Source organism: Hibiscus syriacus, unplaced genomic scaffold (genome assembly GCF_006381635.1).
Source record: "Hibiscus syriacus cultivar Baekdansim isolate YM2019G1 unplaced genomic scaffold, ASM638163v2 tig00005352_pilon, whole genome shotgun sequence".
Taxonomy (NCBI): Eukaryota; Viridiplantae; Streptophyta; class Magnoliopsida; order Malvales; family Malvaceae; genus Hibiscus; species Hibiscus syriacus.
This window is the reverse complement of record NW_024062053.1, coordinates 155130-219420: the sequence shown is the minus strand read 5'-3', so window position 1 is coordinate 219420 and position 64291 is coordinate 155130. Positions and strand designations below refer to the sequence as shown.

Sequence of the window (64291 nt, the reverse complement as noted above, 5' to 3'; positions counted from 1 at the left end):
TCGATGTAACATTAAACATGTCAAAACTCAGATTCAGGCAGAAATGAACCAACGAATACTATTGTTTTCAAGGGTAAATTACACTTTCAGTAGTTAAACTATTAGTTTTGATCTGTTTTAGTACCTAAACTTTTAATTTTTTAAAATCATACCTAAAGTTTAGTTTTTATTTCATTTTAATACCCATGTTCAAAATTTAACATTATTTTTTGAAAAAAATTTGAAAGTTTAGGTACTAAAACGGACCAAACTGATAATTTAGGTACTAAACACATTAAATTTTTAACAGTGTGGTACTAAAATGAAACAAAAACTAAACATTGCGTATGATTCTAAAAAAAACTAAAAGTTGAAGAACTGAAATGGACTAAAATTGATAATTTAGATACTAAATACGTAATTTATCTTATTTTTAATAATTTAGGGTGATTATAAATTATTATATATTTTAATTTTTTAATTACTAATAATATTATATGTTGAGACTCTTTTTTAATCAATAATAATGTATAAATATTACAAAATATAATTATTCGAAATTGACATTTTTTTAAGAGAACACCGTTCTTTTATACTATTAGGGGGTGTTTGGATGAGAGAATGTGTGATTCCCATGGAAATGAAATCTACATTCTCCCGTTTGGTTAGCCCGGTAATCTCATTCCCTGTAATGTAAGGTTACCAATAGTGGATTTTTTTGGGTATATTACCGGGAATATCATTACCTCAATTTTCTTAGGTATTGTTGGATTACCGGCGATTTGGACTAAAATGTCCTTAATTTTTTTTTTCTTTCAAAAATATCATTATTATGTCATTGAATAATAAAAATTCTACGAAGGTTAAATTACAAATTTATTCTTAAACTAGTTTAGATTTAAAAAAAATCTATAATTAAAATTTTATATGAAGTTCAGGGGTTAAAAAAAATTACCCTTTCATTAAACCTTTTTATATTTTCAATTTTGTAAAAAAAATTATATAAATTTTATGAATTTAAATTTTTTTAAAGAAAATATATAAATATTTTCTAACTTGTTAAAAAAACAAATAAATAATAATGACAATTTGATCAAATATATATTCTAATAATCTTTTATTCTTTTAACCAAACATGATAATCTTACATTCCTGCTAAGCCAACCAAACACAAAATACAACATTCTCAGTAATCTTATTCCCTGGTAATCTTACATTCCCACTGTTAATCTTGCATTTCGTGAACTAAACGCACCCTTAATGTCGTCAATAGATGTATAGAGGAATGTTGATTTGAATTTTGCGATCTTTAAATTTATAATATAATTTTATTAATTAATATTTGAAATTTTGTAATTTTATATGTCTAAATTTATAATATAAAATTTTAAATTTACGTCTTATAACATAAAATTGTACAGTTAGTATTCGGACATGAAAACATCAAGAGAAACCAAGACAAAAACAACACCAATTAACAGTAAGAACACAGAGAGGGGATGAACTGCAGAAAGACCTGACCTTTCTGGAACCAACAGTCCTAGCAACAGACAGCAACGGTTTCGGAGTAGCCATGGATTGAATGAGAAAAGGTGAGAAATTTAAACTGCTTTTTTGCTGGAATCCTCCAAGGAAGTAGAAACTGGCTTCCTTTGCTGCTTAGAACATCTGTGGATTCCATGTCTGGTTTTCTTCTCTCCAAAATTTTCTTACCGCAATGGAGGATGTGTGTTGTTTGCTTGATTCTTTGAAAGAACCTTGTCTGAAATGAATGGATAGACGGTGAGGATCGTGGTTTGGTTTTCAGTGGTTGAGTGCCCACGTGGCATGTAATGATTGGTTATCTTTCGGGCAAAACTTTCGAGATAATGTCCTCGAATTTTTTATTTAACGATATAACGTACTCCCAAGATTAATTGTTCAAATAGGGTGAATTGCACAGTGTTGGCCGTAGGTCGCCATGCTTTCCGGGCGACCTACGGTGTGGCAGCTTACCAGCATAGGTCGCCATGCCCTCCGGACGACCTTGTCGGTCGCCATGCACGCCAGGCGACATGGTAGGTCGCCATGCATGCTGGGCGACCTTGTCCTACGCCCTGCTCCCCGCTGCATGCTCGCCTGCTGCCCACTGCATGCAGGCGACCTCTTCCGACGTGCATGGCGACCTCTTCCGACGTGCATGGCGCATGCAAAGCTTCATCCTCTCACCACAGCTCGTAGCAAAGCTTCATCCTCTCGCCACAGCTCGTATAGAACACTTTTGTCGTGATTTCATTGCTGCATTCATGAGGGAGACAGGGGTGAGGGAGGCAGAGCCACCTTTGTCGTGATTTCAGCAAAATCACAGAGGAGTTCGAGCCGCTTGCATAGCGACCTACAAGGTCGCACCGAGTGTATGGCGACCTATGATCTCGTTTGGCTTGCATGGATTTTGTAATAATGTGTAAAGAGTCGATCAAACCAATTTAATCCTATAAACTTTACTAGATTTTGAAGGAGTAAATTGAAATCCGGTTTACTCAATTAGTTTTGTAAGTTTCCATAATCAAATAACTAAGGGTAAAGTACACAAATGGTTCCGATTAAAAGGTGATATTTTGTTGAGCTTTTACAAAATGATCTTTCGATTATATGTTGTTCCTTTGTCGAGTCCTCCAACTATTAAAAGTTATAAAACAATCGTTTGACTATCTAGTATGTCACAAATTCATCATTTTTCATTAGAAAATGACGATAATTTGAGTTGGATGTTTACATGTTGATTAAGATATGATAAAATCAGATTCCATAATCTTAAAAAATTATCATATCTTAGTCAACAGATTTAACATCCAGCTCATACTTTTGTCAAATTTCTAACGGAAAAGAACAAGTTTAAACATATATCAAAAGATTGTATATGTTGTTTCTTTGTTTAGTCCCCCAACTATTAAAGTTACAAAACGATCGTTTGACTATCTAGTATGTCACAAATTCATCATTTTCTATTATAAAATGACGACAATTTGAGTTGAATGTTTAGATGTTGATTGAGATATGATAAAATCGGATTCTGTAATCTTAAAAAATTATCATATCTTAATCCATATATTTAACATTCAGCTCATACTTTTGTCAAATTTCTAACGGAAAAGAACAAGCTTGAACATATATTAAAAGATTGTATTTAAAATCTTAAAAAAATCAACAATAAATTCAATATAATTATTTTAAAAAAATATATATTTAAATATTATTTTTTTAACATAGAATGATCGAAGATGAAACACACATAAATATAACCACCACTAGATCAGATCGTATTCCTGTTCGTGCTAACATACACCTTCGATACATACTATAAATACTCTTTCTTTAAATAAATATATTCAATTTCTCTCTTATTTTTAAATTGATCCTTCGATGCATTTTTCTAACCCTTTCAATGCTATGAAAAACAAAATAGTTTTATGGATATATTTTCTGTTAAGAAAATATTGATACCATATTTATAAATAATTTTAAGAATATATTATTTTCATAAATAATTATTAAAAATGATGTAAGGGTAAATTAGGGTATTTACTCATTGTCTTATTTTCTTTAAAATCTTGCATGCCTATGATCAACCAGTCACGCAAAACTGGTAGTTCAACTTTATTTTTAGTTTCCCGATGCCTCCCCCAACCAATCAGAAAAGAAAAGATACCTTGTACTTTTTTTAAAAAATCTAATGGGGCTGGTATTATTTTTTTAATACGGCTCTTTAACTCATAAAATAAGTCTAATGTGGTACTTTGACCAACGTTTTTCGTTGTTAACCATTACGATGTTGACGTTCAGTCCATAGTGTTGAAGTAACAATCTATGGTGGTTGATAACGTGATAGATGAACTAAATTGATAACTCAAACATGACAGATGAACTGTCACGACAGTACCGTAGATCGCTATGTCAGTACTTTGAACTGTCACGTCAAAACCGTGAATTGCCACATCAACACCGTAATGGTCAAACGATGAAAAACGTTGGTCTAAGTGTCACATTAGGTTTATTTTTTGAGTTGGAGGGCCACACTGAGAAAAAAAATAATAGAGAGTCACGTTGATTTTTTTCAAAGGTAAAGGGACTTATTTTTGGATAAATTACACCGTTTCTCACTGAACTTTACTCTCTCTCCTATTTTACTCATCGTACTTTTAAATTTTCAAATTTGTTCAATGAACTTTATAGATTGAATATTTTGCTCACTTTACCGTTAACTTTTTAATTGTGTTATGACATGACACAAGTATCAAAACGACCCCACGTTTCAAAACCTCTTATTTCCCCTCGTTTTCTATCTATTTTGCAAATAAAGTAACTGGTTTCCACAGCAGACCACTACGTTATTTTTCATTTCGACCATCGTCTACCGTCATTGATAGTGGTTGTTCGGTCTCACAATTCATTGGTCGGTTCGTATCGACCCCCTGAGTTCGAATCTGGTGGTTGTTTCACCGGAAAATATCATGAAATTCGTGAATCTCGATTGAAACGTTTTGGTTTCCTTTCTTTTAATCTCCAATTTGTGGACTTCGGAGCAAGGTTTGACAAAATAGAGGTCGAATTCAAACTCAAGGTGTCTAGCCGAAGCGGATAATGAAATTTGAGACTGAACGACCATCATCTACGGCGGTAAGCAATGGCATCTGACCACCTTCTGTTTTTTATTTTATAATTAGGTGAGCAAAATATGAGATAGAGTAAAGTTTAGTGAAAACAGTGTAATTTACTCTTTATATCTTCAATTATTTTATATTAAACGATAACAAAAAATGACATGGCATCACAATGTTAGAGAGATAACAGAGGAGCGAACAAAATGATTCAATCTGTAAAGTTCAGTGAGTAAATTAAAAAAATTGAAAGTATGGTGAGTAGAATAGGATAGAGAGTAAAGTTAAGTTACAAACGGTATAATTTATACTTTATTTTTATCGTTTCCGTTGTAAAATAGGACACTACAAAGAATATTCTCATCATCTCGTTTTATCATTATGGAAAGTTTTAACTGATAACCCATCATCTCGGACCTTACAAACTACAGTTTAGTGTTGAGAAAAGAGTTCAAAACTAGGGATCTCATCTTCTTCGAGGAGTGGGTTTATTGTTCGAGGGGTAAGGCAATGAGTTTTAGAGGTAAGTTTTGAGTTTTCCATTGATTTTTTTCATAACGTTAGATTTGATCGTGCTTAACTTTTTCTGGGTTTATGCTGCTTTTTTTAGTTTGATTGTTTAGTTTCTGGGTTTTCGTGTATTTATTATGCTTATATGATTGTTTCCATTTATCCATTTTCTGATTATATTTCCCCCTTTTTCTTGGGTTTTCAGTTCATTGTTGAATATGATCATAGATTAATTCCTAGCCTTTGCATCTATCAGTTAAGGATAATGATCATCCACCGTAAATTTTGTTTGATAGATTCAAAAGTAGCTTGCAGCTTCTGCTTCTTTAGATCATGGCACTCTTTGCCCCAATTTTGATGAATTATCAGTAAATTGCTATGAAACAATGCAGGCTTTGTCCCTTTCTTGTGTCTATTACTCATTGCTGCCTGTACCGCAAGGCCTTTCTATCCACTTCCTAGTAAAATAGCCCATCGAAATAGAAAGCCTCTACAAACCTCGCGTCCGTATAATATCGCACATCGAGGTTCAAATGGAGAGATCCCCGAAGCAACGGCTGCTGCATACATGGTATGTTTCGAACATTCTACTACTGTATATGCTTTGCCTTTCTGTTTGTGCAATGGAATGAGTTATTTGGCACTGTATACCGCTTCTTGCAGAGAGCTATTGCAGAGGGTGCAGACTTCATAGAAACAGATATCCTATCATCTAAAGATGGTGTCCTTATATGTTTTCATGATGTCACCCTCGACGAGACAACTGATGTCGCAGATTACAAAGAGTTTGTGAATCGTAAAAGGACCTATGATGTTCAAGGGGTCAACACGACAGGCTTTTTTCCTGGTATGGAAGCACACAACTTTTAGCCCCTTTTCCATCTTATAATGGTGCTGTAGAGATGCCAAATCCTGTAGTCGAGCAATATGTTTAGTACAACACCTTAGTTCTCTGAAAATTCTGAATTTGTACTGTTTTGTATTTATTTCCAAGTAATATGTTTCTCATCCAGCTGAAAATGGAAAATTATTCTTCATATACGCAGTTGACTTCACTCTACAGGAATTAAAGAAGTTACGGGTCAAGCAGCGGTACAAATTCCGGGATCAGCAGTATGATGGTTAGTTCCCCTTGGATTTTTATTTGTTTGGATCTATTTACACCAACTTATAAAAGATTGAGGTTCCATTTGTATGCGAAATGGAACTAGCAGCTCGTTTCTGCTTGCTGGTTTCACATCCCCCAGCTAAATATTTGTATCAAGTTATGCTGTTAAGAACTTTTCTGATTTCCTTGATCCACATTGTCCGCTGTGGACTTTATGGCACTTGATTTTAGCTGTGAAAGACGGCTATTTTCGAGGCAGATTTGAGTTGTTTTTGTGCACTCGACAGGAATGTTCCCGATTATCACTTTTGAGGAGTTCATTTCGATTGCGCTAGATGCACCGAGAGTTGTTGGAATTTATCCTGAGATTAAAAATCCAGTGTTAATCAACCAGCATGTAAGTACTTTTTTCGCCTATTCCCCAGAGACTGCCTCCAGACCATAATTGATCATTTGCAACAGAATGGACTGGTTTTTCGTATTTTCCAATTTGTAAACCATGTGAAACTAGGTTCTGTTTTAAAATCCGGTGAACTTGTCAATCGAATGATATCTTCTTTTAACTTTGATTCCCTCGATTTTCGAAACAACGTCTTCAACAGGTAAAATGGCCAAACGGAAAGATATTTGAGGACAAGTTTGTGGAGACACTCAAGAAATATGGATATAAAGGTTCATACATGTCAAAAGATTGGTTGGAAAAACCTTTATTTATACAGTCCTTCGCTCCAACTTCACTTGTATATGTATCGAATCTTACCGACTCGCCAAAGATCTTCTTGATCGATGACGTTACGATCCCGACTCAGGATACTAATCAGGTTTGTCCCGAATGCACCTTTGTTCTCTTCCCTTTTAGTTTCCCGTAGGGCAGTCCTTCAAAGATGCTTCCCAGCATGCATTCTAGGACAGCCAAGATACTAATCTTGTTTCTTTATAACTTGCTCTCGCGATTTAAACTCTTTCCGAATTCCGGAATTCTGATGAAAGAAAATACGGTCGGCATTTCAGTCATACTGGGAAATTACATCGGATGAGTATCTCGACTTCATTAAGGAATATGTGATCGGCATTGGACCTTGGAAAGATACAGTGGTTCCTGTAAAAGACAACTACTTACAAGCACCAACGGATCTCGTGGCCCGAGCACACGCCCGAGATCTGCAGGTAATTCATATCTATAACTCTAGAACTTTCGGTTGTCAGCATTGCTGGTGTATCGAACAACTGCATCCGTGTGTGATTGGTTTCTGATACAGGTTCATCCATACACCTACCGCGATGAAAACTCGTTTTTACATTTCGACTTCCATCAAGACCCGTACCAGGAATATGACTATTGGTTGAACAAGATCGGAGTCGACGGTTTGTTTACGGACTTCACCGGGAGCCTCCATAACTTCCAGGAATGGACGTCGCCTCTATCACGAAATGATGGAAAGAATAAGGGTAAGGCATCTCAATTGGTGGATAAAATTGCATTGTTGATCTCTTCGTATAAAAATGGATGAGATGATAGATTACATTCATATATTTTATTGATGATAGATTGTATTTCATCCTTTTTTTTATGAACATATTGTCTCGTTTTTCTACTGCAACTCGAACGTATCTATATGATTCTCATTCTAAATTGATCCTCAAATGTTTTGAATATTTTAATTTTATTCTCAAACTATACCCTCACTTGGAGTAAGTTATTCTCCAAACTTTTAAATCTTTCAATTTCATCCTCAAACTATGATTCTTATTCTAAATTAATCCTTAAACTTTTAAATTTTTTGATTTCATCCTCAAACGATGTGGATATTATAAAAAATTAGGTCACAATAGAAAAGAAACTCTCTTTCAGCATCTCGCAATCAGGAACCATAATCATTGGTTCTTATCATTCTGTATCTTCATAGACGAGGATCCTATTATATTTAACAACATAATTTCATCTTTAAAACTAAACCATTGCTCTATCACAAAACTGATAACCTAAATAGAAAATCGAAAATGGTATGAGCGTGTGCTAAGGGTACGAGGGTTTATTGTCAAAGGGTTCGGAGTGATTGATCATATACTACATTGTATTTATTCTATATTTATAAAAAAAAAAATCTTTAAACTAGAATATTAAAATCATCTGACCTTAAAACCTTGAACCGATAACCTAAATAGAAAATCGAAAATGGAAAAATCTAAGAAAAAACACATTTTGCAAACTATGCATCCTTTCATTTTTGGTTGATTATGTCACACAAGACAAAGTCGTCGAATACATTCTATAAAAAGAGTATTTAACAAGGTATATCTTTGTCTACATCACACAAGATGATGCCATTTTCATAAATAATATCTTGAGGATGCTATAATCATAAATAAAAATAGTATATAAAAGTCGAATTATGTATTGGTAAAGTATACTAGAGGATACTGAACAAATATTTAAATGAGTTTTTGGTCATTAAATTTTAAAAAAAAATATATAAACTAATCATTGAATTTTTAAACGATTACACAATGATCGTTATGATGTTATGATAGTAATGATAAAGTTTTATAATTTTAGAGATCATTTTATGATTTTTTTGATAAAATTTGTTTATTATTTTATAATAATTTAATAAACTTAATGATATTTTATAAAATAATAAAGATTATTTAGAATAATTTGATAAACTTACCAATGCTGTATAACTTTTAAAAATTTAGTAAAAAACGTGAAAAAAATAAAAATAAAATTTTAGTGACAAATTTAATATATTTTGCCTATATATATATATATATTATAAACATCATATATGTAATATTTGTTATTAAATAACAAAAACTAAAAAATCAAATATTTTACGAGTGTTCAAGACAACCCAATAAAAAATTCACACGTGTAAAAGAAAAATTTCAGCTAAAATATCTGAACGCCGCAATGTCTAAATAATCCCCGAGGATTTTTACTCAGAGATACATTTCTCCCGGTAGTTCAGCTCCATAACCAGAAGGTTATGCTTCGAAAAAGCCCTAAACTTTGTTTTCGGATATCTCTAGTTTCTCGTTTTTCATGATGATCTGTTGATTTGGCTGTTCATCTTTTTTATTTGAAAGGGTTTCTCCTCATTGCTGTATCGTTTTATTCTATTACCTAACTTTTCGTTTTATTGGATTTCTGTTTTAGTGTTTCGTGTTATCATGTAATAATCTGCTTGGTTTGTTTTTGTTTTTCTGTTCGGTTGTATAAGATCATGGAGGATTGGGTTTCTTGGGAGATGATTGAAATTCGATATTAAACTGTTGCTTTGTTCTTTTCTTTCTTGGTTCTGTGCCATTAAAGCACGGAAAAGAAAATAGAAATTTGGGGCATTGTGGGCTAGGGTTTTGAGGGTGGTAAAGATACGAGATCAATACGGATGAAAGTTCAAATCTTGTAAAATAGGTTGCTACGTTTGTTTCTTTTACTTTAGTTATTTTCACTGTTATTGTTATTGCTATTTTTTCTGTTTCATTTGCTGAAAGTGAAGTTCATTTTTTTTAGGTTGTAACAATGGCTTTCTTAAGTAAAATTGGGAATATGCTTAGGCAGGCCTCGACTACACAGATCAATTCTCAGTTTTCTGCTTCAAGGCCCGGCCTTTTTCAAGTGTTCCGGTGCATGTCAAACTCACCGAGCTCGAAAGTTGAAAGTTTTTGTCGGAGGTGCGTGTCCAGCTTTTGTTTATACTTTTGGAGCAAATTGTTTTCTGTTACCTGTTCTTTTTAGGGCTTCTTATTGATTTTTTTTATTGCAGGTGTTTCATATCAAACGGATGACCAAGGTCTGAGAGAGGCTTTCAGCCAATATGGTGAAGTTGTTGAAGGTATGCTCTGATGAATGTATTTGCTAATTTCAATTTGTAACTGCTAGTTAACACTGTGGAAGGGATTTTAAAGTTCCTTGAGATGCTTAAATATTTTCCTCTACATGTCGAGCGTGTCGTGTTGGTTCATGTTTTTGAGTATAATGGCATGTCCGGTGAAGATTTAGATGCCACCTTTGATATGTTTTCATAACGAATGAAAGTTTTTAACTTCAAGTTTGTGTGGGCTTGTGCATATGGTGTACTCACTTTGAGTTTGCAGTCAAGTTTGTTTAATGTCCACTGCTTTTATCTGTGTAAAACAGCTGATTAATTTGATATTTATTGTAGCAAGAGTAATTGTGGGCCCAGAAACGGGCAGGTCTAGAGGATTCACGTACACCAGTACTGAGGATGCTTCCAGCGCAATACAGGCCTTTGATGGACAGGTAATATAAGACATCTAAGTATCTATTGTTTGAAGAATTTTCTTATTCCTTTCATATTGGCAGTCTTGGAATATCCGCTGGTTTCTGCTGTTTAAGTAAACCTCATAGAATGCTAATGTATTTTATAACGAGCGTATATGCTTAAACCTTTGTTCAAAGAGATCAAAATTAGAATATGATGCATGCAATTTCTGTTTTGTAATCCTATTGGGCCTTTTCTTCGTATGTTGCCCCGCAACTATTGTAAAAGCTTTTGCATTGTGTTGGTTGCAAATTGCATCTAGGCCTATGTCAAATGCTTGATATTTAAGATTCCAACTGTGGTGAACGATGTAGATTTGGAATTATTGTATCGCAAATTAATTTTGTGTTAATATATGCTACTCAAGTTCACTATCAGCGTCTTGAAACACAGTATCTCCTCTGTCAGGGCCTCAATTTTCATGTTATAACTCGTTTTTCCTTGGCAACGTATGGGGTTCACTTTCACGTCTGCTAGTAATTCTTACTATGAAGTACAAGTTCCACATTAATTTTCTCAATCGCCTCAACTTACGAATAATTTTCATTACTTGAAAAAAATATGTTATGTAGGCCTTAATTTGCGCATGTATGTATAAATAATTGATTTAGCATGCGAGATGTTTTATCATCATAATATTCTTGGTTAATCTGTCTGGCATAGATAAGGGTGAAAACAGTAGTTTTATCTTTGCCTACCCTGTTTGATTTTTCAGATGCTTAACATAGCAGCATTGGTTCTTATATCTGTGGTAGTTATTTTTGGGATATTTTGGTTGTCTTTCTTGTTGTAGGTTCTCCATGGCACTCAAGTAAGAGTGAACTATGCAGCTGAGAGACCTCCTCGTAACTTTGGAGGCGGTGGCTATGGCGGTCGTGGCTATGGTGGCGGTGGCTACGGTGGTGGTGGTGGCTACAATAGAAATGCCAGTCCCTCAGCTGGAAATTATGGAGGTAATGCTGGATACGTTAATGGTAACAACTATGGAGGCCAAGGAAATTGTGGTGTTTTGATCAATCTGCTGCAACCAATTTCTATTGTGGGAATTTCAATGCTGCTGCTGGTGACATTGCCACCGGAGGTCCTGCTGGATATGGAAGCCAGAGTACGGGATTTGATGGTGGTGATCAATTCGATGGTGCTGAAGATGGCTTCGAGGAGGGAGGAGAAGCATTCAACTCAAACGAGCCAATGAATGAGAACTTCCGGGACAACGACGAGGAGAATGGAAGTGATTTTGCCAAAAGGGCATGAAGCAAGTCTGTGTCAAGTAGCAGTAAATTGTTGTTTGGTTATTTAGTTATGGTCGCTACTTTCTGAGAAACTAATTTTTATGTGATCAAATTATGTGACTTTTGGTATTTGTAAAATTTCTTTTTACTTTCTTGAATCTCTCTTTCGAGGAGAACCCGAATTTCCTTAAGAGGAAAAAAGAATAATTTTATGTTAAGTTTGATTTGAGTTCGAATAAATTTAATTTTGAAAAATCAAGTTCGAGTAATTTAACTTATGCCTGGTATGACTTATGATATCGTAACTTTCGTATAAAATGATGTAATTAAAAATTAATCAAAAGTGTTATTATAAAATTAGAAAGATAACAATGATCAGAAAAAAATAATTGTTAAAATTAAATAATAGATTTAAGAATTTTTAAAGTTTGATTAAAATATGAGTGAGAATAAAGTTATTAAAATATGAGTGAGAATAAAGTTAAAGGATGAAATTTGTACTTTATCATTTATATAAGGCTTAAATACAAAATAAGTGTACAAGTTATAGCCCTTTTCACCAATAGGTGTCTAAATTATTTTTTGAATGATCTCGATGCTTGATGTTAAAAACGTTACCACTTTAGGTGCCTGAGTTGTCAATAACGTTAATTTCTTCTGTTAAGCGGCACATGTATAATTGGTAATTTTATTTTTTTACTTTAAAATTAAAAAAAAAAATATATATATATATATATATATATATATATATTTAAAAAACACAATTTTAAAATAACCCCAAAATTTAAAAACCTTCATTTCAACCCCTAAACCTACGCCGATAGCCGCCCTTTGTATCTACGAAGCTCCACCCATCCTCACCTACTAAAACTCCTATGAAATCGTGACCGATCGATGACGAATCAATGTTTTATACCCTACACCCTATAATGAAAATTACGATCCATTAGATTCCGATGGTCAATCGACAAAAACTACGATAGCGTATGACTAGGAGGATGGTAAGGACTACGGCAGCAACGGTGGCTGTGGCCAGAAAGGACAGTGATGATGGGTTAGGGTTAAGATTTGGGGATTTTGAGATTTTTTTAAATTTAAGAGAAATTGTGATTTTTATAAATATTATAATACTTTTAATATTTTTTTAAAAATAAATTTTAAAATTACTAGGTTGTGACACATATCATCTAGGAGAAAATTAACTCCGTTCACGACCCATGAACCTAAAGTAGCAACGTTTGTAACGTTAGACACTAGATTTATTCAAAAAAATAGTTTAGTCACCTGTTCATAAAAAACGTTATAGTTTGTATACTTATTTTATAATTAACCCTTTATATAAAAACACCGTTTAAAAGTAATAATTCGACGGTTCACAATCCTTTAAATCCAGTTCCTCCATTCCCTGGTCAAGAGAACTTTGCCCCCTGCAAGCTTTAGGGACAAAAGAACCTGGGGAATCGAGAAATCATAGAAGAAACTCCACCAAGATTCGAACTTTATCCCAAATTTGAGCACCCAAATGGCCCAAACCCAAAGACCCAAAACCCTCCTTGATTCCTTAGGTGAAGAAATCATCAGAATCCTAACCCCTGTTTCAATCTGCATGTTTCTAGTCGTCCTTTTGGTCTCAATTCTCAACTCAAGCTCTTCACTTTCCGTCACTTCAATCGCAACCATAGCTTACTCAGAAACCAGCTCCGATTCATCCTGGGACAAATTCCTAGGTGCCCTTTTGAATTCCTTAGCATTTGTTGCTGTTGTCACTGTTGCTACCTTCATTTTGGTCCTCTTTTTTTACCTCAGATGCACTAAGTTCTTGAAAATCTACATGGGGTTTTCTTCTTTTGTTGTTTTGGGATTCATGGGCGGTGAAATTGCCTTGTTTTTTATTGAAAAATTCAGTGTCCCCATTGATTGCATTACCTTTTTGGTGCTTTTGTTTAATTTTGCCGTTGTTGGTGTTTTGGCTGTTTTTATGTCAAAAATGGCCATCATTGTGACACAAGGGTACTTGGTTCTGATTGGAATGTTGGTTGCTTATTGGTTTACTCTTTTGCCTGAATGGACTACTTGGGTGTTGTTAGTTGCCTTGGCATTGTATGACCTTGCTGCTGTTTTGTTGCCTGTTGGACCTTTAAGGCTCCTTGTAGAGCTTGCTATGTCAAGGGATGAAGATATCCCGGCCTTGGTTTACGAGGCTAGGCCGGTTACGCATCATGACTCTGCTTCGGGGCCGGTTCAAAGACGGATTTGGAGAGGAAGGCAAAATGTTACACTAGATTCGGAGGATAATTTAAGTTCAAACATAAATGTTAATGTTGTTTCTGATTTGAGTTCTACTGCTAATATTGTTCAAGCCAATCATAGTGGTACAAGAATGGCCAGGGTGGAAGAGGGGCAGGTATCGGAAAGGGATGCTGAGCTTTCGGCACCGTTGATAGATCGCAGAATGGATGGTCAAGACGGTGTGTTGGCTGAAAGCTTGATGCTAGAAGGTATGGGGTTAGGTTCATCCGGTGCTATCAAGCTTGGACTAGGGGATTTCATCTTCTACAGTGTGTTAGTCGGTAGGGCAGCGATGTATGATTTTATGACAGTGTATGCATGTTATCTTGCAATTGTAGCTGGTTTGGGCATTACATTGATGCTGTTGGCATTGTATCAGAAAGCTCTACCGGCTCTTCCAGTGTCGATAGCGCTGGGTGTGTTGTTTTACTTCTTAACAAGGTTCTTACTTGAAGTTTCATTGTACAATGTTCTTTGAATCTTGTGATGTTTTAAAGATTTCATTTTCTTGATCATGATCTATGTGCTTTTCCCATATGACTTGGTATTTCCATTGAAGTTGGTGCAAAATGTTATGCTAAACTCTGTTTATCTATCATTGGAGATCTATATTTGAAGTTGAAATCTTGAAAGAGGTATCTAATTATATTTTGCAAAGAAATGGAATAAATTTTCTGTTTACCTAGGAGAAACCCTAATTTTGTACTGAGGTTTGGGAACTAGTTAGCAATTTGAGAAGCATTCATTAGGGTTCATATTGGTTTTTCTTATTTTATTATTCATTAGGGTTTATGTCGTTCCCACTCTTCATTTATATTTAAGTTTCATTTCTGCACATATTCGGTACACACTCGATTCCAAGTAACACCCAAATAGATTGTGTTGAACTATAGTTTTGTGAAAATCCTTGTTTGATGAGTGTTAGCTCAAAACTTAGAATCAAAATGTTGAACTGGAAATTGATGTAGTAAAGAATACAAGTCCTATATGTATAAACTGCAAAAATTTTGGTCTCTCGATTTCAATATGATTCTCAAAAGTTAAATTTCATCCATGGAAAACAATATTCTTTGTGCATTTAGCAATACAGGAGATCCTTTCTTGGTTTTCTCCACAATTTGCTGTATCAATAGCTTCTCCATTTCATCATCACTACAATCATCTTCACTTACACTCACATCAAGTAGTTCCTGGACCCTTGAAGTTTGATCTTCCGATGTTCTTACCTGATCATAAAATGTTCCATCTGATCTGTTTGCATCGTATTGATCACACCAAGGCAGCTTTTCTTGATGATTATTCCGATCAATGTGAAATGGTGTACCCTCTTCTGTCACCTCTTCATAAGCCTCATTGTATACATGATCTGGAGTTTCCCATGATAATTTCGGGACTTGAGGCTTCGACGTGCAATGGAGATCTTCATTTATTGTGGACTCTCCAATGACGTCGAGTATTTCCATTTGTTATTAGAATTCTTATGCTCTGACTCCATTAGTTTCACCTTCCTCTGGCTGTTCTCGAGGGCTGTCTCAAGTTCTTGTACTTGTTCTTCAAGCCTTGACTGAATCACCTCATGCAAACGCAAGCTCAACTCTCGGGAAGAGACAGCGTAATTTGCAGAATGAGTAGTTGAGGTGCCGCTTCTATCTTCATTAGACATAGATTGAACAAGAGGCCGTCTGGTGACCATATCAGATCTCAATTCACCTTCAGCAAAATCTGCTACAAAATCTGGGTCAATCTGCATGAATTTTCAGCTGTATTATTAGCATATCTGATTCAAACACGATACCAGGAAGCTTAAAGACAGATAAATGTCAAAGCAAACAGCTAAGTGGAATCATCTTCATACAAAAAAAAAGTTGCTCAGACTTTTCTTTTTTTAACGTTTTCATGTCCGACACTCGTGTTTGACACATTCAAACATAGTATAGCAAAGAAAATGAACATTCCCGTATCAATCACTCCGATATTTGAGTCACATAGTTGAGTAGTGTACCGTACCATTTTTCATACTATATATATTAAGAAGGAAAAAATCTATATTGCCGCTTTATACCTCTACTTCAAAACCAAATGTACAGGGACTAAATTGCTCACTTTTATGGTAAATGGGACTTACTTACTTTTCAACTTATAGTACAAGGACCGTAGGTTTTTCATAGAAATCTTCAGTAAGCTGGATAATCCTCCCATGAAACTTTAATTAAGAAATTTATTGAATATAATGAGAAAAAACCATATGAGACCACGTAAAACAAATGCTATGAATAAAATGAATACATTAAACCATTTATATATAAAGCTCAACGGCAATGCTAAGTTAAACACAAGCTTACCTCGACAAAATCAGGCAGTCTACGATCATGATTTGGTACATCCATGTTTAGCCCCAACCTCCCAAGTTAGGCTTCAAGTTCTGCTTCGATTTTACTCATAGATTCCACACTTTCCTCTACCTTCTGATGATATGATCTTCACCATCGAATCTTGCTGAATTATCCGTATTACATTCAAGGGAAGACAAAACCGTTTCCCTGTCCCTGTCGGTAAAGGAATTGTCATCTGTTTCTTGTAATTCATAATTCTCATTGACTAGCTCCTTCACTGTCAATGAATCTTTCATTTCGAGCTCCTCTTGAAAATCTTGAACCAAGTTCTCAGCCTGCTTTAACAATCCTCTCAATTTCTCAACTTCCCTTCTATTTCCTATATAAGAACATATGATTCCGATAGAAATCCCATGACAAAACTGAACCACTCGATCATAACGACCTGTTTCGTATAAAATGGTTAGGCCATACAATTGATTATAGGAGAAAAATTATAAGTACAATGAATGGAATACATAGTTAAAACAAATGCATCGAAGATAATAAGCGACTGAAAGAGTTGCTTTTCTGGTGCAATGGAGAATTCGAGACATATTTATATGCAGAATTGAGAACAAAGAACAAATAAGTTAAATTAAATTAACATAAAGCTTAAGCTCATCTCATTAACTGATATCAGAAAAGATCTTATAAGATGCCAAAACAATAAATGGTTCAACAGGCTTAAACATCCTACCGAGACTTCATTTTTCTCCAAGAACACATATCCTAGAAATTTCCAATGAACAACCCTCCGCTTATAAGGTAAAACTTTAGAAAAAATAAAAAGCACTTATATCAAACACATATCCTTATCTAATAATCGCTCCCAAGTCCGACTAACAAGTATAAGAAACTGTTTCGGATGCAATTTAGTTCATTATAATGAAGGAGAAAAGGTAATCAATTCGATGGTTTATTCCCTTTCTTCGTTGTACTTCAAGAGGTCCAACTAATCAGTAAAATATTTTACCACCCTAATATGCTTTTCTCACCTCCACTCCCAGAAAAGAAAACAATGACAAACGAAAAGAAAGGAACGGTGACACTCTCAAGATTTCATGCAACCGTGTTCATATCTGAAAATGTGATGGCAACATGCTTGTCCTTTTTATCTACACTACGCTATACATACTTTTCATTTACTTCTCTTTCAGTTTCTTACACATTTTGCAAGATAACAAATTTGGAAATTGAAAAGCAGCATTCAGTAATAAGAACAGATTCTTATAGTATTGATATAAAAAGAAGAAAAATTGAAAAAACAATGTAAGAGAAGTACCCCAATGTGAATGAAACTGCTTTTCAGAAGCAATTTTGTAAGAAATGTTTGGCCTTCCATCACGCTCATTTCCACTCTTACATTTCAACTTCTCAGGGAGATCTGGTGAACCGAATTTTGGCAATGGAGAAACCGCGTACACACATCCATTCTTTTCAAAGGCGTCCTGGTTATGCAGTTTATTGTCCTCGATTTTATTTGATCCAATAGAAAAATCACCACTTACTCTGTTGATTACTCGGCTTCCATCGGTTATCAGCAAAGGTCTCAAGATCGGTGTTGCTGGTGACAGAACGGAACTAAGCACGTACTCCTCCATTTTGAGATGTTGCATATGTATTTGAGCCATGAGGCAACTATCTAAGGAGCTTAGTGGTTTAAGTACACGCCCATAAGCATGTTTAGTTTTAAGAAAGCTTCTTTTCCGCATAGACTCGTTAAAAGTCTATTCTAGTGATAGTAGCAGAATCACTACCGCTATCGGCACCTGGCTCTTTTCCAAATTGATCTTCTCTTAGGTTTTCATTTGTCAACGATCCTGGCGATAAACCTGATTGAGAAATCTCATTGCGATCCATGTGATGTGCTGATCTCCCCATCTTTTCACTATCGAAACCACTAGCAGAATCCATTTCAGCAACTGAAGCCACATTTAGTTTGTAAATATCCGAAATTTTCCTATCCGAAAACTCTCTTCCATCTGGGGAAATATCATACCACAGTTTCCTTATCATAGAAAATTTGTGGACTGGATCTTTCCCGGGTACAACCTTCCCAATTCCGGAATCTGCAGAAGAAGCCTCAGGAAATCCATTTCTATCTGTCGTAAGATTTTGCCAAAATTTAGCCAAATATCCAGCAGCAGCTGCCGCAACAAACCATGAACCCATTTCTGCTCGTTCACAGAAATATCGAAAACTATCCGAGCTTGACACCACGAAACTTGACCTTTACATCAATCCTCAACATCCAAAACCTCAAAGCAACAATTTCCATGAAGCTTAACACGGTCTCACAAGTTATACAGCCTTTAGCACGCCAACACAACAGTTAACTAACTAGAGACGAAAACATCGAAACCTTCTTGAATTACAAATCTGACACCTGAATCAACTGAAACAGATTCGCTCCCTTGTCTCCCTGAATCTAAGTTCTCATAGAACACAATGCAATGTACAAAGCTAAGATGACAATCCCTACAACAATTCCAGAAATTTAACAAAGAAAATCGGAATAGAAACAGCCAAATAGATAACTGAAACTACAAACAAATATCAGCTTATTCAAACTATAATTTCCAGGCAATCGAACACTACATCATAAACACGAGCAGCCTAATTAACTGCCAAGGAACCCATATTTATTCAACTGGAAGCAAATTACAACTAAAGCCAAATGAACGAAATCCCATTTCTTAAGACAAACAGCTTAAACGTCAACAAAAGCAACCTCAAAAGGAACACCCAGTTCTGAGAACGATGTGAAAAGCCAAGCTTTACCCATTTGAAAACAATCTAAGAACTGCAGAAGAACAATCAACAAAGAACCAATTCGCACCTAAAATGGACCAAAAAGAAAGGGATTTTACCTCTTTTCTTTTCGTGTTCTTTGAGAATCATATTGAGTATTGAATCAAAATCTAGCAGACCCAAGTTTAAAAGGAAGATGTATTTCTCATTGTTGAATCTTTGAGATCCGATTCCTTGGAAGAATAAGAGCCCTTTGCTCTGGTTATCTAAACAAAGCTACATTCACCTGCATCCCTTGCTGTATCAAAGTAATTTTTAAAGCTTTTTTTTTTCACACTAAAAACATAGGGTTTTTCGATAAATAAATAAATATGAGGATAAACTACACTAGTCTGTCATTCAATATTACATATTCAATTTTAATCACGTAAATTCATAACCTTACAAAATGATCACTAGAGTTATATTTCGTTACCGTTACAGTTACTCAAGGTAAATTTTCACCCGAATCACCATGTGCTTAGTGTAATGGTTAGATGAAAATAAATTGGTATTACTCAGAACGAGAACGAGAACGAGATACACTACTACTCTAAGTCTCTAACAACAAACACTGTATTTTTTACGGTGTATATTATGAAGGTTCTTAGTTATTTAACAATTAATGTTTAAATATTCTAGGGTCGTTAGTGATCGGATTCGAGACCTCTAAAGATAATAATCATCATTTTAATTGCTGAGGTAATTTAGTTCGTGTATAATTTGACACGTTGATAGCATTAGAAAATCAAATTGAAATAAATAAATAAATAAAAATATAAAGGAAGAAGTTAGACCACTGACCACATAGCAATTCGAATCTAATAACTTGCAGTGGTTGCGCCTACCTCTGTGATCATTTAATCGATGTTGATGCAAAACATTAAGTATTAATCGATTAAAATAATTAAATCAAATATTGATAGGGTAGAGTGCACAAATGGTCCCTCGACTATAGGACGATATTTTGTTGAGTCTCCTGACTATTAAAAGTTACAAAATGGTCTCTAGATTGTAGGATGTTACTTTGTTCAGTCCCTTGACTATTAAAAAAGTTACAAAATGATCATCTGAGTATGCATTATGTTCCAAACCCGTCCTTTTCCATTAAAATATTAATGGTTGTCTGAGTTGGACGTTAACATATTGACTGAGATATGATAATCGTTTGAGATTATGAAATTAAATTTTTATCATATCTCAAAATAGCAGATTAACATCTAGCTTAGACTGTTGTCAAATTTTTAATAGAAAAAGGACATGTTTGGAAATAATGAATAGTCGGGTGACCATTTTATAACTTTTAATAATCAAAAGATTAAAAAAGTAACATCCTATAGTCAATAGACCATTTCGTAACTTTTAGTAATTAGGAGACTCAAAAAATCAGAGTTATATAATCAGGGGACCATTTACTTTACCCATATTAATAATAATGTTTTATATGAAATTGTTCTTTTATGTAAGTAGAATTTATATATAAATGACAAGATTTTCGTTAAAATGAAGTATCGATCGATAATTTATTGTCGAGACGTGAAGACCTTTATACTTATATTTTGGTCAAAATATACCATTAGTCCCTATACTTTTACAAAGAAATTTAATTCCGATGCTCATCAAAATTTGTTTTCTATAAATAGCATATAATGAACTTTAGACAAAACAGATACCAGAAATATCGACGATTGAGTTAACTTTGGGTAATTAGGTGTAAGAAAAGTACAAAGGACTATTTTAAATACAATGGCAAAGTTGAGGGGCCTTTGTAACAATTTAGCTATAAATGATCATTCATGTAAAAATCTCATACAATTCATGTCCATAAGCTAAATTCATGTACTGTGTTGCTCCAACTTTTCTTTTCCTCAATAATTTTGTTTTGAGTCTTCGTATTTTCGCACTCTCGTTCGACATTTTCAGCTACGAAACATGCCTTCCAAATACATAGAAAAGCTTGGAAACAGTTAAATATACTAATCTCGAACACGTACTCGTATCCGACACTCACAACAACACCATAGATGAATGCTTAAAGCTCATTTGGAGGAAACTTATATGGGAAAACAGAAAAAGCAAAAGGCATGTAAATCAGAAAGAAAGGAAGTTACTCCAAGGCATTTACAAGATCAGCGAAGTTGAAGACCAGCCAATCAGCTTTTGCCACAACGGGTTCCCGCAGTTGAACACCGGCATAGCAAATAAACAAGTCGGCACCTCCTGGTTTACGGGCCTAGGTTGCAAACCGAAAATAAAATCAAATTAGAAAAAACACATTGAAAAAGCAAAATGCTGCTTGAATATAATGAAGGGATTTAGTTACAAAACCCCCCAGATATTGCCCTTATCCATTGTATAACTCGATAGCCAATAGGTGCTCAACAATATAAAATCAATGAATAGACAATGGACTCGGGATTCTTCTGAGACACCCTGAATAGATTATGGACTCGGGATTTGTCCGAGACACCCTCACCGTCACTCTCTCAAACAAACAACAAGATATGTTTGACACAATTGATAAAGTTGTCGAAGGATGTTGAACATGAAGTGATCTTGCTCTTAAATGAGTCTTTAAGATTCATTAACATTCTGTTTATTGCAATATTCTTATATTAAATGCAAAAGTTAACAGTTAGCATGTTGATTGACTTTATATAGTAACCTTAAAGATTAAATATATAAAGAAAAAGTTTAGATGAACTTTCTAACCTCGAGATCAGTAGCACCATCTCCGATCATGACCAATGCCTTGTATCCCTTAACCTGGAACGTTTCTTACTCAGGCCCAGCTATAGAACTTTTTGCCAGCCGATACAGAAAACTGCAACAAAACTCACCTTTCTTATTTGTTGAACAGCAGTAGCTTTTCCTCCACTCCTTGAAGTAGGCTCGTTAGCATCGAATCCCAGAAACTCTCCAGAACTTCCAAAGATCAGCTGATTGGAAAAAATGTTTTCTTGTGGAATTCCGAGGATTGATGCAACAGGCTACAAAAGAGTTTCTCAATTAACTATTGAAGATTATATTAATATCAAATAACATGGCGCTTTCAGTAGTAAGGAACCTACATGCTGTATAATTACTCTAAACTGATAAAGCAGATCATCTGATACCGCATTGTTTGGTTGCAAAACAAAGACCCATTCATTTACCTGTATCATTTGCAACGTGTCTAATTGTTTAATTGTTTTCCAATGTTCAGGATCTTAAGTTCGAGTTTTCATTTTCAATACCATCGGAATATTGCAAGTGATTTCAGATACATGTTCATTAAAACAGAAAATGAAACCATACGAATGCCTTAACAGAAGGAAGTAAAACATAGATAGCCTTTCAAGAATTTAGAAGCATAGTTGCATACATTGATCATTTGGCGGAAGCCCCCAGAAATTAGATAAACATCTGTATTCCTAGACTTCAGCTTCTTGACTAGTTCTTCTATGCCGGGAGAAATCCTACAGATCAATAAGAAGAATCATGAACACGGGCTTAAATCATCATGTAGAACAAAAGACAAAAAAATGGCAAACACAAAAAAAAATGGTTAATTCATCGTGAAGTTGATGCCCTGGAATTTTAGAGACAAATGGTTATAAGCTCTGGGATTTTGCTCATTATAATGTAGCAGCATTAAAATAACAGGGAAAACATTACAACTAAAACAGAATATAACAAGAAGTCACGTTATTTAAAGCAAATATTGAACATATGGCAGTACAAAAATTGCAAGGTTAATTCGAATTATGGCTAGTTAGCACAACGAGCTAATATGACACTACTAACTATCCATAACCAAGAAGCATTGTGATCATTCGAACATATCAAGATATAATCAAGCCAGTGAAGTATGAGTCTCGTACCTTGGGGGACTTTTGTCGAGATAATCCTGGACTTGAGATAGAGAGGGTTTGAATAAAGATAATCGGGCAGATAAGGCCTCCTCGAAAGGAACAGAACCACCCATCGCTCTACCCAAAAAAAAGAAAAAAAGAATCAACCATTTATGATCCACAACACCAAAGGAATTGAAGTAATTCAATAATGTGGGCAAAGAACCTGGCAGTCCATTCCGCAACAGCCTTTCCAGCCCCGCAAAATTCTGCAAGTTCATCAATGCCCTCATCTACGCATACTGTGCTATCCACATCAAAGCACACTGCATCAGCACTTCTCCAAAGCTTAAGAACCTCTGGAATGTAATAAAGGAGAGTATCAATAAAGGAAATCATAAGTACTATCACAAGCCACATAAAAGTTAATCTATATTACTCAAACTCAGGTTTGACTATCAAATAGTATATGTCTGATATGAGTATTATCAGAGTTTCCCCAAGTTTTTTTAAATAGTTTGCTTGATCCTTGGAGATCATGTCCCCCCCTATTCACGTGTTGAACAAAGTGACAGACACGGATACTTTAAGAAAAACGAAAGTCGGAGCATTCTAACTTTAAAATTAAACCCCTTTCTTGTTTTCATCCAATATTTTTAGGGGGACCTCAATTAAAGCAATATATGAAGCCAACCACTTGAAATTTATGTGACAAGAACCTTTGGAAGGCTGCTTATTATCAATGTGGCCAGAAGTTGAGGGTTCAAACGGTTGAATTGAAGCAGCAAACGAACCAACGACTTAGGACGTTTCATCATCCAAACTTGACCCTGATTCAAGTTTTTCCTGATGTGCAAGGAAAATGTAGGGAGAAAAGCAGAGTAATGCCGCCTACAAGAAGCTCGAATCGGAATGATCCGTGAACCCACCAATCCTTCCATCAAAATAATTTAATCTGTCTCCAACAATCCAAAACAGCAATGAAGAAATCTTCCAATACCACCAAAAGAATCAACTAACTATCCATATCCAGATTGAAAAATATCCAAGCACAACACTAATAAAGTGAAGTTCTCACATTTTCTCAGAAACCCAATAGAGGAAAACACTGAAAGGATTTATCATCACCATAGATGAAGAGAAAGACGGATAAACAAGAAACACTAAACATTAAAAATGCAGAAAATAACAAGGAAAATAAAAAAAAGTGATGCAAATGACAACCCAGATTGAGAAAACGTCCAAATACAACATTAGCGAATCAAAATTCTCAGAAATCCAATAAACGAAAACTGAGAAGGGAATTATCACCGCCATAGATGAAGGGGAAGGAAACATGCAGAAAATGAACAAGGAAGGCAAAACGGAGCTTACCGTTGAGGGTTTAAAGATGTAGAAGATTGGAATTGAATGGAGATTTGTTGTTACTGCTTTCGGATCTCTTCTTGTGTATTGATAAGTATGTTCTTCCGAGTTGTTGGAATATGATTCTCCTAAGCGTAAACTACCTATATAGTCATTAAACTATAAGAACCATTTTATTCTAGACACTAAATAAAAACATTTTATAATCAAGTCACTAAACTTAAGAAATTCAATCAATTAAATCACCGTTAATAAAATTATTGATGGGAAAATATTGAAGATTATTATAATAATATATTTATTTAATTTTATTTTAATTTAAATAAATAATACTTAATTTATCTCAAATTGGTACAAAATTAGAAGAACGCATAATAACAAAGATCAAATATAATCCAATCATATAAATTTTATGAGACAACCTCTAATATGACAATTAGATCAATAATGATAACTTTACTTTTGAAACAATAATTCATCCAAGACAAGGTCAACAATTTGATTTATCTTTTCTATTTAATTTTTTTCCTTCCGGTTTCATCTTGACTAATACGAACCGATCAAGGTTGCACACTTTACCTTGGTGGGTAAATCCTTCGACAAGAATTTTCTGCATACACAAACTCGAACTCGAGACCTGCTTTAATAATATCAAACTACTTCCCACTTAAACCAACCCTATTATTTCCCGACAAGAATTAATATAATGCAGGATCCAAATGCAAATTAAATTTTATAAAACAAATGTGTCCAAGTCTGACACAAGTATGTACACTTGTTTTGTAAGATTTATACGTAATCGAACCGTAGTATCATTTTTCCATGTACAAGCCCTAAATATGTGTAGGGCACATATACTTTAAGAAAAATAAACAATCAAAGAAACATAGACCAAAGGTTCTCAAATATTTGGGGAGCCTCCATGTGATGCAATAGGCGAATATACGGCTGCTTAGACCTACAATAAATGAAGCATTATGTTATTATAGTTAGTTAAATTTAAATCAACTTAAAAATTTAAATTAATCAAATTAACGAGTATAAATTTTTCAACTTGAGGCAAATTGAACTTTTAAAATTAAAATATAAAAAACGATTAAAAATTAAAATATAATTATTTTCAATAGAAAAATAAATTAATAAATTGATACTTCAACTAAAATACTCAAATTTCCAAAAAAAAATTGTAAAAATCTTTCCATAAAATTACAAAAGAATCATATTAGAAAGTATAAATTTACAAAAATTATAAATATATAATTTCCATAAAATTTCTTTAAAATTATATAATAATCATAGCCCAACCCGACCTGACCCGACTTATTTTCTATGAACCAACACAAGAGTTAAAAGCAAAATAAATCAAATTATAGCCAAGCTTCGAGTCGAGCTCAAATTTGTTTTACACCTTGAGCTCAACTCGATTACACCCCTAACTGCAAACTTAAATCAAAAAAAGAAAAGAAAAAAGAAGTACGAATCACCTTCATAAGTACAGTGGTAAATTTACTTGTTAACCTTTTTGAATTTATTTACAAAGTATGCAGTCAATGTTCTTACCAAGTGTTGCAGACACTATTCCCAATCAGCATCAAAGAACCCGGCATCTCTCATCTCAGAGTAATATGCATTGTCCAACAGAAAATCCTCTTCCTGCTCATCAAAAAATTTGTGTTTATCTTTACTGCACAATCAGGGTGGAAACCATTAAAGACAGTTACCGATGTGTGGGAAAAGATTACCTGGAAAAAGTCGGCTAGGAAAGTTGTATACAGGAAAGGGAGATAAAGCGAGTGATAGTAGATGACTACAAAATAGTACAACCTGAAGAAAAGAAGCAGCATGTTATAACATGAAAAGCCTACTTTGTCTCTTTCTACTGAATATGGATATCAGATGTCAATCTATGTTACTCGGACTTGGTTATAAGTGTTGGATATGAATACCCATCCAACATCAGATTGGATTGGTTTTAGGGTCAGGTCAATTCTGGCTCTAAAATTTTCAAGTCATTTTGGTTTCGTTCAAATTTGGGTCCGGCTATTGGTTTTTCTTTCTTCTAGTTGGATAATTTCGGGTAGCTTGTTCAGGTCAGGACATTTCAAGTTCAAGTTAATTAGGTTTAGGTCAGATGGGTCCACGTTGTTGATTGGGTTTTCGGATTTGGATCGAAATTGAAAGGTATATTTGAGAAACATGCATGTTTGAATATAAAACATAATGAGTTGGAGCGAAATAATCGACAATTATTCGGCATCAGATGCTGCATTCAGAGGAAAAGAGAAAAACACAACCTACCAACTACTAAAGCCTACTCCAATAGCAGCCAGCCCCGAACTAAACAGTGCAATACCATTAACAGCAAACATGATAACTACGTAGTTGTAGAATGCGGGTCGAGCTGCACAGTTTGAAAAAATGTTGACGAGTTATAGAATGCTGGTGCAATCGAGAAAAAAGGCTCTGTATATAATTGAAAATGTACTCACGGGGCAATCTCTGTTTCCATTTTGAGAAATGCACAAACAAGATGTAGCCATAAACAGCAGTGAGTAATAATTTTTGAATGATCCACAACCCCCACTTCATTCGGTGAGGGCCTCCAACATCATCAATGAAGAGTGGGACCCCAAATCCAAAAATATAGATTGCCTGCAAAATGATCACAAAAGAAAGAAGGCTGAAAATAACACAAGTGAAATTGATTAGTAGAACAGTTCACAAAATGGTCCGTCTGCTTGTGTGAACTATCAGTATACCTAATAAATTAAAATCCCATGAATCCATCGTTCCAAAGTAGAAGAATAATCTTGTACAGCTCAGTTTAGGTCTGTTCCGAAAGTTACAAAAGATTTGGAACAATGGCCTTAGTTCTTCTAGTTTTTTTTTCTGGATAAAATATAAAGATCATCCAAATAGCTCCCCTGCCCCTGACTTCTCAAGTTTACCCAAAAAGGGAAAATCACATGTTATTGATGAATGCTGACACTACAGAGAACAACTACCTCAACAATTTAGCATTGTCAACTGACATTGAAAAGTTACCTTGAGAAGCATGTCAATGGCAACAATGATCCCTGAGATAGTGAAAATACGTGCCAAAGCTTCCCGCCCATTAGCATAACTCTCCTGAAGTAAAAACCCACCAAACTAATCTCTAAACATAACAACCCAGAGGTGGTTAATAGTGACAGAAGATTCCAAGCAATCTCCCTTCCATTAGCACATTGCCATAACTGTTCATTAATCAAGTTTAACAATCAGAAACTAATAAAAATCAGCTCCAAACAATGTTTTAAAGTTTCAATTGTGAGTGAAACAATAAGAACTTTTGGATGCTTTCAATTATCATATCCATACCTTATATGCAAAAGGTTAGAAAAAGTTTAAATCAACTACTCGGACTCAGGTATGAGTTTCGAATAAAAGCCTGTCTGACTCTGACATATCTACAATATATTTTTAAAGGTTTTTCATGTACTAGACACGCATATTAGATACATATACTTCATTAGAAACAAAGAATTTCGGAGTAAGATAGCTTTAAATAGAACTCCATTTGATTGTTACTTCTCCTATTTGCATTTTGCTTAAAAATTACTAAATCAAGAAGCTAACCAAAACCAAGAAAAACATATTTATTCAAAACTGACTAAGCATAAGTTGTAAGGCTTATTCACAATCTTCTGATTTGTCATCATCCTTTGATAAATTATCAACATATGCTAATAAAATCAAATTTCTTTTCTTAAAACTTTATTCACCAAATTTACAGTAACAAAAAGGAATAAAAGAGCAAAAGAAATTTCGATAAAGCTCGCAATAAAATCCAAAACGACATATGCGTTTTTAATGGGGAAAAAACAAATAGGAGATATACCTGGAGAAAGCACCAAGCTAGGTTAAGTCCGGCAGCAAGCCAGAGAAGGGCATAATAGGAAATCAAAACGTACGACCTTCCGTTCCTCAGCTTCTCAACGTTCTTCTTAGCGTTCACCGCCAGGTAAACCACGAAAAGAAGCGCCGAACCCGCCAAAACGGCGTCGTACCAGAAGCCGTGGCACTGACGATCATATTGAGCAGCTTGGCCGTTGGTTTCGGGGATCGGGGGCTGGGAAACTGAAGAGTTTGTGACTAATTGGCGGATGTTGTCTTGCATCTCGGGAGATATGGGAGAGGAATTCCCTAGAAATAACGGCACAAATTGAAAATTGGGGATTTAATCGATAGAGTAAATAAGCTTGTCAAATGTGACTTCAACTTGTAGTTGGAGTTTCATTTTATAAAGATCGGTCGCAGTTTCACAATGATTATTAATATTGAATATTAAAAATTTAAAATAATATATACATTGTGTTGAGTTTTAATTATTAAAAGTTTTATTTTATTTTATTAAAATTAAAAAATATTTAAAATTATAAAAAAAATTATAAATATAACTGGAAAGTATAATTATGACATTTTTCTATAACTATTCACATAAAAATTAGTCATCTAAATCACAGAAGAACTAAAGAAGGAAAATATTAAAAAACCTAATCAAAATGCTCGAATAAAATAAATATATGAAGTTACTGAAAGACCACCAATAAATCACAAATTAGAGTCAAACGACGTGAGAAAACTATTTACGAACACAAAAGACATATCTAAATCAATCCGAGTACAATGCTTAGAAGATCAATATGACAACAAAATAATCCTATTTTGATCAATCGTGATGATATTAAATCTAATCATGAGAAAAATAAATGAAAATAATGGCCACCAGCTGAAAAAATTCAAAAGACAGAGAAAAATGTGTCAGCAGATATAAACATACCGGTCGGACCCAAGAAAAGAAACGAGCCTGTTGGTTGTTGAGGTCAACCAAGTCCTGCTCTCGACCTCGAAACAGCCACTGCAGCAGCTGATTGCTCGGTTCTGTCCCACCACTCTTTGATGCAGCCTCTCTGGAAGCCCAATCAGCCTCTATCTCATTCTGTCTGAGCCTCGTAACAGGAATGCCAATCAAACGGCTTACAAGCTTTGCAATATGTTCAGGCCTAACCGATGGACCGACTGTCGTGCTGAGCTCTCAAATTTGCGCAAGCTTCATCAACTGAGTCGATAGCCTTGTTGGGAAGATGGCGTCCTGAATAAAAAAAACAATAACAAAGCAACTAAGTATCGAGTGAAAGTACTAATATTCTGAGCGCTAGAGCATGAATTGTTACAAGGAAACCTGCTATATACCAGTAATACAGCGATTGATAACTGTGCTGCCACCCCTAGGGCTCGGTCTTGAAGACTAAAACCACGGTGACCCTCATATCTTTCTTTCAGACCTCGAAGGAGGCAGACATATCCGCAACGCTCAGTTCAGCTACATAAACCTGTTGGAACCTTTGTTCAAATGTGGCATCCTTCTCGACAAACTTCCTATATTCCTCAAGTGTCATCGCACCAATGCGTTGAAGTTGACCCTGAGCAAGCATAGGCTTAAAGAGGTTAGTTATCCCTGAGAACTGAATACTAAATGGATTTCATCGATGAAGAGAATCACTTTTCCTTCAGCTTCCTCGACTTCTTTCAATACAACCTTCAATCTTTTCTCTAAATCACATCGATATTTTGCTCCGGAAAACAATGTGCCCAAATCCAAGGTGACAACTCTCACATCACTGAGATTACTAGGAACATCTCCTCTCACAATTCTGAGACAAACCCTCTACAACTACAGTTTTACCAAACACCAGGTTCACCAATGAGAACAAGTTCTTAGTCTCCTAGTGAGGTTCCAGGCAACCCTTTGGATGACCTCGTCTCAACCAATCACCAGATCAAGTTTCCCTACCTGCTCTACAAGATCTCTTCCGTAAGTCTTCAAAGCTTGAAATGTACTGTCCCCTGAAGCACTCTCCACCTTCTTCCCTTCATTTCCTCAGCTTCTCGACTTCGAATTTCTCTCTGGCCGGAGCAACACCAGCTTCCTTTATCAAATCAGCTATCTGGGAATCTTCAAGAAGGCCGATAATCAACTGATCATAAGCCAAATTGGTGTAACCGTGGGCCTTTTCTGCAGCATGTGCACGGTGGATTACCTTAACAAGCGAAGTACTTGCGGGGATTCCATCCAGGGTAGGCGACTGTGATGGCAGCTTCTTCAAGGCCTGATTGAACAACCTCTTGGCGGCTTGCACGGCAGTTTATTATTGATGTCTCATTAAAATAACAGGGATGAAACGAGGAGACGGGAGGGGCTTTGGATAATGAAAGTACACATTCAAAACGACGTTACCAAATCTGCTTCGTGGTCTTTCACATTTAAACCCCAAATAAAAGGTTATGATCTTTTACACTGTTAAAAATATTGTAACAAAATCAAACAAAACAAAATTCAGAGAACCTAACAAGTCATACCTGAAACAACGTAAAAGCAATAATGGCTCAAAGTTGCAGCAAGCAAATATGCTGACCAGGTAATAGGTGTTAGGATTCGATGGTTTTCCTAAGCAATTCAGTATACAACATGATAACCTTTCTTGATAAAATAATTTAACTTGAGCAAGTTTCAGTTTTGATGTCCGAATACCACACCATCTAATAATTCATGTCAAAAGAATATAAATCATACACGTTTTATCAACTTGCTGATATCTATCCCTAAAGATAAAAACCACCCTACTCTCCTTGGCATCCCAGGCTTCAAAGCCTTTGATTTTGGTGCCGAAACAAGAGGTCCATGGCATTTCGAATTCCCCTGCACCATCGTGTGAAACGATCTCGATCCTGCGGCTGAGCCTTGAGCTGAGGGTGTTCTTGGAAGCCCTCCTTGAGTGCCGAACAAGTGCTTTTTCTAAACAACAAATCAGTACGAGATATGAAAATTCCACCAGTTGAGAAAAAACCACATGCTTACATGCCAGATATAAGAAGAAAAAGGCTAAAGCCGATGTTTAAGTTAATAAGGAATCGAACTAAAATAAAATATTATCAACCGAACCCGCTATTGATGTTTAAGTTACTAATCCAACATAAGGACCAAGGAAAAATAATATATGAGGCAATGCAAAAAGACACAAATTGTAACTCACCTCTGCAACAGAAAACGCATGAGGCCTCAATGCCAATGGCAAACTAGTGTGATCAACTTGATCCAATATGGGTGAGAAACTAGTGCAATCAAATGATAGGTGTCACAGAAACATAGGCAATATATATATTAAATATCAAATGAAAAAGACATTATTGCACTTGATATTTGTAATGATAGATCTAACCAAATATGACCATGTGAGACAACTTGCATGGACTACATGACCAGAATGCCGAGAGCCATACCAATTTATGTCATTCAAATCGGTGTCTTTGGGTTTCATAGCGAAACCTGCTTTCTCAGGAAGGTTCTGAATTTTTATAACGATTTCAAATCTCGATCTCGTATCGTCCTGCAATAAAATTATGTTTGATGTGTAAAATCAGAATATAATACATACAATGAATGAAGCATATAAGAAACAACGGGCATTCTAAACACTTAAAGCATCAATCTAACCCCTGATACGTACGTTATATGAGTTTGATTGAAGATATTGGTTAATAGAGTTTCCAGCCCTCTCAACACTTCCAGCAGCAGGAGTGCATACAACCATTTTTTTTCTTACCATGGCATCAACATCATGTTTGTAAATCTTTGTAGTCCCACTCTCCACCTTCATGCCTTCATATAATTTCCATTCTATAGTGAAAAGCATAGTGTTTGTACATATTATTTCCTTTACATCTAAGCACTAACAGAATGAGCAACAAGAAAAGCATTTACCTAATATTGGCAAAAAGTCAATATTGAAATATGATCCATCATCACTTGATCATATCACAACCATCCAACCAGACAAAACAAGGAACCAAAAAGCAAACTTTAGATCATTAAATGCAAGATGAAAATTAACTGTAACACTCTACACCAGTACGACACACAGTCGACTAATGAGAGTGTCCACGGAACCACCGAGTGACTAACCAACAAATTTCCTTGATCATACTCACTTGAAATTAAAGCTTTATGTGTAAATACTTGCAATAAAATAGTTTAATAAAACCATATAAAAAAATTTTATAGTCGGGAGCTCCACAATTACAAAATAAATCAAATATACTGACCAGGTTTTTAAACAATTTACGACTCAAATTACAAAATAGAAACTTTGAGTACATGCCCTCTAGAAATTTGAGACGTACTCTGCTCTGTTGTTTGATCTGGATTTCTTCTAGTCAAAAGGCTCCTCTACTAATCTTCACCTAATTTGCGTAAGGAAACAAATTCCAAACACTGAGCTAACTAGCCCAGAGCCACACTAACAACTAAAATACTAACAGGGGTACATTTACAACATACTTTAATAGTTGAAAACAATTCAATGCATCATCAAAAACATTAGTGAGTATCCTTGCGATACTCACTCTCTACGCTATGGTAGACATCATGGTACAGCTGAGGGATTTCTGTATCTCGGAGCTCACGCACCCCTCTAGTCTATTGAGGATATGGCCCTTGGAATTCTACATCGGACACCATACCCCCGACTAGCCCACCCCTCGCGAGTGTCGAACCTTACGCCCTAGCTAATCATTTTTAAGGGCCTTGCACCCTACCTATGGATATCGGGATTGCATCTATACTTTCGACACCCTAAACTAGAGGAACTCAAGTGTCCAAATTATTTCCCGAGCATCAACCAAGGCTAGTTTTATGTCACCCTAATTCTTTGGTTTCTATGTTTGAATTAAACATCGTAAATATTCTCACTTGTAGTCTTATTTGATAATATATTGAAGTATTGGGGTGCCTCTGGTCAAATTCCCTTAAAACGATCCTTTTTTCCTGAAACAAATCGAAAATATCAATACTAGCCCAAGAGTATCGATTATAATATACCGAAATCCGGGTCAGTGACTAAAATGATAATTTTTGAAATTTGATGATAAAAGTAGAATAGTTAATAGTTCAATGACTTATTGGAATATAGTTAAGGTTGTTTTAGTAATTATGAATGAATTAAAAGGTAAAATGGTCAATTGACAAGTAAGATTTTTATTTTCCTTTATAAGATAAGGGAACCACGTGGAAAGGGAGAGATTTCTCCAGAGTTCTCTTCTTCTCTTTTAATTTTTCTTTCTTCTTCACGAGGAAGCCAAGAGCAAAGGTGAGTTTCTGGTTAATTGATTTCTTGTTGAATTTTAAGTTTGGTTTTGATTATCAAGTGACTCTTAATCTTATGGGAAGCTTAATTTATCATAAAACAATAAGAGGAAAGGTATTAAAGGATTTAAGAAAGGAATGAATAAATGAATCTTGGTAGAAAGACATTTACGGGATTTCCAGACCAAATTTGACTTGTCAATGGTCTAATTAAGAAGTTAGAAACAATATAATTGAATTTGGAACATGTTGAAAATTTAGTGTAATTCTTGAATTATATATGGAGAATAGGATTTTGATGCTAAAGAGGTGATTAATGAATAGAAATGAGTTTGAATATGTGTATGTGAGTTAAGAATATAAAAGGGGATGAAATATGAAGAGTTGAGCTTAAAAGAAAGTGAATTTCGTGCACTTACTGGAATTTCTGGGTTGTGTGCATCGATGCACATTCATTGTGTTCCAATGCACTCTCAAATAAATGAACATCAAATGCAATGAGTGCATCGATGCATAGAGAGTGCATCGATGCATAGGGAGTGCATCGATACACCCCTTAAAATGGAACATCGAATGTAAATTGTGTATTGATACATGGGGTAGTGCATCGATGCACATTTTAAGGGATACATCGATACACTGTGGAATGTACCGATACACTTCAATGAGAAATGGAATAAATCTTTATTCAAGCCTAAGAATTGATAGATTATAGTATATCAATTGGATACTGATAAGTATTAATACATGATTGTGTAGACATCGATCGAAAGCAAAGTTCGGATAGGTTATCAGAGTAAGATATGCAAGAAAGAGAAAGATCTTGGTAGTGTTATTGGTGATCAGGTGAGTACATGATATGAAGTGTAGTTATGTTAAGGAATTATGACTTGCGAGAAGTCTAATTCTGATATTAGGTAATATGAGTACCCAGATGTAAGCATGTAGTGATATGATGATCAGAGAAATTCGAGTCTATGCATATGTTTAGATGTAATTGCATCTCTATGTTTGTGATCTAAGTGAATATACCTTGTTGCATTACATGTTATGAGATATGTGTTGTATGATAGTAATCTATGAGATATTGATAATACGTCATAAGATTTCATACATATGTAATATACGTTAAAAGATAAGAAATAATATGTTATATGCATATGAGAAAAGGTTTATATGAACTATATGAAATGATAAGAACTATGTGATGTGACCATGTGTGAAAAGGATGAATAATGTGAATTTCATGGAAAAATTCTACGTGAAAGTAAACTACGTGACTATGTGATCATATGAAATGCGATAGAGAGCTATGTAAAAGAACTATGTGAAATGAATATGTGAATGTGTAATGAGGCAAAAGATAATGCCCATGTCATGTGTTATGAGAGCTATAGGTATAGTTGACATGCCAAGAGTCGAGGGTCTACGCGGTCATTTGGGACATAGTGGTCTTTCAGGACATATGTATTATATATGGTCCTTCGGGACATCTACGTGGTCCTTCAGGATAAATTCTACACGCCCCTAGTGGGAATTATACGAGCTGTGGTGACAACATAGTGCACAACCTCTATGTACTCACATACCTTAAGTTCTCAGTAGTGTGCATGGGATAACCAAAAAGGATAACAATAAAATGGGAGTTGTAATGATAAATGTGTTATATGTTTTATATGAGGATATATGTGAATGTGTGTTATGGTTATGGCATTTGTTATGTGATGTACATGATATATTAATATATATATATATATATATATATATATATTATATATATATATATATATGAATGAATATCAATGACTCATATGATGATGTCAGAACGTGTTATAAGATATAGAATATGAAATAAGATCATAGGAACAAGAGATAAGATAGAAAGGATAATCATATAAGAGTATGAAAATAAATGATGACATGCATGTGTGTATGTAATTGTTACATAAAAAAGTATGTATACAAGTATGACGTTGTATTACATGATATGTACATGCATTTGATAATTTACATATGTATTTATATGTCTCACTAAGTTTATGACTTTGTGTGAGTGTTTCACACGTAGGTTCAGGAAAGCAGGAAGAGGAGATAAGAGGAGCAAGACATGTTTGTTTCTTCTTACTGAAGGTTAGATCAGAACTCTGGAGAATTCTCTCCATTTCCACGTGTATTTATCCTACCAATCCCATTTTAATTCATTTCTTGGTCAATTGACCTTTTTGCCCTTTATTTCCTTTAATAATTACTAAATAACCTTCATCATATATATATATCCAATAATCATTGAACTATTTTATTCTTCTACTTTAGTCATCAAATTCTGAAACTTTACAATTTGGTCACTAACCCATAATTTGGGATGTTACAAATCTCCCCTCCTTTTAAAAATTCATCCTCGAATTTTCACTGCACATCTTGAGAAGAACATATCTTCTAACGTTCTCATGCTGCTTTCTGAACTTATTCTTTTATATCATCTTTAATAACTTGGTTCTTATCTTTTCAATTATTCGACTACCTTTTTACTTTATATCTGCTATCATGTCACTTATCAGATATACAATAACATTAATTCTTATTACTCAAACTCATAAATCAATCAAATTCCTTGTCAATCTTCAATTGTCTTTCAAGAATCACCAAACTTTTATTTCATCCTTACTTGACTGACTCCAAAACTTCCTTAATACATATAAATCCTTATTCATTTCTCTGACTACATCCACTTGACCAAGAAACATAACCTTAAATCTTCATCATAACTGATTAAACATACACTTTGCATAACTAAACAATTTCTCATATTACCTGACATACCTTTCTTACTTCTGGTTAAACTTATAACCTATATCTCAACATAATCTTTCACATCTAATTCTTTAAACTTCATCCTTTCATTTTTTTCATAACTCAAAATCTTCTTATACACCAATCATATCTTTCTATCTGCTATCATGTCACTTATCAGATATACAATAACATTAATTCTTATTACTCAAACTCATAAATCAATCAAATTCCTTGTCAATCTTCAATTGTCTTTCAAGAATCACCAAACTTTTATTTCATCCTTACTGACTGACTCCAAAACTTCCTTAATACATATAAATCCTTATTCATTTCTCTGACTACATCCACTTGACCAGAACATAAACTTAAATCTTCATCATACTGATTAACATACACTTTGCATAACTAAACATTTCTCATTTACCTGACATACCTTTCTTACTTCTGGTTAAACTTATAACCTATATCTCAACATAATCTTTCACATCTAATTCTTTAAACTCATCCTTTCATTTTTTTCATAACTCAAATCTTCTTATACACCAATCATATCTTTCTTTCATGTTCACATACTCTTTTCCTATCACTTAAACTTATCTCTGATTACCAGTCTTTATTATATCTTTATAACTTTACTAATCAACTTCACTTATACAGAACCTCATTCTTATCGTATCTTGCTTGTATTTTTTTCCTTCAAAATTTTCTTTAAAACACATAAATATTTATCTCCTTGCCTATATCATATCTATATGATCAAAATACACAATCACATCCAGATTCGTATCTCATTTGATTAACTTACTTTTATGTTTCCTTCAAATCTGATAATTCTAACATCCATGCCATTACAGCTAATTAATAATAACTTTCCAATATAGGGCGTAAGCCCTGATCAAATTAATCATAAACATCATTTCAGTTAAAATAAACCCAGTGTAATTCACTTATTGAACTCATACTCTCATTTATATACAGTATTATGCCTTGTCTCATTTTTTACCTTTCATTTCAATGATTAAAATACATAACCATATCTTAATCCACCCCATAAATAATTAGCTTACCCTGAAATCATCTTCTAATCCTTTAACTTTAATACACTACTATCTTATAACTCTGTTAGTCAACATCAATTCTTCCAATCTAAAACATAAACCTTCATCGAACCATTCATATACATTCTTTGCAGTCGGAATTATTTCAACAATAATTTACTCAACTAATCAAATAAACATTCAATCTCATACACCATGTCACTTCCATTATTCAAGCTTAACATTCTAACTTCCTTTATTTATAAACTGATCATTGATGTACCCATACTTAAACTCTTCTTATCAATCCTTAGTTTTACTCAAACATTTGAATCCTCACTTCCTTCACTCTATCACTTTACTATAATCACAATATACAATTGTATCCAGATTCACTTCATATTTGGTTATCATAACCTACCATATCTTGAAATCTTGTAATTTCAATACATTCCGTCCCATAATCTTGTTAGCCTACGCTAACTCTTCCCATCTTAAATACAAAAACAGTATCTACCTCACTTGATACATTTAAAATACTTCTTATCATTCACATTATTATTTAATTTCTAGCAAAACACTTAATCCATTCCTTGGTCTTTATCCATTTATCCTTTTTATAATCCGCTTTGTCTTATACATAACTAAACCATATCATGTTCTTCATACTCCCATGCTTTTTTATATCACATATATTTATCCTTAACTATCACTCCTTATCACATTTTCATTACTTTTATAGTCAACTTTACTTGCACAAAACCTTATTCTTTACCATTCTTATACTTATGTTTTCTCCACTTGTTTAAAAAAATATCACCATATTTCAATACTCATCTAATCCATTTAAAATACTTTTTCTGCTTCGATTTACATAACTTCTGAAAGAGCTTTTAACCTAATTCACAAGGGTTATCTTTAACCCTGACTTATCCTCAATTAACTCTTTGTTTAATCTTTCAAGGTCAAACCTACTGTTGGAGTCTGTCAAACTCTCATCTGATTTGATTCTCTGACGGAGAATACAACTAATTCATGTCTGGTTTAAAGCTGAACCAGAATCTCTACCTTTCTTTGATGGTGCTAAAATTCTATGAAGCACTAATTCTCTTAATCATATGAGATTTTATTTCTCCAAACTTTTCGTTCTGAGCTTTTTCTCTTTAAAGCTTTAACACAATTAACCATTTCTTGAAACGATAACAAATTCAAAACCAGTAACACTCTTTTAATTTAAGGCGCAAGTCCTAACAACAAATCACATGTATCATTTTCAGTCGGAATTAACTCAGCAGCAATTCTGCTTAGCTTAATAAACTTATAATCATACTCATACAAGGTGTAATTCCCTTGTTTCAAGCTCGTGTATTCCAGTTTCATCTGTCTTATAAACTGGTCATCAATGCACTCATTCTTGAACTCTTATACAATTCTAATCACATTATTTAATCTTTTAACGTTCTTATGGTGACAATTTTCCACCATACTCTAACTTACCAAAGTAGTAACAAAACTACTCAATTCATCATCTCCACTTTGAAGAAATGAAAACCTTCTATCATATCATTCAACCAAAGGTCTATAACAATAGAACCTTCCTCAAATCCACCCTTGAACTTGGGTGCTCGCAACTTTATCAACTAATTTGATACATTCATTCTATGAGTTAAAGAAGTATAAATTGAAAACACATCAGAACATTCTTCAACATGAAGAATAATTTTCCAAATTTTATACAGGCATTTCCTGAGGTGTTCGCTCTTCTCCCTGCCTGGCCAGGGCAGGTGAATGCTATTACCTTCAGGTTTGTTACCTTTCACTTCTTTCGAAGCTCTTATTATCATACTTCTATTATCACATAATAATCTATTTTTATTAGCAAGACAACATACTCCTTACACTATCAGATCAGAATTTTTCACTTTGAGTTGGCATGTACACTTTTTTTAAAACACTTCTGACTTCGATTTAAGCCTAGAATCGGCTAAACCATAGCTCTGATACCATTAAATGTAACACCCCAACCCGTATCCGACCCAGATACGAATCCGAGGTGTCACATTGACATTTTAAAACATGTACTTGTATAAAATATGAGTAATTTAAAACTTTATAACATATAAATGACTAATTTACATAAAAGACATTTTCATTATTACAAAACCAATCAGAGCATGTATCTTTCACTTATTATTTACATATAACTATTCGAAACATTTATAAAACTGTTCATAGCTTAAACAATATATTCTTTTGAAAACATGCCAACTAGAACTTTATATACTAAAATACATATTATTCACATCTTTTCTGATCTGACCTTTAGTAAGGAGAATTGACCTGTCTTGCTCCTCTTAGCTCTTTACTCTTCTCACTTCTGTAACCTACGTGTGAAACAATCACACGCTAAGTCGTTGACTTAATGAGGCATAAACATATAATAAACTCTAACTCGTAATCATGCTTGAACAATTTCTACTAACATATCACATACAAGCATCATACCCACATATACATGTAATAATTCCTACTATGCACCTTTCATATATATATATATACATATCCACGCATACATATAATTATCTTCTTTCCTATCATTATCATATTATCACCTTTCATATTTCTATTCTCTTGTTTATATGATCAATTAAGCTCATATCATATATCTTATAGCATGTACAATAATCACTAACACACATATATCATACAGTACATTCCATGTTATCTCTTATTAGCCCATGTGCACCTGTGAGAACTGTAGATATGTGAGTCTATTGAGGTTGTGCACCACTATGCTGTCACCACAACTCATATAAATGTCCCGAAGGACCTATCCATAGGTCACAAAAACCCCGGTAACTATCCAGAGGTCATAAAGATCCTCGGTAACTGTCCAGAGGTCATAAAGATCCTCGGTAACTGTCCATAGGTCCCGAAGAACCTAGGTAAACTGTCCATATGTCTCGAAAAACATAGGTAAACCCTCGACTCTTGGCATGCCAACTATACCCCTAGCTCTCATGACACATAACATGGGCATTATCTTTTATATCCTTTTACATATTCATGTAACCATATCATATATTCATATAAGCTCATGGTTTCATTCACATATGCATGTAATCGAGTAGTTCATGTCAATTCTCATATGAGTTCATATTCATATAAACATAGGATTCACCCTCATGTATCACATATACTTTCTCTTTCATATGGCTCATAACATTTCTCACGTGTTCATATGACATGTAAATCATTTTCATCTTATCATGTTATCACATAAATCATAACAAATACATACTTCTATGAATTCATGTTTTTCACTATTAGAAATAGACTTATCACAAGTCTTATTTTCCCTTGAACCTCATATACTAGAGAATGTACACTCACCTTAGCTTTGCTTTGATTCGATTATAATCCTTCAATTGATCCGGAACGGGATCACGTTCTATATCTAAATCATCATACATAGATCTATATTAGTATTATAACTAATATACTCTAATGGTTCACTCTTTAGACTAAGAGAAAAGGCAATTTCATCTTTTAATGAAGGTATGCATCGATGCACTACTGATGCATCGGTGCATAAAATGCATTAGATGTTTGTTTATTACTGGGATGCATCGATGCACTACTTATGCATCGATGCACGAATTGCATTCGATGTCTTTATTTTAAAAGAGTGCATCGATGCACTTCCTGTGCATCGATACACCTTCAAAATGATTTCTGGATTTTAACCTTGATGCATCGATGCACTATGAATGTGCATCGATGCACTCTGCCCAGAACCTCTTTTTGAACCCAAAAATTCATTCTTTTTGGATTAAATCCTTCATATTTCAACCCCTTTCATATTCCTAACTTTCATATACATACTTAAACTCATTAATATTCATTTATCTCATCTTTAACCTCTAAATTCCATCTTTCATATGGAAATTCAAGAATCATACTCAATTTCTAACATGTTCCAAATTCCATTCAATTGCTTCTAACTTCTTAATTAGACCCTTGACAAGTCAAATCCAACTTTAGAACTTCAAAAACCTTTCTATAACAAAAGTTTCATTATAAACCCTTAATAGAAATTCCTTTCTAATTCTCTCTCTTTGGTGTTTTAAACTTATATAAGCTTTCCTTAAGCTTATATAACCCTCAAAGACTCAAATCCAACTTAAAACTTTCAAGAAATCAAAAGCTAAATCAAACTTACCTTTGCTCTTGGCTTCCACGTAAAGAAGAATAAGAAAGGAGAAGAGAACTCTGGAGAATTCTCTCCCTTTCCACGTGTATTTATCCTACCAATCCCATTTTAATTCATTTCTTGGTCAATTGACCTTTTTGCCCTTTATTTCCTTTAATAATTACTAAATAACCTTCATCATATATATATATCCAATAATCATTGAACTATTTCATTCTTCTACTTTAGTCATCAAATTCTGAAACTTTACAATTTGGTCACTAACCCATAATTTGGGATGTTACAAATTAGTGACAAGTATATAAGATGTATAAAGTCAAAGCTTATGAGTTTGAAACGAAGGGATCATATTGTGTATAAGACATAGTATATATGATAAGGATTTGCAGTTAAGATGGAAAGAGTTAGCGTTGGCTAACCAGAGTATGTGATAAATATGTATCGAAATTAATCAATTATGATGTGGATCTGAATATAGTTGTGTATTCTGATCAGATAACTATGATGTAGGCATGGAGAAAAGTAATTGTATGGAGTTTTAAGGAATGAAAATACAAGTATAAGAGATGGTAAATAATGAAGTTCTGTATAAGTAAATTGGGTTATCAAAGTTACGAGGATGCAATGAAGATTGGTACACAGAGATGAGTATAGGTGATAAGACAAGAGTATATGAATATGAAAGGAAAGATATGATTTATGTATAAGGAGATTTCAATTTGGAATGAATAAAAGAATAATGGAATAAAAGAAATGAAAAGGATTGAGTTTAAGGGATCAGATATGATGAAGGTTATATGGAAGTGTAGATGATAAGTTCGATATAGAAGTACGAAAAGTGTGCAAGGTTATGTGAAAAGATTCTTTAAAGTGTATGTTTAATCATATTTAAAGAAGATTTAAGGTTGCGTTCTTGGTCAAATGATGATGGAAAATGAGTTTGGTTATTGTTATAGGTAATTAGATATGGATTTATGAGGTTAAGTGATGAAAAATGATGTTACTGTCTACGTGATTAGTGACATTATATGAAATTTTAGAAATGGTAAAAGAAAAATGCATAATAGAAGGAGAGAAAAGAAAGAAATGGATTGAAGTTATTGTTGTTGTTTAATTGATAAGTGATAGTAAATGAATGTATAAAGGAAAAAAGATAGTTGAAAAAAAATGAAGGAAATGTTAAGTAAAGGAGGCAACATGATAACATTAGAATATATGTTCTTATTGATATGTTCAGTGAAAATTCGAGGACAGATTTTCTTTAAATGATGAGAGATTTGTAACATCCTGAAATCCGGGTCAGTGACTAAAATGAGAATTTTTAAAATTTGGTGATAAAATTAGAATAGTTAAATAGTTCAATGACTTATTAGAAATATAGTTGAAGGTTGTTTAGTAATTATTGAATGAATTAAAGGGTAAAATGGTCAATTGACAAGTAAGATTTTTATTTTCCTTATAAGATAGGGAACCACGTGGAAAGATAGAGATTTCTCCAAAGTTCTATTCTTCTCTTTTTATTTTTCTTTCTTCTTCACGTGGAAGCCAAGAGCAAAGGTGAGTTTCTGGTTAATTGATTTCTTGTTGAATTTTAAGTTTGGTTTTGATTATCAAGTGACTCTTAAGCTTAAGGAAGCTTAATTTGTCATAAATAATAAGAGAAATGTATAGAAGGATTAAAGGAAGAAAGTGAATAAATGAAATCTTGGTAGAAAGACATTTATGGGATTTTCAGACCAAATTTGACTTGTCAAGGGTCCAATTAAGAAGTTAGAACCAATAGAATTGAATTTGGAACATGTTGAAAATTTAGTGTAATTCTTGAATTACATATGGAGAATAGGATTTTTGATGTTAAAGAGGTGATTAATGAATAGAAATGAGTTTGAATATGTGTATGTGAGTTAAAAATATAAAAAGGGATGAAATATGAAGAGGTGAGCTAAAAAGAAAATCAATTTCGTGCTCTAACTGGAATTTATGGGTTGTGTGCATCGATGCATATTCATTGTGTACCGATGCATTCTCAAATAAATGAACATCGAATGCAATGAGTGCATCTTTGCATAGGGAGTGCATCGATACACCCCTTAAAATGGAACATCGAATGTAAATTGTGTATCTATGCATGAGGTAGTGCATCGATGCACATGTTAAGGGATGCATCGATACACTGTGGAATGTACCGATGCACTTCAATGGGAAATGGAATAAATATTTCTTTCAGTCTAAGAATTGATAGATTATAGTATATCAACTGGATATTGATAAGTATTAATAAATGATTGTATAGACATCGATCGAAAGCAAAGTTTGGATAGGTCGTCAGAGTAAGATACGCAAGAAAGAGAAAGAGCTTGGTAGTGTTATTGGTGATCAGGTGAGTACATGATATGAAGTGTAGTTATGTTAAGGAATTATGACTTGCGAGATGTCTAATTCTGATATTAGGTAATATGAGTACCAAGATGTAACCATGTAGTGATATGATGATCAGAGAAATTTGAGTCTATGTATATGTTTAGATGTAATTGCATCTCTATGTTTGTGATCTAGGTGAATATGCCTTGTTGCATTACATGTTATGAGATATGTGTTGTATGATAGTGATATATGAGATATTGATAATATGTCATTGTATGATAGTGATATATGAGATATTGATAATAAGTCATAAGATTTCATACATATGTAATATAAGTTAAAAGATAAGAAATAATATGTTATATGCATATGAGAAAAAGGTATATGTGGACTATATGAAATGAGATAAAGAACTATATGATGTGACCATGTGTGAAAAGGATGAATAATGTGAATTTCATGGAAAAATGCTACGTGAAAGTAAACTACGTGGCAATGTGATCATATAAAATGTGATAGAGAACTATGTGAAAGAACTATGTGTTATGAATATGTAGATGTGTAATGAGGTAAAAGATAATGCCCATGTCATGTGTTATGAGAGCTATACGTATAGTTGGCATGCCAAGAGTCGAGGGTCTACGCGGTCCTTCGGGACATAGTGGTTTTTCGGGATATATGTGTTATATGTGGTCTTTCGGGATATCTACGTGGTCATTCGGGACAAATTTTACGCGCCCCTAGTGAGAATTATACGAGCAGTGGTGACAGCATAGTGCACAACCTCTATGTACTCACATATCTTAAGTTTTCAGTAGTGTGCATGGGCTAACCAAAAAGGATAACAATAAAATGTGAGTTGTAATGAGAAATGTGTTATATGTTTTATATGAGGATATATGTGAATGTGTGTTATGGGTTATGGCATTTGTTATGTGATGTACATGAATATATGTTAATATATATATATGAATGAATATCAATGACTCATATGATGATGTAAGAACATGTTATAAGATATAGAATATGAAAATAAGAGATCATATGAACAAGAGATAAGAGATAGAAAGGATAATCATATAAGAGTATAAGAAAATATAAATGATGACATGCATGTGTGTATGTAATTATTACATGAAAAAGTATGTATACAAATATGACGTTATATTACATGCTATGTACATGCATTTGATAATTTACATATGTATTTATATGTCTCACTAAGTCTATAACTTAGCGTGTGAGTGTTTCACACATAGGTTCAGGAAAGCAGGAAGAGAAGCTAAGAGGAGCAAGACAGGTTAATTTCTCCTTACTGAAGGTCAGATCAGAACATAAATGAATAACATGTATTTTGTTATATAGAATCTAGTTGGCTTGTAGTTAAAAGATTTGTATTAGATACGCTCTGATCAATTTTGTAAAACCATATGTTTTATAGCATAGAAAGTAAATGGTTTTATTAGAAATATCAAACTGAATCTTGGGTATTTTGTAAAAGTAAATGTTTTGAGAAGTCAATGTGACACCTCAGACTCGTATCCAGGTCGGGTACAGGTTGGGGGTATTACATCGATACTCCTACAAAAGTTTTGATACTTTATATAAGTACCGATACTTTTAAACATTCTGCTCTGCCTAGTTTCGATACTTTCTGGGAGTTACGAAACTATGACCCAAAGTTTTAATACTCTTGAAAGAGTATCGATACTTCTGTCCAAAAAACACTTTTCTACCCAGAAATGAAAAACAAATATCGATACTAGCCCTATATTATCAATACTCAACCTTCAAAAGACTTAAAAACAAGCACAAAAATGCTATATCTCACTCCCAAAGACATTGTGAGGTCCCCAAACATGCTTAAAGTCTTATGTGTCATAAAAATGGCATAAATAAGGCTTATATCATGCTTAAAATTCCAAAACATAAAATCACCATTGATATGCTCAATAAGCTTATTTCTTACCTTCATGCTATTCAATACATTAACATGACCCACTAAGAGTATAGAGAACTTGTAAGTGTGGATACCTTGATTTCTAGACTAAAAGCAAAGCTCCAACTCACTCAATAGAAGCTTTTTCCTTACCCTTTGTCTTGGAGGCTTCACCCACTTCTTTCACTAATCAAATAGAAGAAAAAGAAGTTTCTAAATTAACTATGTAATGAAAATAAGGATTAGAATATTTCCAATAACCTAAATCTAACAAAAACAACCTAGAATCCTTGGATTTATTAAACCTCCCAAAAACCCATTTTGGAAACCATAGAGGAAAACTTGCAAAATGGGGCTTAAATTAAAGCTTGAATAATGGTGATTCATAATCTTACCTTGACTCAAGCTAACTATGATGGGATTGCTTGAAACATACCTCTTGAAAGGAAGGGAAATGGAAAATGCTAGAAGGAAGAAAGAGAAAAGTATTTGGAAAGATAGTTTTGGGTTTGGTTCACGTGAAAAATATAAACACAAGGGGAATATTTTCAACTAAAATAAAATGAGTAAACTACACTTTAGGTCCCTATACTTTCAAGCCCATATGAAAAGCATCACCTTACATAAGTCTTTTGGGTCCAACACAACCCAAATCCACTTAGCCTTGGTCTAAGATATTTTTAATAATTGTTTTGGGCTCTAAAATGAATTTCAGGTTTACCCAAACTACTAACCCGGATTTCGGGTCGTTACATTAACAATTTTTATTTCTAAACATGTTATAAATGCAAGCAAAATAGCATAAGCCTCATGGAAGAAGCAAAATGTGAAACCTTTTCAATACAAAGTCTTTATATTCGGCAAGTCCCTTACTGAGAAGCAAGAATGCAATTTGTACAGCCAATAATTTCTCACACCACTGTAATCCAAAGAGAATATTTATTTAATAAAAAGATTAACTCAACCCATAAGTGCACACAGAAAAAGAAAGGGTAGTTGTTAAGCCACTCCCATTAAATTAAAGTCTTGGAAGAAGACAGACCTAGACATAATCTTTTTTAACTTACAAGCTATCATACTTGTAACACCCATAGCCCTTATACATATCAAAATACGAGCTAATTATGTCATATCAACTTTACAAACATTCACTTATCATAAATGCTTAAAATTTTGTTCCATTATAAAACATTCAATTTTTAACTTTACAATTATTCCATTAATCGTGTAAAATCATAAAATAATAATTATCATATAAATCAAACTTAATTTTAAGAAGAAGTTTAGTAGTTCAATAGTAAACAATACTGCTTAAAAACTGCCTAATTTTAAAATATTTCTTTGTTCTCGTAAAATATTATTTTTATCTAAAATATAAAACTTCAATTCATATTTATAACCCTAATAATATATCTTAGACAATTCTTATTCGTATACATGCCATCTAGACAATTTAAATTAGTAGGATATCATTATTGATGCCTTTAATTGTTCTTTGTTTATTGATGCCAACTCGACTCCTTACTTCACTTGTCCTTCTTTATCTACGTGTGAAAATCATCACACGCTAAGTATTCACTTGGTGAGTATTATAAACAAACTAAGGTGACATAAAATATTAAACAACTTAACAACATCATAATATTATTTTTCTTTATATAAAACTTAACTTAAAATATCATAACAATTCAAAACATTAAACTTAAATTCAAATAAAATCATTAAATATCCAAACTGATTTATTCAAGCCGTATTTCCTCATTAGAGACCTAAAAATCATCATATCATGATTTTGTCTTCGCAGTAATTGGAGTGAAAAGAAGTCGAAGTGTCTTAGGGAGTTTTGGGGTATCTAGGAGCTTTGTTAGGTTATTTAGACCATAGATCTGAGTTTAGGAGGTCAAAAATAGGTTGGTGAGTTTTTTTTGTTTGGTTTGGGATTTTCGGCGACCATGGGCGATGGTCGGAGTGGCAGGGAGGCTTCGGTGAAGAGGGCTAGAATGAGTGAGGCTCTGGTACCAATTGTTGAGTTAATCGATCGATGGGATCAACTTAGAGGGGTTGAATTGGCAATTGAAATTTTGGTGGAAGCTTTTGCAGAAAATTGAAAGTAATTGCACAGCGATTTAGAGTGGTTCGACTTTCTCAACCAAAGTCTACGTCCACTACCTTAGCTATCCACACTAAGGATTTTCCAACAAATTCACTAATTTGTTCTTTCTTTTGAGACCAAAGAGATAACTCCCTCAAGAATGTACCCCAATTCTTGAGAACACTCTTTCTCAAAGAAAATATTACAAATTTGCAAACTTACAAGGAAATCCTCACAAGGTAGATTGTTTGCACAATTCTAGAAAAAAGAAAGAACACTCAAGAATAATACAATTGAGCACAATAAGTGTTCTTGAAAGAAAAAATGAATATTGAATGAAATAGGCTTGAAAATGCTCAAACTTGAGGTTTGATGCTTTCTCTTTGATTCTCTCTTGATTCTTGTTGATTGTTGTTTCTTGTTGTTGATCAATGGCTTATAAGCTAAATACTCCTTCAATTGATTCTGAACGTTGAAGATGATTAGTGGAGTCAATGGAGCCGTTTTAGTGTGAAATCAATTAATAAAACAGCTTGGAGCGTGGGGAGAATCGGTACCCCCTCATAGGGAATCGATTCCCTAAGTGTAAAATTCAAATATTTCGACCGTTAAACAGGGGGAATTGGTACCCCCTTGGGGGGGAATCAGTTCCCTCCGAGCATTTTGTTTTTCTCGAAGCCAAACCATTCAGGCGGAATCGATACCCCCTTGGGGGGGAATCGATTCCCTCTGGACAATCTGAAATTTTTTGCTTTGAAACGGTTCAAAATACTTTGTAAAATTGTTTTGAAATTATTTTAAGATTAAAACTTAATTTTACACTTGAGTAAGGATTAAAAATGACATTTGAAAGATTTGGAGTAATATTTTGATATTCGAATAATTATATCGAATATACTTAGAAAATCTTTTGGAAAATCTTAAAATTCATTTAACTTAATTTGTTATATCGAAATATCAAAATGTTTTCAACACATGGAATACTTCTAATATCAATCCTAGACCATAAGAAAATTTTCAACATTTTCTCCCTAATTTTCTTCATGTGGCCGAACCTATCCAAGTACATAGTGCTTGATTTCCATTCAATTTCAAGCATGAATTCAACCTCCTAACATTAAATTTATGTTATTCCAATCATCACAACATCAAAATCAAATCAAAATTCAATCAACTCTACAAACCCTAACCATGGTCTAACATGATTTAAGCTTCTACACTTGATTTTAATCATCACTCATGAATTAGAATTATCCAACAACTTCAATAACATAAAAATATTCCATCAAATTTCAAAACCAAACATGTTCTTCAAACACCCAATTCATGAATCTCAACATCTAAGCATTTCCATGTAATTTTTATACCAAAAGATATAGAATTTAAGGTAGATTAATTCTCTATCTAATAGCGTAATCCAAAAATCAATCGAATAGGCTTAAAAATCAAATTGAAAATAACTCTTACCTAGCTATGGTGGATTCGACAGCTTGAAGAAGATGGCTGATGGGTTTCTTATTTTTCTAGCACATTTTTATAATACACATGGCATTTAACTTTATTTAATTGAATATTAAATTCAATTAATGAAAAATTCCAAAATTGTCATTAGTGAACCCTGTTAACTACAATGTGTCAATGTAATAACTTCCATTAAAATATTTCTTGGTCAAAGATGAATCAATTTGGGTTTGATTTTCTAATTTGGCCATACAATTTTTGAAAATTACATTTAAGTCACTAAAATTACACTGTTCGGTCAAATCTAAAAAATTACGTTGTTATGAGACAAATTTCTATGATCTAAAATATAAAAATAATATTTCCAACCATTTTCTAACATCTTCAAAATTTTCATAAAATTTTGGTTCGATCCAATTATCCGATTTCAATACCGAACTTTATCGTTGTATAGCTTTTAACACAAATCCTGTGATGAAAATCTAATTCCCAAAAAAATCCTCATTTTAGGCCAAACTTTTCATTTACGAGCTAAAATATATAACTTTTTAAAATTATATTTTTTGTACCTAAACTTATAAAAAATTTATATTTTAATTCTCAAACTTTCAAAACTTACATTTTAATCACTAGTCAAAATTTGGGATATTACATTCAAAATATATGTATACTTGGAGAAAAAAACTTACTCTATTTTTTCTCTAACTATATTTAGATTTTAAATTCAAATTCGTAAAAAAATAACTTCCAACTAAGATAAAAGAAAATATAAAAAGTATTTAATAAAAAGTTATAAATGTGAATAAAAATCAAAATAAGTATATTAGAATATAGTTATAAAAAGATAAATCTCCTCGGGAAAGATACGTGCTAATAAACTTGGACAAATTACATGGAACACAAAGTGTAATAATAAAAGGTTATGGATATAGAAATAAAACATATCTACTATTTGAAAGTAGAAAGGCATTGTAAAACCAAATTTAAACTAAAATTAATTAATTTCAAATTGTATTATTTTTTTGTTAACTAAACATTATTATAGGAATAAAATAAAGTCAATCAAAGGATTTCATTCACAAATGTACAAAACTATAAAACAAATTCTTATTAATGTATCCACAAACGCTTACCCTTTTAATTTATAAATGAAATCATGAATTAATGACATTTATTAATTATCACAATTTTTAAGAATGTAAAATCATTTTATATTATATTTTATAAAACCATAAAATAGTAATTGAATACTTGATTAACTGGTAGGGAAAATTTTACGTGCAACAGTTTTAATATACGATTAAGGAAAGATAATTTTAATATACAGTTAAGGAAATATGATATTGGTTTTGTTATTATTTTTTAACACAACCGATAAAAAAAATTACCGAAAACATTATTATTTCTACTGGTTTTGTTATTATTGGGTGTTTTAACGGTTTTGTTTACATATTCAGTAAAACGCTACATAAAATATTATTTTTTCTATCAGTTTTGTTATTATTGGACACTTTACTAAAAATGTTAAAAAATATTAATATTTTAAATAAATTTTTAACAATTTTATTAAAAAAATATAATAACAAAATTGATAGTATATTCATTAACTGTATATTAAGATAAACTTCTAAAATTCAAATTATTGATTCAATTTCTCACAACAAAGTGGGTCCCATATAAACGACGTGTCATCCTTTCACGAAGATTCAGAATCTACGCAACCTGGCACCCATTTTCTACACGCGCTATCCGTACACGCTCTCCCCGCCTCTTTTTTTCTTCTTCGCTCGAAACCTTGGATCTCTACATATATTTTATTTTGTTTTAATTTGTGTTTCTTCTGTTCTCGATTCCTCCACACGGATCATTCCTTGGCTCTAGGGTTTTCTTTCTCTGCGATTTCATCGATCCTCTCTCTCTCTCTCTCTCTCTCTCTCTCTTTCGTATTGCCCGCTTATCGTAAGTCTCAATCTTCCCTTTTGAATGATTTGTTTCTCATCGTTCATTGTTTGTTTGGTAAAGTCATTCATTATCTGATTCATTGTTTGTTTGCTTAGGGGAAATTTTCAAGGTTACTTCACTGAGAAGTTTTCTTTATTTTATTCGTGATCCTAGAAACAGATGTACGATTTGGTTTGGTTTGTTTTAATTTTACTATGTTCTCTCCGTAGCCGGACAGTGCATTGCATTTGCATACATCACGAGATCAATCGAATTGATCGAATTTATTGTTACTTATTTTGCAGGTATTGTTTGTTTATTTTCCTTCTCGGCTCTTATCAAGGCACTGGAGTTTTCTGTGTTATTGGATGTTAGTGATTTGGGTTAGCAGTTTATCTCTATATAGGTTTTTTATTCTTTGAGGTTGAAAAAAGGGGGGCTTAGAGGATTGCTGTTAGACTAGAAGTGAATCTAATGAGATGGTATAACAAGTATAGGATATGGATAATGATATGAATCTGAATTTTTGTTCATAATATAAAGCAAGCTTTTCCCTTTTCTTTCTTGGTATTGACATTTATATTTGGTGATTAGAGGGTGTGGCGTTTGTTAGTTACATTAGAATGTCGATAATATAAGTTTGAAGATGGATGAAGAACGAATGTTGCAGCCCGGTTGGATGGACAAAAATCCAGCTGAAATGCTGGCTGACTCACGGTTCTTCATTTTCTCTGTGTTATTACTGGCCTAGTTGGTATTTTAACTATAGTTTATACAGCTTTCCAGTGGAGAAGAAATATCAGCTTAAGTTGGATGAAAGCTGTAGCCAGGTCGAAGAAAAAACCCAAGGCCAAGCATAAGGTTCCCATGGCTCCTCATACTTGGGAGTTGGAATCTGTATCCCGTGCAAAGAATTTAAATTGTTGTGCTTGCTTAAAGCCAATGTCACCTTCTCAAACCCTCGGGCCTATGATGTCTTCAGATAGTTTCATTCATCGTTGTAGCATCTGTGGTACAGTTGCTCACTTGAGCTGCTCTTCGAGTGCACACAAGGATTGCAAGTGTGTATCTATGATTGGCTTTGATCATGTGATGCATCAGTGGGCAGTTCGATGGGCCGATCTTACTGATCAACCTGATGATGTTTCCTTCTGTAGCTATTGTGAAGAGCCATGTAGCGGGTCTTTTCTCGTTGGTTCTCCTATATGGTTTTGCTTGTGGTGCCAACGACTCCTACATGTGGACTGTCACAGTAGTATGTCTAGCGAAACTGGTAATATTTGTGATTTAGGTCCATTTGGAAGGCTGATTCTCTCACCTCTTTATGTTAAGGAGTTAAGCCCTAATTCTAGATTTCTTAGCTCTCTCACACATGGTGCAAATGAGCTTGCTTCTTCAGTACGGGCAACCATTAGGAGTCGGAGCAAGAAGCAGCGGCAGAATAGTGAAGCATCATTTGATACAGGTAGTAATGGTAGCTTCTGCGACATGCCCACAGAGAGTACTGCCGATACCCCAGAAAAGATAAATGTTTCTCATGTAAATGAAGATAACTGCAATGGTGGCATGAACCCGGGAACCCCACGCCAAAATGGTGGCATTGGTAAGAACATTGATAAAAAGCCTAGTTTCAAAAGAAGTGGATCAATTAACCAGAAAGACGAGTCTCACGCTTTAAGGATGAAGCAAAAATATGAGCTGGTTGGTCTGCCACCAGATGCAAAACCATTACTAGTCTTCGTCAACAAGAAGAGTGGTGCACAGCGTGGAGATTCCCTTAAGCAGCGCATGAACCTTCTATTGAATCCTGTTCAGGTTTGATTGTCTAGCTATGAAGTTCTGTTTTTCTGTTTCATTTAATTTTTAGTGGTGGTTGTGGATACCTGTGTTGGAGTAACTCTGGGCTAAAGAGGAAGATGAAAACTTCCACTTTACTGACATTTTTTGCCCAAAACCGATGAGATTAATTTATACCCCCATGTTTTCTGGAACGGTTGACTTATTTGTGATCATAGATTGAGAAGTAATGACCATCTTAACAGATGATAAAGAGTGTCATGCAAGCTAAACTTGATAAAATATAGCATTTTAATAATATATTAACAAAAAACTAAAATCAGAGCCACCTATCTGTTTCTGGTTATTCACGTGTAAAAAAAAATATGCACTTGGAAGTAGAAGAGTAACCAAAACAGACTCTCAAGGTGTTGTGAAAATTTTTAAATTTTTTGCTATTGCAGACAGAGTCTATCGGCTAGGAAAATTGTGAAAGCAAAAAACTGTAATTGCACGCGGCTACCACTTGGTCAAGAATGACTTCCCCCAAATTCTTGTAAAAGATAAAGGGATATTTTTGAGTGCCTTAATAAAGTGATAACCTTATACAGTGATACTGTATTGCTCCACTTGGATTGGCAATTTTATGTTTTAACCGACTCTGATTTTAGCTTTGGTTTTTTTTTTGTGGTGTTGTCGATCTGTTTCCAGTTTGGTGTTTGTGAGACCTTCTGATTAAAATTGGTCACCAGTTGGTTTTACAGTTTGTTGTTTTTGAAGTTTTTTCTCATAAAAAATTTCTCAGGTTTTTGAATTGAGTTCAACACAGGGACCAGAGGTGGGTCTTTTTTTATTCAGAAAGGTGCCTCACTTGAGAATACTTGTATGTGGGGGAGATGGTACCGTTGGATGGGTTCTTAATGCTGTAGACAAGCAAAACTTTGTTTCTCCGCCTCCAGTTGCTGTTCTCCCTGCTGGAACTGGAAATGATCTGGCCAGGGTACTATCTTGGGGAGGTGGCTTGGGCTCGGTGGAGAGACAAGGAGGCCTTTGCACAGTGTTGCAACAAATAGAGCATGCTGCAGTGGCCATCCTTGACCGCTGGAAAGTAGCTATTCTGAACCAACAAGGGAAGCAACTTCAACCTCCAAAGTTTATGAACAACTATCTTGGTATGCAGACTAGTTCTTCTAATTATTTTATAGTCTGGTTAAGTTAAATGTCTAGGGTGTAAACTAGAAAATTGAACCCCACACAGAGGAAAACAATTGCAAGATGAAGAGAATCTGATTTATATGGCAGCTGGGTTTTTTTATTTACTTGGGTTTCTACTTTGCTGCAACTTAAACTTTCTTATGTTTGTAAATATCTGTCTGTCCATGATACCCTGGAATGCCCAAAATCTTAGACTAAACGTGATGCTTGGCATTTAAGATGGCTGATGAGTAGTTTTTAGTTTGTCCAATTATCTTGGTTAGATCAGTGCATTGGTATTTCTAACATCTTGTTTACTTTTATAACTTGGTTGTATTATCCTTGATTATGATTCTCTCACAGGGATTGGTTGTGATGCAAAGGTTGCTTTGGATATCCACAACTTAAGAGAGGAGAATCCTGAGAAGTTCTATAATCAGGTAGTTATGATCTTTTTGCATTATGCATTTTGAAATGCCATGTAAAATTAACAGTGACAGTTGATTGAATAATTGTATAATTTCTTCAACCTAATGGATTTTAAATTTCAGGCTTCCCGGTTATTCTAATTGAACTTATATTTACCACGCCTCTACTTTTTTTTCTATAAATGTTATTTACAATTTGAAATGTCAACATTTTATTGCTCGATTATTGCCTGATTATGGAACTCTTGTCCTGATTATGGAACTCTTGTCCATTGGCAATGAAATATGTTTGTGTGTTTTTATGCAGATCCTCACTTTTACACCTCAGTTTGAATTTGTTGATCTACATAGATAATTAAAGTTTGAACCTAAGGTTGTGAATAACATATTAGCTTTGAAGTATATAAAGAAAAGAAAACTCGAAATATTGTTATTGGGAGGTGGCACATGAATTAGATGCATTTTGGTCTATGTTTTACTTTGATATCTTTTGCATGTCCTAATGATCTTATATCATTTAATTATCCAATTCCACCCGCAGTTTATGAATAAAGTGCTTTATGCAAGAGAAGGTGCTAAGAGTATTATGGATAGGACATTCGCAGATTTTCCTTGGCAAGTTAGAGTAGAGGTGGATGGTATCGAAATAGAAGTTCCTGAGGTATGGATGCTAGCTTTTATTTAGTTACACTTGCAAAAAATAGATATTATGCATTGATGTTTAGAAGAGTTTTTTTCTAAAGTCTTGCATGTTTTTTCAGCTTTTCAAAAAGTTTTCAATTAGAACAATAGCTACACATGATTCTCTTGGTTTCATAAATACAGGCTTTGTCAAGCTTGGTTTTGGTTATTCGACTCTTCCTTGTTTCTTTTCCCGTCAGAAACTAATTGTTTATACATCGATGATCAAGAGTTCTATTGAGTAAATAACTGTTTGGTTTTATCGCTGTAAAATTTATGATGCTGCTCTAAACCTACATAGGATGCAGAAGGTGTACTTGTTGCAAACATCGGAAGCTACATGGGGGGTGTAGATCTTTGGCATAACGAGGATGAGACATGCGATAATTTTGATTCTCAGTCTATGCATGATAAAGTACTGGAGGTTGTCAGCATATCTGGGACTTGGCACCTTGGAAAGCTGCAGGTAATCTCTTATCTCAATGGAGGATTTAGTATAAACTTAGTATACATTGAAGGAACGTGGAAACAAGTTCCATCTAGTTTGATCCAATGTCCTAAAGAGCTTCGTTTTGTCACAGCAAAACACCAGACGCTTTTGTCATTTTCTTTTATGAGGGAGAGTAAAGCATTAAATTGTCTTCGGTCAAATTCTTAGACGGATGTACTATGCGTTTTTTAAGAATTTTATTCCTATACTATAATCGAATCATTTTCAGTCCCTTTACTCATAAATTTGTATTTTCAGTCCTGAGGTATATTATATGTCCAACTGTAAAAAAATGCTAGCTATATATGAAATAACGGAATTAACAGCAAAATAGTTGGCTGCCGGAATGAAAACACACATTGAGTATAGGGACCAGAGATAATCAAATTATTTGGAGAGACTAAATTAGACAAAAACATATACAATATGACCAATTGTCTTCCATGCAACTTTTTTTTTTTTTAATATAGTCTAGAAATTTGGAACTGAAGATCTGTTGTGGAGAATATCTGTGAGCTGTGGTGGTTTGTGTTATGATAGGTGGGGCTGTCTCGTGCTCGAAGACTTGCACAGGGACGGTCGATTAAGATACAACTCTTTGCTGCATTGCCTGTTCAAATCGATGGAGAACCTTGGTTTCAGAAGCCTTGTACATTGTCCATTTCACATCTTGGACAGGTTCTCTCTCTCTCTCTCTGTCTTTTTTATCTTTGCTCATGTTTGCTATACCATTAGAGCCTTGATTCCTTGCATTGCACTTGGTACATCTTCCAAGTTACAATCGAAAACATCGATCGACAAGTATTTTACAACTACGTAATTTGGGCAGGCCTTCATGTTGAGGCGGACAGCTGAGGAACCACTAGGTCATGCTGCTGCCATAATGGCCGACTTGCTCGAGACTGCCGAAACGAATCACGTGATCAACGCATCTCAGAAGCGAGCCCTTCTTCAAGAAATGGCGGTAAGGCTGACTTGATGGTTTTTCTTTTATCTCAATACGTAATTTGTTTCTTCTTTCAATACCAATATATCGCCTTTGGGTTTCTTTTATTTTTTCTTTGGCATGTGTGTATAGGATTATTGTTAAGAAACTAAACACTGAAGAAGCCCTTGAGATGTATAAAAAGGGTCTAATTTTGGGGGAAAATATTTTAAATCCGTATTTACACTGTTTTATTTTTCATTTATTTTTCCATGCTACATGTATTTAGACTATTTTGATTCACATATTACATAGGCAGGGGCGGAGCTAGAAAAAAATTGGGGCGTCAAATTTGGAAATTATATGAAGAATTTTTTTAAATAGGAAAATTGAATATTTTTAAGTAGGAAAATTGAATATTTTTTTGTTAAATATTTTTTAAAATATAAGGTCAATTTCTTTTTTAAAGGGTATCAAAACATTTTTAAAAGGGGTTTCATTTTTTTATATTATATATATATATATATATATATATATATAATTTATATGGGTAAAATGAAAGTTTTAAAACTTTTGGGGTGGCAATTGATACACTTAACATATACCAACACCGTCAGTGTACATAGGGAAATTTTATATTTGTTTTAGAATTAGATATAGTGTATTTAAAATGGGGATGGTACAGGTCGAATTTTTGATCAATTTGACTTAAAAGTATATCCCTGTCGTACGAATCTGATCCGATTTGGGTTTAGAAATTTTTTATTTGACTTGAAATTCTCCATTTGATCTAAGTGTATAAAAAGTTATTTTTGTTTGATAAAATATAGATTTAATTGAAAAAAGTCATAGATAAGAATTTTCCCAAACATATAAAAAATCTTTATTACCTTGGGTTAGGTTGGAGTATTTTTTTTCTATTATTTGAATGATGGGGCCTAATCAAATATAAAATTTGATATTAATATGTTTTAATCTAAGGTGCTTACAAGTTTAATCATTTAATAACAACGAATGTTTATCTAGTGCTTGAATTTGAGATTTCTAGGACTACTAATCATTCCTTTAAACTATTGAGGTAGTTATGTTAATATATATATATATATATATATATTTTAAATAAGATGGGGGACTACTAATCATTCCTTTAAACTATTGAGGTAGTTATGTTAATACATTTTAAATAAGATGGGAGTCAGGAATTTATTAAATTTAGGTTAAATTGTTATTGCTAGAGGCATTTCAGTTTAATAGTAAACCCCATGAATTAAGCCAAAAGTCGCTCCGAAATTTTTTGGACGACTCATCAAAACTCAATCAAAACCTAATCAATTACTCTTCAAATAGTTATTGTTATTTTTCATGTTTGGCATTTAACTGTTGAATCGCAAACCAACAATCAAGAGGCTTTGAAATTAGGTCAAACTCTCCACCATACTTGACCTTTCTTTCCAAGACTTGATTAGGCCTGCCCCCATTCATTCTTCCTATCTTCCAATTCTGCTATTGTAGTCCACGTTTGGAGGTTTTGACTGTCCCTTTCAATATGTTTTTTTATTAAGAATGTAATGATAATTATTTAATAATAAATTTAGTTTTTAAATTTTACATCTCTTTTATCAATTTCATTCTTACTTTTTTTTAGTCAAATTTAATTATTTATAAAAAATACAATTTGTTTACTATTGATTTGTAGCGATTAATTATTTAATCAGCTATTTAAATGAAATCTTTTGTGCTCAAGAACCACGCTATTTCTCAACTTTTAGACATCTAAGAGTTGGTTTAATATTGTTTTTAAATTACGGAGAAAATATGTTTCTGAAAATTGATTCTAAAAAAAATTATTTTAAAAATTCTAATTTAAAATTCAGAAATAACTTTGTTAAAATGTATTTTAAAAAAATAAAATATTATTTTAAACATCATAATGTGAATCTAAAAATATAATTTAAATGATATTTAATCAAATTTTAAGAACTAAAATAGTATATCATTTAAATATTATTTAAAATTTAAAGTTTTAACTACATATCATAACTTAAAATTTTAGGGTAAACTATACAAATGTCCTAGTTATAGAGTATTGTCTCCGACTATTTAAAGTTATAAAATGATCTCTTAATTATAGCGTGTTGTTTTGTTGAGTCCCTCAACTAGTAAAAGTTTTAAAATGATCATCTAACTATTCATATGTTTCGAACTAGTACTTTTTAACTTTTTAATAATCAAGTGACTCAACAAAACAACGTCATATAGTCGGAGAATACTTTTTTAACTTTTAATAATAAAAAGATTGAACAAAGTATCGTCCTATAGCCAATGTACCATTAGTGTAATTTAACCATCATTTTAAATCATTTTTTATATATATGAGGTGAATACAAGGTATTATTTCTTCAAAAACTTTCAACCTTTTAACAATGAAGGCACATACCACTCACATATGTGATGCTCAAACATAAGATCTTAAAGGATAACAACAAATTACTTAACAACTGGAATTGTTTGATTCGTACCGATCTTATATCATTTAAATATGACATATATCAATCATAAAATTTATTTATAAAATATATTTTTTGCTCCTCAGTGTGCAAAATAGTATATAATATATTTTAAGGTAAATTACACATTTAGCACATAAACTATCAGTTGTGGTCTATTTTAGTATCTAAACTTTTAATTTTTTCAAAATTATACCTAACGTTTAGTTTTTATTTCATTTTAGTACCCACCGTTGAAAAATTAATGTGTTTAGTTCCTCGTACAAAATTAACGTTAAGATTTAAAAAATCAAAAATTTAGATACTAGACCAGATCAAAACTAACAGTTTAAGTACTAAACTTGTAATTTATCCTATATGTTTTTCACACTGCCGATCCATGAAATAATATTAACTAGGAATTAATTACGAGTTAATTGCACATATGTCCCAAATTATACTACCATTGTAAATTGGTCTTTAAATTTTTTATTATTCCAATTTAGTCCCTAAACTATAACTTTCATTCTAAATTAGTCCTTAAACTTTTGAATTTTCCAATTTCATTCCCAAATTCATCCAAATATGTAATTAGGTTCAACCATAGTTTAACCTAAAGTTTATTTTGTTTTCAAAAATATAGCCGATTTTATTAACAATGAATATGACTAGTATACACATATAGTTTGGGATGAAATTAGAATATTTAAACGTTTAAAGACCAATTTAAAATGATGTTATTATTTGAGAACATATGATGCAATTAACTCAATAATTACGTAAAAAATTGCCAAATCTTAAAAGGGAAAAAAGAAGAAACGTATATACAGCGCAGAACGCGTTTTGGTGTAAAAGGTTGAGCCATTTGCCCAATTGGCAATTACCGCTGCTGTCAGAAGAACATCGATTCTTTAAAAAACCAACCAAACTTGAATTCAATGCAATGGGATTTCTTCAAATTCCATTGAATTCATTAAACGGAAATCAAAATCCCAATATTCACAAAGCGTGAAATGATAAAAGAAATGAACAGTTTTTGACAGGTGACAGTCATTGGTGTTGCTTTGAAAACGTGTTGAACATTCCCCCTTCTTCCTTTTTCACTGAAAATCCGACTTTCATGTGTGAAAGCTACACTTTAGATCTGAAGTAATTTCACGTTTTCTGGGGTTATTTAAGGACCTCTTGCTATTGGGTCTTTCTTATTATTATTTTGTTCTCCTTCCCCTTACCTTTTGGTTTCAAGGTATGATTTGAGCTTCTCTTTATGATTTTCATTTGTTTGCCTTCAGCATGTTTGATTGAATGTTTCAGTGGGGGAGAGTTGTTTATGTTTGATATGTTTTGTTATTGGATTTCCCATTTTTTCTTTATTTAACTCTGTGTTACTTGGAATTCGTGCACGATGAGTGTCGGATAAGGTTTTAATTTAAGAAAATTTATGTTTGTTCGTAATCGTTGAGTGAAGAGCAGTGTTGTTTCCCGAGAAAATTTATATTTGATCAGCAATCATTGATGGAAATCTGTGTTTCCAACATAATGCTAAATTCTCGTTCTTTTAGGTTGTGGAAACCCCCGAAGAAATGGTGAAGATTTGTTGCATTGGAGCTGGTTATGTTGGAGGTCCTACTATGGCAGTCATTGCACTCAACTGCCCTTCGATCGAAGTAGCCGTTGTCGACATCTCGGTTTCTCGAATCTTGGCCTGGAATGGTGACCAATTGCCGATCTACGAGCCTGGTCTTGATGAGGTGGTCAAGCAGTGCAGGGGAAAGAACCTATTTTTCAGCACCGACGTCGAGAAACATGTCTCGGAAGCTGACATAATCTTCGTCTCCGTGAACACGCCGACGAAAACCCGAGGTCTTGGAGCTGGCAAGGCTGCTGACCTTACATATTGGGAGAGTGCAGCCAGGATGATTGCTGATGTATCGAAATCGAACAAAATTGTTGTCGAGAAGTCGACTGTCCCGGTGAAAACGGCGGAAGCGATCGAACGGATCCTGACCCACAATAGCAAAGGGATCAAATATCAGATCCTGTCGAACCCAGAATTTCTAGCTGAAGGAACTGCAATTCAGGACCTGTTTTATCCGGACAGGGTTCTAATTGGAGGCAGGGAAACCCCCGAGGGTTTAAAGGCAATTCAAGCATTGAAAGATGTTTATGCTCATTGGGTGCCCGAAGACCAGATCATTACGACCAATCTTTGGTCCGCAGAGCTCTCGAAGCTCGCCGCCAATGCATTCTTGGCTCAGCGTATCTCATCGGTTAATGCAATGTCAGCTCTCTGTGAGTCCACCGGTGCCGATGTTTCCCAAGTATCCATGCCGTCGGTAAGGACTCGAGAATCGGTTCAAAGTTTTTGAATGCCAGTGTTGGTTTTGGTGGATCTTGTTTTCAAAAGGATATATTGAATTTGGTCTATATATGTGAATGCCATGGACTGCCTGAAGTTGCAAACTACTGGAAACAAGTTATTAAAGTGAATGATTACCAGAAGAACCGATTCGTAAACAGGGTCGTGTCGTCGATGTTCAACACGGTTTCAGGTAAGAAAATTGCCATCCTTGGATTCGCATTCAAGAAGGATACAGGCGACACGCGGGAGACTCCAGCCATCGATGTTTGCAAAGGCCTGCTGGGTGATCAGGCACGCTTGAGCATATACGATCCACAGGTCACCGAGGATCAGATCCAGAGGGACTTGACGATGAACAAGTTTGATTGGGATCACCCGATCCATCTCCAGCCGATGAGTCCCACTTCGGTGAAGCAAGTGAGCGTTGCGTGGGATGCTTACGCCGCAACCAAGGACGCTCATGCCATGTGCATTCTTACGGAATGGGACGAATTCAAGACGCTCGATTACCGGAGAATTTTCGACAACATGCAGAAGCCGGCATTTGTGTTCGACGGTCGTAACGTCATGGATGTCGAGATGTTGAGGGAGATTGGTTTCATTGTGTATTCGATCGGGAAGCCGCTCGATCCTTGGTTGTAGAACATGCCTGCTGTGGCGTAAGTGATGATCAGTCTCAAGGCTCTAGAGATTATACAACTAAAGATGGAGAAAGATCATTTTAGTAATTTAATTATTTTTTATTTTTTTAATCACTGGATGTGGCTTTAGATGTAATGTGACTTATTATATTCATACCATAATATTTGAATTATTATACTTATAAATGATTACGAATTATATTATCATATAAATAAATGTTCGGATATAAATGCAAAATAACGTTGTTTTTGTGAAAATTTAATTTTTTTTAAAACGGCATCGTTTTAACTAAAATACTGGCTAACATCTTCCTCTTGACAAATCTTGAAATTTCATTAATACAAATGTGATATGCGATCATTTATATTTCTTTCAGACCATATGTAAAATATATGTTCTATTGAAACAAACGAATGCAATATTAATTGAAAATTCGGACAATCAGGTTGGGTTCTCTCGACAGTTTTGCTTAAACCAAGAAATCTGTGTCTGAGAGTTCAAGGACCTTGTGTGTACAGATGGGGTTCACTCCGGGTCGGAATCCGTTCCCTTCGATGTACCTGCATTTGGTGTAAAACAGAGGGTTAGATATTTGTTCATTCCCCCACGTTTGTGGTTTCTTGGCTCGTAAACTAAGCGACGAAAACGACTCACAATTCCTTCAATAAAGGATGCTTATAGAATGCATCGGGAATCCGTCCTGAGAATTGGTTATGATCCAAGTAGCTGGTATCATCGATGTTCGAGAGTAGATGTTAAGCATAGGAGCAAAGAACACGAAAAAGAAAAAGCGTTTAACAGCAAGATAGTGAGAGCCTCGGAAATAGAATTCGTCCGAATTTCTAAATCGAACTGGACTCTAGTGTTTTAGAAAATCTCACAAATATGTCAGTTTCGGAATATGGGCGAGTGCCGCTGGTATCACTCCAGACATCTTGTTGTATGAAAGGTACCTGCAAACGATACAAAAAAGTAAGAGAAGTTGAAGGGAGGCCAAAACTTGAAAAGACGAAGAGTCCCGTAAATACAAATTGGTTCGATTATTACTTAAATCGAAGCATTATTCGCACTTACAGTATCTCCAAATTTGTCAAATTTGCGAGCTGAGCCGGAACTCCTCCGGTCAAATAATTGTTATTCAAATATCTGCATCAAACGCAAACTTAAGAAACTTTGCACTCGATCACATGGACATTAACAATTAAATATAACATACAGATTGCGTAGAACCGGAAAGCAGCCTTCAATACGAATAAGCTCCCGAATGGTACCAACCAAATGATTATTACCAACATCCCTGAAGAAAAAAACGAGTTTTCAGCATAATAATGAAAGAAAGATCGTTATAGTAAGATAAAGCAAAAAGTAAACAGTATATTACAAGTGCCGAAGGTTTTGTAAAGTGCCCAATTCGGGTGGAATTCGTCCAGTGAAACGGTTTTCTTGAAGGTAGAGATAGCGGAGCTCAGGTAGACTTGCGAGCTCCTTTGGAATCTCGCCCTTAAAATTGTTAAAGCTCAAGGACCTGAAGAAATTTCAATTAGATATTTCCAAACTCATTCGGACATACATGTATATACAAATACTTAAACCATTCAACACGGAGAAAGATATTCCGGGAAATATAAGAGCAAGTTACTCACAGATGGGTCATTCTTTTAAGCTCACCAATCTCGGGAGGAAGGACATCTTGGAGCTTATTCCACCTCAAATTTCTATGCAATACATTGAAGTTGGTCATTAGAAATTGAAAGAAACGTTTTCACAGATGGAAGATAACCAAATTTAACGAAATAAATTGCTTTTGTCAACATTATCTGTCATTCTTTCATTGAAAATAAATGGTGCTTTTAAATATGGTCTAGATATCACAACA

At 33.8% G+C, this 64291-nt stretch overlaps 7 protein-coding genes, 1 long non-coding RNA gene and 5 pseudogenes across 12 annotated transcripts in view; 5 read left to right on the top strand and 8 right to left on the bottom strand.

Moving 5' to 3' along the window:
* The first annotated feature begins 5012 nt into the window (after nt 1-5012).
* On the top strand, nt 5013-7867 carry LOC120199127 (glycerophosphodiester phosphodiesterase GDPD6-like). Its single transcript, XM_039200324.1, has 8 exons — nt 5013-5139; nt 5519-5697; nt 5790-5973; nt 6173-6247; nt 6522-6631; nt 6837-7055; nt 7246-7401; nt 7494-7867. Exons 1-8 carry the CDS (start codon nt 5127-5129, stop codon nt 7743-7745), a joined length of 1188 nt encoding a protein of 395 aa, XP_039056255.1. The 5' UTR covers nt 5013-5126; the 3' UTR covers nt 7746-7867.
* A 1298-nt stretch (nt 7868-9165) lies between these two features.
* On the top strand, nt 9166-11881 carry LOC120199126 (annotated as a pseudogene).
* Nucleotides 11882-13166: 1285 nt separating this feature from the next.
* Nucleotides 13167-14562, top strand: LOC120199125 (presenilin-like protein At2g29900). Its single transcript, XM_039200323.1, has one exon. It carries the CDS (start codon nt 13278-13280, stop codon nt 14520-14522), a length of 1245 nt encoding a protein of 414 aa, XP_039056254.1. The 5' UTR covers nt 13167-13277; the 3' UTR covers nt 14523-14562.
* Nucleotides 14563-15032: 470 nt separating this feature from the next.
* LOC120199124 lies at nt 15033-19481 on the bottom strand. Of its 3 annotated transcripts, none has more exons than XM_039200320.1 (4): nt 19290-19481; nt 17702-18897; nt 16387-16822; nt 15033-15788 (listed from the first exon to the last, which is right to left on the bottom strand). In XM_039200320.1, exons 2-3 carry the CDS (start codon nt 18129-18131, stop codon nt 16503-16505), a joined length of 750 nt encoding a protein of 249 aa, XP_039056251.1. In that variant the 5' UTR covers nt 18132-18897; nt 19290-19481; the 3' UTR covers nt 15033-15788; nt 16387-16502. The 3 variants fall into 3 exon arrangements, with proteins under 3 accessions (XP_039056251.1, XP_039056252.1, XP_039056253.1); XM_039200321.1 differs by having other exon boundaries at nt 17702-18847; XM_039200322.1 differs by having other exon boundaries at nt 17702-18805.
* LOC120199104 lies at nt 15085-16431 on the bottom strand. Its single transcript, XM_039200302.1, has 3 exons — nt 16387-16431; nt 15549-15788; nt 15085-15444 (listed from the first exon to the last, which is right to left on the bottom strand). Exons 1-3 carry the CDS (start codon nt 16429-16431, stop codon nt 15085-15087), a joined length of 645 nt encoding a protein of 214 aa, XP_039056233.1.
* A 1580-nt stretch (nt 19482-21061) lies between the features above and the next one.
* LOC120199123 (phosphoserine phosphatase, chloroplastic-like) lies at nt 21062-24479 on the bottom strand. Its single transcript, XM_039200319.1, is given in 9 exon segments — nt 21062-21442; nt 21922-21975; nt 22050-22199; nt 22574-22667; nt 23073-23180; nt 23269-23401; nt 23762-23836; nt 23839-23997; nt 24417-24479. Coding segments are annotated over 8 exon segments (885 nt in total). The 5' UTR covers nt 23984-23997; nt 24417-24479; the 3' UTR covers nt 21062-21316.
* A 1501-nt stretch (nt 24480-25980) lies between these two features.
* On the bottom strand, nt 25981-28634 carry LOC120199122 (annotated as a pseudogene).
* Nucleotides 28635-29139: 505 nt separating this feature from the next.
* LOC120199103 lies at nt 29140-30595 on the bottom strand (annotated as a pseudogene).
* Nucleotides 30596-30928: 333 nt separating this feature from the next.
* Nucleotides 30929-31950, bottom strand: LOC120199120. Of its 3 annotated transcripts, none has more exons than XM_039200318.1 (3): nt 31731-31950; nt 31484-31562; nt 30929-31239 (listed from the first exon to the last, which is right to left on the bottom strand). In XM_039200318.1, exons 1-3 carry the CDS (start codon nt 31766-31768, stop codon nt 31018-31020), a joined length of 339 nt encoding a protein of 112 aa, XP_039056249.1. In that variant the 5' UTR covers nt 31769-31950; the 3' UTR covers nt 30929-31017. The 3 variants fall into 3 exon arrangements, with proteins under 3 accessions (XP_039056249.1, XP_039056247.1, XP_039056248.1); XM_039200316.1 differs by having other exon boundaries at nt 30929-31245; nt 31484-31564; nt 31645-31949; XM_039200317.1 differs by having other exon boundaries at nt 30929-31245; nt 31731-31949.
* A 103-nt stretch (nt 31951-32053) lies between these two features.
* LOC120199096 lies at nt 32054-32245 on the bottom strand. Its single transcript, XR_005523420.1, has 2 exons — nt 32212-32245; nt 32054-32127 (listed from the first exon to the last, which is right to left on the bottom strand). It is a non-coding gene; the product is annotated as an uncharacterized LOC120199096 (long non-coding RNA).
* Nucleotides 32246-51958: 19713 nt separating this feature from the next.
* On the top strand, nt 51959-57073 carry LOC120199119 (annotated as a pseudogene).
* A 3369-nt stretch (nt 57074-60442) lies between these two features.
* On the top strand, nt 60443-62506 carry LOC120199118 (annotated as a pseudogene).
* Nucleotides 62507-62750: 244 nt separating this feature from the next.
* LOC120199117 (LRR receptor-like serine/threonine-protein kinase GSO1) overlaps nt 62751-64291 on the bottom strand; it is a 3884-nt gene continuing 2343 nt past the window's right edge. The window contains exons 5-11 of the mRNA XM_039200315.1: nt 64059-64130; nt 63797-63940; nt 63632-63712; nt 63490-63561; nt 63297-63368; nt 63070-63141; nt 62751-62975 (exon numbers count right to left, since the gene is read on the bottom strand). Coding sequence (XP_039056246.1) covers nt 62885-62975; nt 63070-63141; nt 63297-63368; nt 63490-63561; nt 63632-63712; nt 63797-63940; nt 64059-64130 — 604 coding nt within the window. The 3' untranslated portion in view covers nt 62751-62884. The remainder of the gene's footprint in view (nt 62976-63069; nt 63142-63296; nt 63369-63489; nt 63562-63631; nt 63713-63796; nt 63941-64058; nt 64131-64291) is intronic.

What these genes read in the sequence shown, in the direction of transcription:
- LOC120199104 (XM_039200302.1), bottom strand. Translation starts at nt 16,431, where the DNA reads ATGGATGTACCAAATCATGATCGTAGACTGCCTGATTTTGTCGAG. An exon ending in GACTGCCTGATTTTGTCGAG is followed by an intron (nt 15,789 to 16,386) that starts GTAAGCTTGTGT and finishes AAATTCATGCAG; the next exon opens with ATTGACCCAGATTTTGTAGC. An exon ending in TCGAGAACAGCCAGAGGAAG is followed by an intron (nt 15,445 to 15,548) that starts GTGAAACTAATG and finishes TGCACGTCGAAG; the next exon opens with CCTCAAGTCCCGAAATTATC.
- LOC120199125 (XM_039200323.1), top strand. Translation starts at nt 13,278, where the DNA reads ATGGCCCAAACCCAAAGACCCAAAACCCTCCTTGATTCCTTAGGTGAA.
- LOC120199124 (XM_039200320.1), bottom strand. Translation starts at nt 18,131, where the DNA reads ATGCGGAAAAGAAGCTTTCTTAAAACTAAACATGCTTATGGGCGTGTA. An exon ending in GCAGTTTCATTCACATTGGG is followed by an intron (nt 16,823 to 17,701) that starts GTACTTCTCTTA and finishes TATACGAAACAG; the next exon opens with GTCGTTATGATCGAGTGGTT.
- LOC120199120 (XM_039200316.1), bottom strand. Translation starts at nt 31,698, where the DNA reads ATGCAAGTTGTCTCACATGGTCATATTTGGTTAGATCTATCATTACAA. An exon ending in ATCTATCATTACAAATATCA is followed by an intron (nt 31,565 to 31,644) that starts AGTGCAATAATG and finishes TTTGATTGCACT; the next exon opens with AGTTTCTCACCCATATTGGA. An exon ending in ATGCGTTTTCTGTTGCAGAG is followed by an intron (nt 31,246 to 31,483) that starts GTGAGTTACAAT and finishes TTTGTTGTTTAG; the next exon opens with AAAAAGCACTTGTTCGGCAC.
- LOC120199127 (XM_039200324.1), top strand. An exon ending in CACGACAGGCTTTTTTCCTG is followed by an intron (nt 5,974 to 6,172) that starts GTATGGAAGCAC and finishes TCATATACGCAG; the next exon opens with TTGACTTCACTCTACAGGAA. An exon ending in CGACTCAGGATACTAATCAG is followed by an intron (nt 7,056 to 7,245) that starts GTTTGTCCCGAA and finishes TCGGCATTTCAG; the next exon opens with TCATACTGGGAAATTACATC.